A 69,091-nucleotide genomic window follows, 5' to 3' on the forward strand; every position below is an offset into this window, starting at 1 on the left:
AGTACTCGGTAATTTAATTATAAATTTTGAGGATCAATTATATATATATATATATATATATATATATTGCTTATTAATCCTATAATCATAAAGATGAGGCATGTGGATTTTAAAGCAAGTAATTCGTTATTTTTATCAATAACTTTTTTTTTTTGCTGAATCAACAATTAATGTTTTAATTACTGATAAATATTTATTTTAATATCTAAAAATAAATGACTTATTATTTTGAACTTCAAAGAAAATTTCAACAATTTGTGACATCAATTCAATTTTTCAAGTATATATAGTGACATTATAATTCTCTCAATCAATTCAACAAATAAATAATCTCTCAGCCATAGAAAATAATAACAATGTAATCTCTAAATTGTCTTCTTTAATGATGTTCCAAATTCAAACAATCTAATCATAAAAGACTAAATTGTCTTCTTTAAATTCAAGGATGATTTGATATTAATTTATGGTTAAATAAAAGACTAAATTGTTTCAACATCTATGGAAAGATAAAATTAATGTGATACGAATGTTTAGAAAAATATAAAAAACTTTACTGTTAATAATATTTTTTTATTGAATTACTTTCTTTTACTCACTTATTTAACTACCAAACTACTTATAAAAGATGCATGCAGTGATGTGTAAAAAAAAGTACTTTAATAATTCTTGTGGTGATGAAACATATTGAAGTCTCACATCAAATAAAGATAGTGTCAAGATAAATTAAATAAGTGGGGAGTAATCCTCACCGATTTTGTAAGGATGAGTTAAGTTCATGAAAAATCCACTTTCTTATCGAGATAAACTATATAAGTGGGGAATAATCCTCACCTTAGTCAATTTTGTAGGATTGAGCTAAGTTTATGAATCCATTAAATTATAAAAAAAAAAACACTATCTATTAAAGAAGATACAAAAGTAGTATCATTAACTACTTGCTCACTTGTTTTTAAAAAGGAAGACAATTGATAAAATCACAATAGTAAAATGTTGGTCAAATAATTTATAGTTTTTTATCTTATTTTTTTATTTAATTTGGTCTTTAATCTTTTAGAAAATTCATTTCAATGTTTTATAATTTTAAATTGGTTCAAAATAATCTTTTTATTCCTCTAAAATTAATGCTACTAATAAAATAAAGATATTAATAACTAAAAACTGTGATAAAATATAAGTTTTTTTCTTCAGCTTCCTCCTCTCATTCTTTTTTTTTTAGTTTTTTCTTCTTCTCCCCTACAACAACGATAGAGGTTCCCCCAACTAAAGCAACTAATTCCCTTTCTTCTTTTCTCTCTCATTAATTTAATGATCTGTTCATAAAATTGAAGGTGTATTATTTATTGCATAAAACGTGTTTATATTTGTTTGGTCTCAATAATAGAATTATATATATATATATATATATATATATGAAATTATTTTGTCAAACTATTTTAAGATAGGTAGATAGATTCTTTTATTCAAATTAATGTTAAGTATGTATAAATTTACTTGACTTTTAAAATAGAGTAAATTATCTTTTCACTCCTCTGTTTTTCCTAAATTTCACTCAATATTTTTCTTTTTCTTTTTGCATTATTTTTACCTCCCTTCTTTTAACGTCCTTAACCAACGCCAATTGAAATATGTGAGCAGATGAAATTGTCCTAACATCTTTATTATACTTGCACTCTTCTGTTTTTATTTTTAAAATTGCACCTGATACTCCTCTTTTTTTTTTTTTTTACCTCCCCTTCTGTTAACGTCATTAACTAACATCAATTAAAATATGTGAGCAGACGAAATTGCCCTAATATTTTTTTAAAATACTTAATAACAAATTAACAATTGATCCTGTGAATGGGTCTTTCTTAAGGCAATAACAATTTTTCCTTTAATATTTAACTCTTATTTCATTATTGCTAACACTTGAATAAAATATAACTCTTGAGACATTAGATCAAATACCTAGCCATCAAAAATAAATATTTCAAAGAAATGAGTTAAAAATATAAATGCAGAAGCAAAACACTAAAATTTGAAGCAAATAATCATATTCAAACAATAGGAATTATTGGGAACACGTTCAACAAAAACACAGCAACCAAATGATCCAACACACAAAAAAATTGAACTAAAAAAAGAATAAGAAGAAGAAGGAAGGGTGTTAATACATGCATACCAACAAAGTAGGTCCACGTCCAATTAGAGAAAAAAGAAAAAGAAGTATTAAAATATTTTCAAGTTGAAAATGATGTCATGTATTTTATTGAATTAACAGGAAGAAGATGAGAGTATTTTAGACATAAATTTTCATTAAAAGTCATGTGACCAACATGCATTTACTTTCTGTTAAATTATTAAATGATGTTTAGGATAGAGGGGGTATGGGTGTAATATGAGCTAAATAATTAAAGAGTTTTTTTGTAGGATGCAAAAAAAGAGAAATGTCAGGTGCAATTAAAAAAAAACAGAGAAAATATGATTGTAATTTACTTAAAAAAAATAAAGAGTCTGAATTCACTCCTCCAAAACAACATGTTTAATATCCTTTCTTTATTTTGGTTTCAAAAGAACTCTTTCTTTCTTGGATCGCAATCATGCTAATTCATTCAGGAAAAGGAATTTCAGCTTGTAGAAATGGTCAATGAATGTTTTCCTTAACTACCTAATTGTCCCTTAAAAAGAAACTACCTAATTGTACATATTCACATAATATTGAAAACAATGATACATATCTAGATTGAGAAATAATTAATAGAATAAAGGGCTTATTGTATTTATATCAAAATATTAGATTGGTTAAAACTCATGTATGGTACTTTCTTTTAGGTCTTTTAGATATCTCTTTTAGAAAAATGTATTTTAAAAATTTACTTAATAATCTCATTAATTTAAAAATTGTATCTAATAAGAGAGATTTTATCAAAATCTATGTATCTATAATTTATAACAATAAATAGAGAAAATGCAGGTTATTGTAATCACTCATTGGTTTTCACTTTTATTTGCCCATTTTACCCTCAATGTTTTTGCATATTTAAAACAAAAATAACAACAACCATGTACAAACAGAGAATACAAAAAAATGAAAAATCTTTTATATGATCTCCACTTTGATCTAGCCAATTTTGTTCCTTTTCTCTCACTTTTACTCTCTTTCTCGCCACCGAAAGTTACCAAATTGTAACTGTCCACCACTTCAAACGTGAAAAACTGCACACTCTTATTTTGATGCACACTATCGGTAAACATAGGATTAAAATATGTTTTTGTCTTATAAAATTAGTAAAATATGATTAACGTCCTTACAAAAAATGTAAAAATAGTAACCAAATATTAGGCCAATGAAAGAGTGACATGTGTGAAGGACATTGCCACATAAGTATGGGAGTCGATCAAGCCTAATTCTGGGCCAAAAATAGTAAATTTTAATTTTACGAGAATGAAAAACAGAAGTAAAAATTTTGCAGGGACAAAATTCATATTTTGATAATTTTATAGGAACGAAAAACATATTTTAGCATAAACATTATTGTTAATGCTCTTCAAAGTTCTCATTCAATTATCGTTGCTTCCAGTTTTCTTTTCTCCCAAGCCACAATTTTGTTCTTTTTTCTTCCTATTATTTGAATGTTGTTGCATTCTCTGTTCTTGTTATAATTTTGGAGATTTTCATACCAATCCTTGTGCTATCCAACCATTTTCGCTCTTTAATTGTATGCAAGTGTTTTTCCTACTTTGGTTATTTGCATTTTTATTTTCATGTTTTTTTCCAATTGCCTTTTTTGTTTTTTCACTTTCTATGGTTATACACATTTTATCTTTTGGAATATTTTATGTGCTATCTTCACGGATATCTCCTATTTCAGTAATGGTTATTTTATTTTTTTTCTTTTTAGTGGCTACTTTTTTTCTCCAGACCGATGTTTCCGATTTGATCGAAGGTGTTCTCCTCAATAACAAAATTTTTGGTATGTACCACATTTTTTCTCCCACTGTTCTTCTCCCCTAGTCCTTCATTCTTACACATCTTTCTAAGTTTTATTTCTTATGTTTGTTACTAATTACTATTTTAATTATTAACAGGCCTTTAATGAAATATGTAGTTGGAAACTGTTATTGTTAACAAGGAGGCAATTTATGAAAAAAGAGGACGGGATAAATTTTTTTCAAAGTCAAGATTATTATGGTTTTTCTATGTCCAATTGATTATTATTATTTTTAGTTGTGTTATTCAGTTTGTTTTTAGTTTTTCATCTGAAGTGTGTCATTCATCAAACAAAATTCAAAAATTGTAATTAGAAATTATTGTAATATACTAATTTTTTATGCAATAACACAATAAAAACGCAGCATTGAGTGCGTATGTTTTCGCTAGTTATTATAGTAATAACGATACCCATTTGGTCATTTTTCATATCCATATATTTTTAAACTAATTTATTCCTTAACTATTATAATAAACTACATCAATACACATAAAAAATTATTCCACCAACTATAAATAAAATTCAATTTCAAAATAATTATACACTCTCATTCATCATCATTGCTATTTCATTTATTTATAAAAATATAGAGAGAACGAATGCCTCTTAATCTCATTGTTTACAAATAGACAACAAAACATAAACTTTTCATAATATAGCCATGTAAAATCTTAGCAACCAATTATACACAAACATTTTGGGTATGTTTGGCTCAGCTTAATCTGGACATTAAAAGTTACTTATAAGTTAAAATTAAAAATAAGAACTTAAAATAAAAAGTAAAATTTATTTATTAATTTTTTTTTAGCTTAAAAGCTCCTTTTAAAATTAAAAGTTGTTTGATAAAAAGAACTAATTGTATCATAAAATGATATATATATATATATATATATATATATATATATATATATATATATATATATATATTATTAGGTAATTTTTTAGTGATAATAAAAAACTATATATATTTATAAAGTAAAAATAGTATTATGGAAATTTAATTTTATTTGTATAAAATTATTTAATAATAATAAAATACGAAAATATGGATATTTAAAACTATTTTAAAATGTTAAAATTAATTTTTTACAACATCAACATTACTTTTAAAAATTACTTTAATTAATAAAATTTTATAGTCTTATGTCAGAAAAATAAAATTGTTATGGCCTTATGTAAAAAAAATGTAACTATCATTGTTATTCATTAATATATTAGGGGGATTAAATATTTATATACAAATAATTGGTAGTTACGGATCAATATAAGCATAAAAAAAATCATGCTTAAATATATTTTTAATCCCTCAAATATAAAAGTATTCTTGTTTTAGTTTGCCAAATTAAAATTTATTTTTTTTAGTTCCCCAAATTTGTAAAATGTTTTTTTCAGACCCTCTTCGCAATGTGCCAAACAGGGTATAGTAAATTCGCAATATGTAGCAACTTTTGACTATCATAATTTTGATTTTATAATTTAAATTTTGATGTCGATTTTTTTGCGATTTAAAACCACCACAAATTGACAAAAATAAAAACCCTATGTCCATCCCTTTCCTCGTCCCCGTTCCCCAAAACTCAAAAACCCTGACATGTTTTATGGAACTGAACATATTAATTGCGATCTCCATTTTTGTTTTGTTTACAATGACCCTCTATATGATGTCTATGAGGGTCCCAATTCCATATTTTCTTTGTTTACTTGTCCTCTTTCAGCCACCCACCACTACCTACGCAAAATTATTACAATATAAAAATTAAGACAAGGCATTTTAGGAGATTCATCTTTAAGCAATGATACACATACCACTCAATAGTGACAACAACCCAATAAATACTTGCCTACATGGAATTTTTTACTATTAAAAAAGTATTTATTTATTGTTTTAAAAATATATCGGAAAATATAAAATAAAGGGACTAAGTGGGGAAATCGTTTGGGATCTGAATTTGAAATGCAAGGTATCATCTTCTCTCTCATGCCCTAGTTATCATTGTCGTATCGTCATTCTCTCATGCCCTAGTTATCATCGTCGTATTGTCATTCTCTCATGCCCAAACCATCATCGTTGTTCTCCCAATGCATTATTGTCTTTCTCACAAATCATCGTCATCGTTGTTGGACATTTTTTACGCCATTGCACGTCCTAGATGTCGCAGCAAGTAGTGACTCCCTTTCTCTCGCGCATCTTTGTTTTCAAGTTCGTCTCACTTGCATGCACACCTTGATACGATCTTTTGTATCATGGGGCTGAGGTTCTTATACGTTTGTGTCTATCGCTAGTTTAGGTTCATTTCTTTGAGGTTAGGTTTTTCACTTTTTCATATGTGAATTCATTCTCTAATTTGACATAGGGTTTATTGTATGAATTTGTGTTCTAATTTTATTTGAGAACCTTAACTAGCTAGGGAATTTGATTCTCATAGGGTTGGTTCCTTCTCTAACCAAACAGGATTAGGTCGCATACCAAATAAACCTATTAACCAGTTAGTCATCAAAGTTAACCATTTTTTCTAATGTTGTTAACCAACTAATGATAATATTGTATTGAGAGTGAGAGATGATGTTTTGAACTTAAGGGGGTTGTTTCAAAATATGTCAAGTTAATAATTAAGGGAAGGAAGAGGGAGAAGAGTTTAACTTTAGATAGGAAAGGTGGAGGCTAAGGTAAAGGAGGTTGGAGGGAGTTTGAGGCTAAGGATTAAGGTTGGGAAGAACGAGACTATTAGCTTGAGGAAGGTGGCTTTAGTGGTTGAGTGGAGGTGTTTCAAATTGTGCATCAATTGTTGTTGTTGGTGGTGGTGGTGGTTAAAGTTGTGGATGGTGGGCTGAGTTTGGGGAGCTTCATTGAGATTATAGAAAATTGATCTTCAAGAATACACTGTAATGTATAAGACAAAAATGGTTTTAGGGTTTTTGTAATTCCTTTTGAATCAATGACAAGAAAAAATGTCAACTTTTCACTAAGTGCATATTGATGATACAAGATTTGTTGAGACAACAATTTTATTACACCTAATTAAGTTTTCTTTATGTGATTAACCATGAAAAGTATATGGATGATTTAGTTTACTACATGTAAAGAATACATTTATTTAAAATCCAATATGAACAATTATAAAGTTTGGTTATGATATCAACTTGATTTTTTTTTCATTTGAGGAACTTGAGAATTTAGTCTTCAAGATAAATAAACATGATAACATAAAATTATTGATATATGATTGCACATGGTTAATTATATATATATATATATATATATATATATATATATATATATATATATATATATATATATATATATATATATATATGATTAACTTTGTTTGATGAGTGAGGGATTAATAGACATGATTATATACAATTTTGATTGTTGCACACGGTTAATTATATATGTAAATATGATTTACTTAGTCTGACAAGTGGTTAAAGATGAATGAACATGATTATATATAATTACTAGTATATAGTTAATGCTATCAATGGGTTATTGAAAATTATAGTTGTGGTTAATTTGATACTGCAAGTGATTACTGATGTTACATTATTTTTAATCATCACACTTGGTTAACTACAATCATAAATATGATTCCCACAAGTGGCTAAGCATTTAGGAAAATATTGATTGTCATAGGTTTTTAACTACATATTTAAATATGATTAAGTTTGTCTCATAAGTGGTTAAATATAGACAATGTTTTGAAATTATTCAAATATCCAACACTTATGTAATCACTTATAAAAATAAAATTAAGCAATTTTACATATATTGTTAACCATATTTATTGGGTGGAAGCTTGTGGATAAAATGGAATGTTGAAGTTTCTTCATTACAATAACCAAATATTGTATATTTGGTAGTGAAATAAAAAGACTATAAATATTTTCATTACAATAAGTTTTAATCCATAAGTTCTACTTGTTTTATATAAGGGTGATTGTTTTCATTTGTCTTTATATTTTTATTCGATAGCTTGACAATTACTTCTTTCATTCTTCTAATCAGTTAATACAAAGGAGAATGTATGCCATTGTGATTTGAAGGCATTAGTTATGACATCTGAGAATGGAATCATATTTATTAGAATGCATGTATTTTATTTTGTGCTATCCGGAGGCCCTCACCTTTTTTAAGGTTTTTTTTTTTGGAATGATTTGAAGTATCAATTTTTGGTATGGCTCTGTGGAGATGTTGTTGAATTTGTTAATTTTTTTTATTGATATTCAATGCTGAGAAAGGAAGCTTGTTGATCACAAAAGTTGGGTTAAAAAACTTGAAATTATGGTTGCTAATGTTAGAGCAACCTTAATTTTTGAACGTGAAAGCCATGAAATAAATGTTGCTATGACATTACTAAGTTAGTTTATCGAGTCAAAGATTCATTAATCATTTGTTATGAAATTAAATGTTTCATTTAAGAATTAATCGTTTAAGAAAGAGTGACTTACTTGACCTAAAATGTAAAACTCAATTTTAGATCTAAGTGGTTAATTGTTTATATTAAATTGGTTAACAACACATAAAAACTAGTTAGAATTCATATTTTGAGAAAATCAGGATGTAGAGAATTGACCGTGTTAATTTTGAACAATAAAGTTTGTTAAGAACTTATATAAAATAATTTTCAAGTAAAGTTTCATTTCGCATAACATGTAAAATTTGATTTCAAATATTAATGGTTAATTTTTTATTGTGAAAATGTCAAATCTTTATACCAATGGGTTAGTTTTTATTTTCATAAATTTATCTCATGGCTAACTTAGGGTATATATGTTATAAACTATTGGTTTATAGTGGTTTACCAAATATTTTTGAAAGACAATTTAATAAATATTGATAAATTTTTATGTCTTTAGTTTAAGTATGAATTTTTTATAAATAAATTAAAAATTCTTATATAAAATAATCAATAAATTAATTTTTGTTTCACATGGCTGTTGGATCAAGTGGCCTCGGAATAATTAAGAAGGGGGGGGGTTTAATTAATTATTAATGAACCTTTACTAATTAAAATTTACCCTTCTTAGACTTTTAATATGTTGTTAAGAAAGTAAAGAATAGAAATATAAACTTAACTAAAAGTAAAAGCGGTAATTAAAGTGCACAGTGGAAATTAAAAGAGTAGGGAAGAAGAAGACAAACACACAAGAGTTTTATACTGGTTCGGCAACAACTAGTGCCTACATCCAGTCCCCAAGAGACTTGCAATCCTTGAGATTTCTTTTCAACCTTGTAAAATCCTTTACAAGCAAAGATCCACAAGGGATGTACCCTCCCTTGTTCTCTTTGAACAACCTAGTGGATGTACCCTCCACTAAAACTGATCCATAAGAGATGTACCCTCTCTTGTTCTCAGTCACAACAACCCAAGTAGATGTACCCTCTACTTGTACCACAAAGGATGTACCCTCCAATGTGTTAAGACAAAGTTCTCAGGCGGTTAGTCCTTTGAAACTTTGTGAATGGGGAAACAAAATAATTCTCAGGCAGTTAGTCCTTTGAAATCTTTTGATTATGGGAAAGAGAAGAATCAAAAGAATTCTCAAACTGTGTCGTTTTGAATTCTTTGACAAAGGAGAAGGGAGACACAAAAGAATTCAGGCGGTTAGTCATTCGTTCTTTTGGAAAAGGGAGAAGAGAGACACAAAAAGAATTCATGCGGTTAGTCCTTGGCGAATTCTTTTTGGCAAAGGGAGAAGGGAATGAAAAAGATGAATAACACAAGTTTTGTTTTCAAGGTTTGGAAAACCAGAAAACTTTGGAAAGCTTTTGGCAAAGGAAGAAGAAGAAGAAGAAATTCAAGAGGATGTTCAAAGAGATTCAAAGGATGTAAAAGATTGTAATCAATGTCTTCAATGTATGTAAAATGCAAGTTAAGGTCTTGCTTTTATAGACTCTTCATGTCTGGTCAAGAAAACCATTAGAAGAGTTATAACTTTTAGAAAGACTTGAAAACCATTGGAAGAGTTACATCTTTTGATTTTTATTCAAAACTTATCATTGGTAATCGATTATCAAATCATTGTAATCAATTACACAAAGCATTTTTGTGAAAGGATGTGACTCTTCACATTTGAATTTGAATTTCAACGTTCAAACACACTGGTAATCGATTACCAAATCATTGTAATCGATTACACCATTTTGAAATCAATTGGAACGTTGTAAATTCAGTTGAAGCTTTTTGAAAACAATCTTTGCTACTGGTAATCGATTACAATAAACTGGTAATCGATTACCAGAGAGTAAAAACTCTTCGGTAAAAAGGTTTTGTGAAAAATTCATGTGCTACTCAATATTTTGAAAAACTTTTTAGTACTTATCTTGATTGAGTCTTTTCTTGATTCTTGAAGCTTGAGTCTTGAATCTTGTTCTTGATTATTCTTGATTCTTGATTCTTGAAAACTTGAAACTTGAAACTTCTCTTGATTCTTGAATTGTTCTTGACTCAATCTTGAAATCATTCTCATGAACTTTTTGTCATCATCTTTGTTATCATCAAAACACATTGAATCAATCTTGATTCATCATCATGAAGCAATGAAGCTTGCTTCTACAATGGCATATATAATTCATTTCAAAATTTTCATGGCTAATTGTTTGTTGTGAAACAATTAAATTTTCATACGGATGAGTTAGGTGTTATTTTTACAAATGTATCTCGTGGTTAACTTAGTATAAATATGTTGTTAATTATCAGTTTAGTATGGTTAATCAAAAGTATTTCAAAGAAATATTTTATTAAATGTTGTTAAATTTTCATGTCTTTAAGTATGATTTTTCTATAAGTGAGAAATTTTTACATAAAACATTCACTGAGTAAGTGTTCATTTCACATGACACACAAACCTTAGTTTCAAATTTTAGTGGTTGACGATTGTTGTGAAACGGTTAAATCTTTACATGAATGAGTTAGGTTTTATTTTCACAAATTTATTTCTTGGTTAAATAAGTGTAAATATGTTCTTAGTTATCAGTTTAGTGTGGTTAACCAAATATTTTTGAAAGACAATTTATTAAATGTTAAATTTTCATTTCTTTAAGCATTATTTTTCCTTAAGTATATTAAAAATTCTTATATAAAACAATCACCATGTAAAATTTCATTTCACATGACATAAAATTCAATTTTAATATTTCATGGCTAATTATTTGTTGTGAAATGGTTAAATCATTATACGAATAAGTTAGGTGTTATTTTCACAAATTTACCTCATGGTTAACTTAGTGTAAATATGTTGTTAATTATTAGTTTAGCGTGATTAATTGAATATTTTTTAAAGACAATTTATTAAATGTTATTGATTTTTCATGCCTTTAAGCATGAATTTTCTATAAAAATTATAAATTCTTACATAGAACAATCATCAAGTAAAGTTTCATTTCACATGACATATAAAATTAAGTTCCAAATTTAGTGCTTAAGAGCATCCAAACTCATGTTATTTGAATTAATCACATGATATAGATGATTAACTAAATTTTTTACATTCAATGAGATATGACATGAAAGATTTATTTGTCCCAATTGTAAATATCTTTATGTCTCTCACAATATGGACATTAACCAAGTTTTCGGTTAACCACTTTTATAAATATAGTTATTCACTAACCTATAAAACTCGATTTTAATTATGGGAGTTAAAAAGGTTTTTTATATAAAAAACACTTATGAAATTAAGCATTTAACTTAATTTTTGTACCAAATTAGTAAAGATTGTTAGTTAAGACCATCTAAATTCATGCATATTTTAATTAACCATGCATAACATATTTAACCACATATTTACTTTCAGTTAACCACATTTGTGAATCAACACTAGAAAGTAGATGGCCTTAATTTGTGAACAACCATATATTCTCATAGATGAGATATGCTTGTCCATTGTCAATGTCTTTCAAAATATGCATATTATTCACACACACACACCCATATATATAGTTAACCATATATGTGATGCTGACAATTTTTATGAAATTAATCATAATGACTTCATTTTAAACTAAATTAGCCAACATTTTTTGGGCACTTAACCATAGTTATGTATAATGAACTCTCAAATACATTTGAACATCACTTTACTTCCAACAAAGGACTACAAAATCAAGTTAAGTATCTTGTTGGATCAAAATAACAAAAACAACACATGTTATCACAATCTCCCAACATCACAATTTATTTCCAAGTAAAATTGGAACAAACTATCTATAGGCAGGGCAAAAGAGATGTCCAAGTAACGGAAGAAGCGGTGTAAGCATGGTGGGCACGACTGGTCTCATTGTGAACAACCTTCGTGTTGGTGCAAATATGAGATCAAAGAAATGGAGGAAGCAACAAAAGAGGAATCACACAAGAGAGGTTCAAGCGGGAGAATTGATTTGGGTTTTTTGGAATGTTATGGCGGGTTCAGTGGACCTCCTTGTGAACCACCTCCATGCAGGTGCAAAGATGAGTTAGAGAAACAAAGGGAGTAGGGAAAGAGGTAGGGTCGCGCTAGAGAGGGTTAAAGCAGGAGAATCAATTTGTGTTTTGGAACTTTGCCCCATTTTTCTTTCTTTCTTTCTTTTTTATTTCATTTTTTAATTAAATTAATATTTTATTTTATTAAAATTATTATATAATAAAATAATGTTTTTATAATCCACCTCACGGGTGGTTGATGGAGGTCGAATATTGTTGAGTGGTTTGCGTAACATTTTTCTTCATCTTTTATGTACATGCATCAAAATTCATAAACATTAATGAAAAAATGACAAGGGTTATTAGTCAATGTTTGGAAACTATTGGATTCTAAAATTTATATCAACACAATTCATCCCAATTTCACCCAACACAATTCATCGAATTGCTTCATCCACTTTATCAACACCCATGAACCTACGAAGGGCGACAAATATTGGTTCATTGACAAGTCCCACTCTCGATGACCTTTAGTCAAGCATCTAGTGTTGTTATTGAAAATACTGTAATTTTTCAAGGATGTTGTTGTAGAATTTAATACATATCTTATTTGTTTTTCATAAACTTCATGTTCAATTGCGCCCACACAACCCTCGTAGAACTTATTAGAGTCGTCGACTTTGTCATGATTCTGATTTCAGTTCTTGTTACGAGATCAAGATGGAGTGCAAACACAACACATATGTGGTTACTATTTTCGGTAGGGGGATTGAGATGGAGTAGTTTGGGAGAAGTCATCACAACTGCATCACGATGTTGACAATGGGCACAAATTTATTTTCTGATTTATTTGCATCAATAAGGAGGAGTTTGTGGAACAAAGTTCTTTTTTATTTTCGCAATTTGTGACAATTTCAAATCGACAGAAAATGTATTTTAAACTTTTGATTATAAAACCAAATTTTGGCAGTCAAAAGTCATCACAAATTGCATATCCAATATTCCTTGTTTAGTGTACACTAATGGTATATGGAGAAAGGGACTAAAACATATTTTCTAAATTTGAGGGACTAAAAGATTCTAATTTTAATTTAAAGGACTAAGAAAAACAAACTCCTAACTTAAGGGACCAAAAATATATTTAAGCAAAAAAATATAAGCACTACAATTTTTTTCCCAATATGCTCCACTTAGGGATGATAATGGGTAGAGCAGAGTTTAGGTAGAGTCCTGTAGTACATGTCTCATATCCACGTTTAACAAAAATCCTCGTACTAGTTGGGTACCTATATATCATTACCCCCACTTTATTATGTATAAATTTAATAAATTAATTAAAAAAATTAACCAAAACAATTACATCACATAAATTAAACATGCATTCTTAAATTAAAAAAATACTCGTGTCATAAATATTAAAAATAAACAAACATAAACTTATTTGTCCAAAATCAAATAATAAATAAATAACATTACAAAAGATTCTTAAAGTTAATATTCTAATTGTTTAACAAAAATTCTATATATATCTTTGTTATTGTTGGAGTATTAGTCATAAACTTAAAAGAAAATACATAATTATTTTTTCACAAAAAATTATATATATAATATTACGAGTGAGTAAAAAAAGGAACCAAGAACAAATTTAAAAAAAGCCGACCAAACATTTGATTGAAGGGTGAATAACATAAAAAAAAAAACTAAGAAACAAAGAGCGTGGAATGCTGGTGTGCTATTGAAAACAAAACGAAGTAAAGTGAAATATGCTGTAACACGAATCGAAGAGAGTCGCTGACAAAATAAGCTCGGCTTAAGCTATGTAAAAAGCTCCTCTGACCAACTTTTTAATAAGCTCCTATGCTTAAATCTTTTATTCATTATAAGAAAAAATTGTCACTAATTTAGAGTTCAATCAAAAGTTAAATAAAATTTGATCAAAAATTGTTTTTAACAAAGATTAAATTTAATTATTTTTATAAAATAAGTTACTTAAAATTTAAGAACTTTTGTGTAAATATTTGTTTGGCCCAACTTCTAATTTTAAGGAGAAAAATAAGCTGAAATTAAGTCAGGCTAAAATATCTTTATATTTTATTTTTTATTTCATGTTTTTTCCTTTTTTTTACCACAATATTTATGGCTTTCTCTTTTTATCTTTTCCTTCGTAGTTACAAATTGCAATCCATCTTTCTTAACTTGCATCTCTAATCCACCAAATATGGAATGGACCTTGATATTTTTCCAATCCGGGCAAGGCAATTCACGGTAAAAAAGTCGTTTAAACGGAAAAGGGAACGAATGAATGCAGTAAGTAAAAAAGAACAAACAATGAATGATGGTAATATGAGTTTAACCCATTGGATAGCGCAGTCGTATAAGATTTTTTTTTATTCACATATATTAAATGGTTAATATTTTGTTAATTAGGAAAATTGAATTCACTAACTTTCTCCTTTTTTCTTCCTCTTTTCACCTCAAACTTATCTTACATTAAACACAATGTTAGCCAATGATAATAATGTAATATAAGATTAATTTCTAAATGAATGAATGAAAGGAATATCTTACCCATCAGATTGAAAAACACTTATGATCTGACAGAGGATAAAGAAAGACGAGTTTAAAAGAGACAGGTGGCAGGAGCTATAAAGCTGAGAACCGCAATCCATATTTACCTCCCACATCGCCGCCTTTCTTGCCCAGAGTAAACGAACCCAACCCACAAATCAAAATCAATCTCATTTTTTTTCCAATTTCCAAACTACCCTTCTTCCACACCACATCACAACACACTCAGATTTCAGAATTCTTCAGATTCTCACAAAATTCTCTCCCCACCGCAATGGAGTCCACGCCGGTGAATTGGGAAGCCCTCGACGCTCTGCTCATCGATTTCGCCAAATCGGAAAACCTAATCGAAGACTCCTCCGCGCCGTCGTCGTCGCCGTCCCCGTCCCCGTCCCCGTCGTCGTCTTCGTATCACTCCCGCCTCGTCATCCGCCAGATCAGACGCGCCGTCGAGACCGGCGCCATTGACGCCGCCGTCGCTCTCCTCCGCCTCCACGCCCCCTCCATCCTCACCGACCACAAGATTCTCTTCCGCTTGCACAAACAGGTCCCCCCCCTCTCTCTATCTAATTTTTGTTTTCCTCTTTTTTCCGTCACAAAAAAAAAAAGTCTCACATAGGTTAGGAATTGAATCGAGGGAAAAGGTAATTTAAGTTCATAATTACGAACCAAAGCGGACAATACCTCGGATTCAGTATTAGGTCAGAACAAATTATTGTTCTGATTTTTTTATTGTTTTGTAGAAATTTATTGAGCTTCTGCGGAAGGGGACAGCGGAGGATCGAGACTCTGCTATCGAGTGTCTGAGGACGGCTCTCGCTCCTTGCGCGCTCGATGCTTATCCGGTATCTGAATCGTGAATTCGAATTAGCGCTATTGTTTGTTGTTTCTGTTTTGTTTTGATTTGGTTTTGAAGGTTGGTTTTGTATTTAAGGAAGCGTATGAGGAATTCAAGCATGTTCTGCTCGCGTTTATATATGACAAGGATGATAAGAATTCTCCGGTGGCGAATGAGGTATTGGTTTTAATTCTCTGCTTTTGCTAGCTCTTGGGGCTGTTTTTTGTGGCTAGTTTTGTTGAGAAGATAGTGTGTTGAATGAGATGCTCATTGATGTGTGTTAAGCAAAGCACATTGATTAGCACTTATTGCACTCCATGTTGTGGTGTTCTTTCGCACTCGTAGGGTATAAATTGTTGAGTTACCCATTAAGTATGTTGATTCTACTTATAAATGTTCAATTAAATGCAATTATTTTAGCAGACAAATCCTTCCGCTGATTAACTCTGTAACAGTGAGTTTAATAATTCAATTATACTAAATCAGGACCGTATCTATCATAAAAAAAATATTCAATTTTTTAAGCATGCTATGCTAACCCATTAGAGTCTCTGCCTAGGAAACACAACAATTGAATCAGATTGCATGGAAAAACATGGTTTGCTTTTCATCCCTGTGTTCCATGCTAAGCAGGTCTTAGAATCCTGGGAGGCAACAATGACACGGTTATTGGCTTGCAATGTTAGAGTGGATTTGCAGGTCAAATTTGAATTTAGAATGAGAAAATGAAATAACTATAGAGAAGTTATGAGTGAAGGGGATGGGCATGCTTTATAGTCTTCCGTGTAGTCATTGCAAAGCTGCAGAACCCTTTTGTGACCCATGACTGCAACTCAAGAGGGAGAGACTGTAAGAGAATGACTGTATACAGACCACTCTTTTTTTCGTTTATAGCATAGTGCATTGTAGTGACTGCAACTCAAGAAGTAGAGATTGTGAGATTTTGACTGTCACAACCAAAATAGTGTCCAAATCATGGTAATAACATGCTATAATGATGCAATGCCCATGGGTAGCAACCCCCCTTGGTTTTACCCCTGTGCTGGTGCGGGTGGCATTTTGGGGTAAATGTAAAAAGTATATTCCATCCCCAATTCAAACATCAATTTCCCTCTCTCTGTTTCAAAACATGGCCATTCTATCTGAATTCTGAAACCCAGCTACTCATTATCGCCAAACACCTTCTATTCTCAAGCAGTCTTCTGGGAACTTTGACCCTTTTCCATCAACTACAACATTCTTTTCTGTTTCTGGCAACATTTTGTTTCCTTAACTTTTGATGTTAGTTGCTTGTATATTACTTCTTATTGTTAATTTTGAATGTGTCATAAACTCAGTAATATTCTTTTAAAAAAAAATTGGCCATGTATATGTATATACTAGAATCCTGCCTAGGGTAGCTCTGCTATTCTTAGCCGGTCCCAAGCCCGGATAAAAGGAGAGGGTTGTGTTAGGCTTTCGACAGCCAACGTTAAACTTTGTCGAATCTCTATGACATGGATCAATTACGTAATAATGTGAATGCTAGGTCGTTGCCCGGAAGCAACGCGCTGTATGGCTCGAGTACAGTGTCAAAAGAGCAAGAGCCGCTGCATCGTTGCCCGGATGTAGTGAAAAGTAAGTAAGGGTTCCCACATTTTCGTGAACGGGTGTGGGTAAAGAAGCTAGTTCATGACAGGAGGATTCGCTTTGGTACATGGAATATAGGCACACTTACTGGAAAATCTATGGAAATAGTGGATGTTATGGTGAGGAGGAAGATCAATTTTATGTGCCTACAAGAAACTAAGTGGACAGGTGAAAAAGCGAAAGAATTAGACAACTCGGGATTTAAGCTGTGGTATACGGGAAAAATCAGATCAAGAAATGGGATAGGGATTATTGTGGACAAGGAGTGGAAGAAGGATGTCGTGGATGTAAGAAGAGTAGGAGATCGTATCATAGTCTTAAAATTGGTAGTGGGACAGGACACCTTTAATGTTATTAGTGGGTACGCACCTCAGGTTGGGTTAGCAGAACACTTTAAGGTAAAATTTTGGGAGGATCTAGAAGGGGTACTTCAGGATATACCCCAAGGAGAGAAAGTTTTCCTAGGAGGGGATCTCAATGGACATGTAGGTAGCGTGGCTAGAGGTTTTGAGGGGGTGCATGGGGGTTTTGGCCTAGGGGAGATGAATGGGGAGGGTAAATCCATCTTGGAGTTTTCGGAGGCTTTGGATCTTTCTATAGCCAATACATGGTTTAAGAAAAGAGAGGAACATCTTATCACTTACAAAAGTGGAGGGACATGTTCTCAGATAGATTTCTTCCTTATCAGGAAGTCTGATAGGAAGTATTGCTTGAACTGTAAAGTTATCCCGGGAGAGAGCTTGACTACCCAACATAGAGTTTTGGTTATGGATGTAAGAATTAGAGATAGGGCAAAGAGAAGAAGTCCTCTGGTAGCACCAAGGATCAAATGGTGGCACTTGAAGGGTGAGAAACAAGGAATCTTCCAACAAAAGATATGGGAGGGTTGGTGTGGACAATCACAAGGAAGTGCAAATGATATGTGGAACAAGATGTCCCAAGAGATTATTAAAGTGGCTAAAGAGACGTTGGGTGAATCTAGAGGTTTTGGACCTAGGGGTAAAGAATCGTGGTGGTGGAATGAAAATGTTCAGAGCAAAGTTAGAGTAAAAAAGGAGTGTTTCAAGGAGTGGTCTAGGTGTAGAAATTCTGAAACTTGGGATAAGTATAAGATAGCTAGAAATGAAACCAAGAAGGCGGTGAGTGAGGCAAGAGCCCAAGCTTTTGACGGACTATACCAAGCTCTAGGAACCAGGGACGGAGAAAGATCTATATATAGGCTTGCTAAGGGTAGAGAGAGGAAGACTAGAGATTTGGATCAAGTAAAGTGTGTTAAGGATGAAGAAGGCAAAGTCTTAGTGCATGAAAAAGATATCAAGGAAAGGTGGAAGGCGTATTTCCACAACTTATTTAATGATGGATATGGATATGACTCTAGCAGTCTAGACACAAGAGAAGAGGACCGGAACTATAAGTACTATCGTCGGATTCAGAAACAGGAAGTAAAGGAAGCGTTGAAAAGAATGAGTAATGGTAAGGCGGTGGGGCCAGACAACATACCTATTGAAGTGTGGAAAACTCTTGGAGATAGAGGTCTTGAGTGGCTCACCGAACTCTTTAACGAAATTATGAGGTCAAAACGCATGCCGGAGGAATGGAGGAGAAGCACGTTAGTGCCAATCTATAAGAACAAGGGGGATATACAAAATTGTGTAAATTATAGGGGAGTCAAGCTCATGAGTCATACCATGAAATTATGGGAAAGAGTGATCGAACGGAGATTAAGAAAGGAGACTCAAGTTACTGAGAATCAATTTGGTTTCATGCCGGGAAGGTCGACCATGGAAGCGATTTATTTATTACGGCGGGTGATGGAGCAATATCGCATGGCCCAACAAGACTTGCACTTGATTTTTATTGACTTGGAGAAAGCGTATGATAGAGTGCCTAGAGAGATTTTGTGGAAAGTTCTAGAGAAGAAAGGGGTTAGGGTTGCATATATTCGAGCTATCCAAGATATGTATGATAGGGTATCGACTAGTGTTAGGACACAGGGTGGAGAGTCAGACGATTTTCCCATCACAATTGGTTTACATCAAGGGTCAACCCTTAGCCCCTACCTTTTTACCTTAATTCTGGATGTCCTCACGGAACAAATCCAAGAGATAGCGCCGAGATGCATGTTTTTTGCAGATGACATAGTCCTCCTTGGAGAGTCGAGGGAGGAGTTGAATGAGAGGTTGGAAACTTGGAGACGAGCTCTAGAAACACATGGCTTTCGCCTAAGCAGAAGCAAATCGGAGTATATGGAATGTAAGTTCAACAAAAGAAGGAGGGTTTCTAACTCAGAGGTGAAAATAGGAGACCATATTATCCCTCAAGTCACACGGTTTAAATATCTTGGGTCTGTAATACAGGATGATGGGGAAATTGAAGGGGATGTGAATCATCGCATTCAAGCAGGATGGATGAAATGGAGAAAAGCATCGGGGGTGTTATGTGATGCAAAGGTACCGATCAAGCTAAAGGGAAAGTTTTATCGGACTGCGGTAAGACCGGCGATTTTGTACGGAACAGAATGTTGGGCGGTCAAGAGCCAACATGAGAATAAAGTCGGTGTAGCGGAGATGAGGATGTTGCGGTGGATGTGTGGTAAGACTCGACAGGATAAAATTAGAAATGAAGCTATTAGAGAGAGGGTTGGAGTAGTGCCTATTGTAGAGAAGATGGTGGAAAATAGACTTAGGTGGTTTGGGCATGTAGAGAGAAGACCGGTAGACTCTGTAGTGAGGAGAGTAGACCAGATGGAGAGAAGACAAATAATTCGAGGCAGAGGAAGACCCAAAAAGACTATAAGAGAGGTTATAAAAAAGAATCTCGAAATTAATGGTTTGGATAGAAGTATGGTACTTGATAGAACATTATGGCGGAAGTTGATCCATGTAGCCGACCCCACCTAGTGGGATAAGGCGTTGTTGTTGTTGTTGTTGTATATGTATATACTAGAAACTATATTTTACAATTGTGAGTTATTCATGTTTTGGTTTTTGACAAGTTTTATGTTGACTGCTGAGGCCATAACACAACACTTCTCCTTTATCCGTGCTTGGGTTCGGCTATAGACCATAGACGGAGTTAATAGAAATTATACAATATGTACATAAAAGTTTAGAATAGCTGCCATTAGTCTATCAAGTTTTTGTGGTTGGCCGCTACACACCACTATATGAGATTTATAACTATGGTTCCTAGGTGAATAAGTATGACATGGGTCTTACAGCAGAGAAGCCAAGTATCATCAAATGCTGCGCAGAGAAGCAAAATATTGAATTTCTTTTATTTTTTTCTCTTTATTTAGCATATTTGTGAAAAATAACTTAATCAAGGGTCTGTCTAGATTTAGTATAGAATATTGATGGACAATTAAGATTAACTGTGATAGTGCATTAATGGTGTATCGATGTAAGAATCTAAAATGGCTACTTGATGAAAGAATCTATGGGACATTAGTTAAAGTTTAGGGATTAATTGGCACAACTTTAGACTTGAGAGTTGAGACAAATGGTCTAGAGTTTAACGAGGCTTAGTGCAATTTTCCCTTCATATAGATAGTAAAATTTAATTCAAGAGAAATTAAAATGTTGCATACAAAAGGTATAGGTTTAATTACTTCTATTACTTCTTAAATTGTAATTCTATTTTTAATTCATTCTTGTGTAAAAATACCAAATTATTAAACTTACGAAATACTTTTAAGGAGAGATTTGATAAAGGGAAAGAAAATAATCAAGCTATATACCATACTAAACAAGTTGAACTCAAGCTTCATTTAAGCAAGTCATACACAAGCTTTAACTTTGACTCTATTAAACGAATGAGCCAAGCTTGAGTAGTGTGTTAATTTTTCACAAGCCACGCTTGAGCTTTAAGGAAACAACTTGGTTCAACTTGTTTTACACCCTTATTCAACACCCTTTGTTCAAAAAATAAATATATGGACCTTACTTTTTGTACTGTTCCCACACCATTTTTCTTTGTAAATACCAAGGTGCAATATTCCAAAAATAGGGTGTTATATGTAATAGGAATTTACCTTGGGGGATGTCAATACCCTATTTTTTCAAAAAAAATAATGAATTATGTGCTCCACCCCAGACATGGTATCTGGTTGCGGCTTTTGCAAGTAAATAAATGTTGCAATGGTTTTCTATGGAAAGTTTACACAATTAAGAATGCAAAATGTTCTTTCAGTAGTGTTGTTGTGCATGGACCATAGGTTAATAGTATAAATTGTCATGCCTGGAATAAATCCTTAAGCTTTTCTAATGTGTAAACATGAGCACATGTTAAGAAGCTGTAAATATACTACATTAAATAAATGTTTCTAATTACTTAAAAAATAACATAGAATGACTTTATGTTTTTTATATATTAGATGCTTTATTTTTCAATAGAAGACTTTGTAATTTTGTCTTCTTAAGATGTGCCCTTGGACACACTTTAGAAAAACCATTAATCATTTATCTATTTTGTATGATGGTTAGTAGATGCCTGACTTTTGTGGTAATGTATGTTATGTTATGTCCTTAACTTACTGTTAATGGCAGAAAGTAGAAACACTTGTTGGATGGTTTTTATTTGATTTTTAGGGCACCCTTATATGTGTCAGAGAGGCATCTTCACCTGGCAGCATCTTGCCAACTGTTTTCTAAGGATATGTCCATGCTCTTACAAAAACTCATTTCTTTCTTGGGAAAATAATATTATAGAAGACAGAACATGTTATCTCCCATTAGTTTTTTATTTTTAAAAGTTTTTCAGATGGACTGATTTTCATTTGATAATAATGATGGAAATTGAGGGCGAGTCCTGGTGCAGCGGTAAAGTTGTGCCTTGGTGACTTGTTGGTCATGGGTTCGAATCCGGAAACAGCCTCTTTGCATATGCAAGGGTAAGGCTGCGTACAATATCCCTCCCCCATACCTTCGCATAGCGAAGAGCCTCTGGGCAATGGGGTACGAAGTTTTTTTTTTTTTAATAATGATGGAAATTGTATTGACCCTTTTTGAATTCTGTTAGTGAGGTTTGTGTTTGATGTTATACTTTTGTTTGTATTTTTCTATGAATAGGAATTTGTTAAGCTCATGATCATGCTTGCTTAATGCTTATTTTATGCAGTGGTCAGAACACAGGAGGCTTGACTTAGCCGGATTTATGTCCTCTATGTTAAGGGCTCATTTAAATGCCTATGACCCAATTTTTTCAATGGCTCTGAGATATTTAATAAGGTTATCTATCAGCTTCTTCTCATAAAGTTTATAGTAATTGGTCAAACTAGGCTGTTTTTATTGCGATGCATTTTGCAGTTTATTGGAATTCTTTTGCCAAATTTGACATTTTATTGTACTTTTGTATTTCCTGTCTTTTTACAGCATACACAGGGTATATTGTTTACGTCAAGGTATTACATCACCCATCTCTGATCTGACTGAAAGATTGCTCCTTGAAGAGCGTGACCCTCCTGCAACACCACAAGACATTTTATATGAAGTACCACCTTTTGATGAGGTGAGATATCTATGCCGACAATTTTAGAAATCCTTGTGAAGTTGTTAGAGACTGGATCAGTTAAATGAAAGAAAATGGTATGTACGGTGTATATTATCACTCAAGTTATCATGATACGATATCAGTGCCATATGAGCACCAGTACATGGTTTTACTGGGGAAATGTCTTAAGTTAAAAAATATGGAAAAGCTGTAGTCATTCAAAAGGCCTTGATCTTGTACTCTGAATCTCTTCCTCAGATTTTTTCTTACCCTGCTCTCTCTCTTTTTCTTACCTTGTTCTGTCTTGTCTCCTCTCTTATTTCATTTCCTTTACCCAATTTTGCACTTGATCCACACTTCCGCCTGCCACATAATCAGGTATTATGAAACCAACAGCGTACTGATCCCACACCTTTCAGAAATGCTCTTGTGGGTCTTAATCCTCTGCTATTATTCCTTCTCCACTGTTGTATATCTTATGGAAGGATGTCTTATCAGAAGTCAAGTGCATGTTAATGGTGAATGTTATATTCTTTGAGAAGAAATTGATGAATCTGCCTTCACATATTTGTATAAATGGCACATCTTCCCCCATTTTCTATTTGTATTTGTACATGCATCACTTTTCAGCTGAAGCTATATGTTTTAATCTGCAATCCAGGTTGACATACAGGCTCTTGCACATGCTGTAGAGCTTACAAGACAAGGGGCAATTGATAGCTTGAGATTCACTAAGGGTGATGTGTTCCTGGCATTTCAGGTTACATATAATTTACAAAATTCATCTGCTTTTGCTTCAATTTAAATATTAGCAATGAATTGCTCCTGTTACATATAAATTACTTTTAGGATTAATTTTTTAAAATATAATCCGGTCTAGTGTAGATTACCTTTTTTTATATAATAAAAGACTTTAAAATCTCAATTTCTAGCTTATTATCTCTTTTTTATGCTGGGCTTATATCTTTTAATTCTACTTTGAGTATTCCTTTCTTCAGGTTAATATATTTTCTTGCACTATTACCCATAAAAACAATCCACTATTGACTTACTAATACTATTACATAACATATGCAACTAACAGAGACATATTAAAGCACATATTCATGATGGATAACTAAACTCTTGGAGCTTTAGATGCATGAGTTCTGCTAAAATATGTTATAATAGAATAATATTAAAATTTATAATAAGTATTCCATTTTTTTATAAAATTCTATTATTAAAATTACTATATATTAAATTATATGATGAATATTCTGCTATTAAATTTATTATATATTAATTAAATATTTGTATTTGAAATTTTATAACAGATTTTACTGTTTTATAATAGATTTTATGATAAAAAGGTATCTAACAGTCATTGAAATAAAAAAAAAAATTATGACATCTATTAATTATTTTTAATTTGATACTATACAAACATTAATTGTTAAAAGTTAAACCACATATTCTCAAAACAAAAAAAAGTCAAAACACGGTGCAACTGAAAACGAAAGCAGTTAAAGTTAAAAAAAAAAGTTGTCATTTAGGATTAGGGTTGTGAATGGCCATCTCTCTTCTCTGACCCAAGATGCAAGCGCAGCCATGAATGGAAGTTAGAGGAGGCAATGAAGTTAGAGGGTTGTGAATTGTATCGTATCACAAACAGCCGATACTAACTACCGTGGGTCTAACTTCTGCTCCGCCGATGGCTGTGCACTTGCATCTAGCGGGTCAGAGAAAAGAAATGACCCGATTCACAACCCTAATGGACCTAACCCTGAACGACAGTGTATTGTAGTTTTTTTTCTTTCTTACTTCAGCAACTTTTGTGTTTTAGTTGCAAGACAGACCATGTTTTGACTACTTACTTTGGACCGTCAGTTTTAAACTTTAACTATTGACTTTGGACCGTCAGCAACTTTGGCCTAACCTTTAACAGGTATTAAATAAAAAATATTTTAATTACCAAAAAAATTAAAAATATTTAATTGATATGATAATTGCTTTTATTTCAATTACTGTTTAATATCTTTTTATTATAAAATCTATTATAAAACATAATGAAATCTATTATAGTTTTTCAAATACAAATATTTTAAATAAATTTAATAGCAGAATATTTATTATAAATTGTAATATATAATAATTTTAATAACTGAATATTTATTATAAATTTTAATATTACATCATAACAAATTTTAGCTAAACTCATTCATATCATACTTTTAGATATTATTTTAGTTATTGATTATGAATAATGCTTTAATATGTCTTTGTTAGTTTGCATATGCTATGTTTTATTATTGATTGTGAATCTTACAATTCACAATGCAATTCAATTCGTGATTCGGAAAATGGGCCTTCCAATTCAAGATTTGTATCCCGATTCAACTTCCTTGATTTCATTTTCTTTCATTATTAACTTTTGGTGACTTTCAAAAAATAAAATTATTAACTTTTGGATGCATTGATGACCTTTAATTTTTTTAACCAATGTTACCTTCATAGCTTTATTGTTGTATTCTTTTTGTTGCAGAATGAGTTATGCCGGATGAGGTTGGATGCTCCCCTTCTCGATCAGCTTGTTAGAGAGTATTGTGTTTACAGAGGCATTGTTGACTCTGGTATAACATCTCTGCTGAATCCTTGCTCTTTGTGTGTGTGATATGTGTATACTTCCATGCTACTTTTATTTTTCATGGCATTTTCTCACATCATTAATCTTCATTGGATTTTTAGTATCACCAAAAATTTTAAATTCAAATTTAAAGTTGATTGTTTTATCTATATGCATTGTAATCTAATAATATGGGTGTTGTGCAGTATAGAGTTCTATTCCAAGTTACAACATATCATTATACTATTTTGATTGTTTCTTGTCAATTTATGATGAACTTAGCATCTGGGAAGCAACCTATTCCAGAAACTGTGAAATTCAACCCACAAGACCCTGGGTATTGCTCATCAAGGGATTGTTCTCTTGAGCTAGACTGTAATGCCAGCAAGCATTCTGATGGTGAAACTTCTGTTACCAATGCTCAGATGGATGGTTCCCCTGAAAATAACACTGATGTGACAAGCATGAGACGAATTGATTTTGAAGTACGATATGCTTCTGAACTCGCAAGCATTCATGAAGACTGTAGTACCAGTGGATCACAGCAACATGAAGATGCAAGTGTTTTGCAGCGAAGCAGATTGCCTGGGAATGGAGAAAGGAGCAAGCGCAAGCGGTGGAGAGGACGATATGATGACAATAGTTACATGCCCAATGCTTCTTTGGAAGAGAACAGCAAGCAAGAGCATAGCATTAGTACTATTGTTTCAACTATATCAAAGGAGAAACAGGTATCTGTTTGACAATTTTGATGGTAATCTGTCAAGGAGATTAATTATTGACAGAATATTGTTTTGCAGGGCTCTGAAAAGCTTTCTGTACATGATATTAGTAATGTGGAAGATAGATATGAGATTCTGTTGGGAATGAAGGAATTAGCTAGCAAAGGAATGGCTGCTGAAGCGGTTGAGGAGGTCAATGCAATTGATCCTAATTTCTTTGCCCAGAACTCAGTTTTGCTCTTCCAACTCAAGCAGGCAAGTGGCTTCTATTTATTAAGTTTATAGGAGAGTGCCAGGGAATGTCATAGGGCTCTGCATAATTGTGTTGGGAATGTTATCTTTTAATGAGGATTCCTGGTCCTGTCTATAGGTTGAATTCCTCAAGTTGGTCAGCTCTGGCGATTATAATACTGCTTTAAAGGTTGCTTGCACCCATTTGGGTCCTTTAGCTGCTTGTGATCCTGCTTTATTAAAGCCGTTGAAGGAAACTCTTTTGGCTTTACTACGACCTAATGAAGATGCTCTTGGAAATGCATTACCTCTACATGCTCTAGCTGCTTCTCTCCAGGTGTTGTGCATTTTAGCCAATCTAATATATCATCAATTAATGCCATTTCTTCGTATTTTGTTGATAATGGGATTTTCTTGTTCATGTTGCTTGTCTTGAAATGGAATTTTCTTGTTCATGGTTCTTTATAGTGTGATATTTCATGTGTTAATGTGGTTTCATGTATTATTCTGCATCTGAAAGCTTTTCCATTGCTATCTACGGTGAAGGATTTTGTTCTATTATTTTCTAATTTCTTTAATACCATATGAATGTTTTTACTTCGTTATCTTTTTTTGAATGTGAAATGCTGTTTTATACTGAATAGGTTGCAGTTGGTCGAAGGCTTGGTGTTGAAGAACCTCAGCTCATGAAAATAATGCGAGCCACTCTTTATACTCATAATGAGTGGTTTAAACTTCAAATGTGCAAAGATCGTTTTGAAGGTCTTTTGAGGCTTGATTCCTTGAAAGAAGCCAACACTCCCTTCCTTGCACCAGTCTCTACATCCAAGTCGTATGCTGATAGCTGCACAAATGGATCTTCTCAGGCTACAGTATCTTCAGGCACCAGGATGTCAGAAGATGGTAGCAGTCCAACTCAAGCATCTTCAAGGGATGTCATCTGTGACGAAGGTGCAATACTTAAAGTAATGGTAAGTTATGGATTCTTTCCATTAATTTTTTATGCAAAATAAAAATTAAAAATTCAGTTATTGTGCCACGATGCTCTGACCTCTGAAGCTTTCCATGCGTTTTGATATCTCCCATTCGTTTCTTGTTCGGCTACTTGTAATGAAAAATTTTCATTAAATATATTTCAAAAATTGTGGTTTCACTGTCATAATTTTTTAATGTAAATTTGCGTTTGTCATCAAAGCAATTCATCGGTGAATTTCTTTTGCAACTTCAAAGGCATTAATATTCAATATCTCTACCATTGTCTCAATGGGTGTCTGCACTGATTTTTTTTCCCTTCCTTTTTCTTAGTATTCTGTCCGATTTTATTTCAGTTTGTTTGACCCCATTCATGGATATGCCATCAAATATTATTTCTTTTACAAGGTAGTAAAAACAAATGCATTCAGTTTGTTTGAATCTTTCAGTTTTTCTTGTAAGTTAACTTGGGTGTCTACCTGTACATTAACTCTATAATAAGTATTTTTTCTCTTATGGCTACTAAATAATATTGATGTCTTGAATATTGTTTGATGTTGTTTAGCTTTGAAACTCATTCTACACTCCTCCATACAACTCATTTGGCATAATAGGGTTTCTTCTAATGATTTGAGTTTTTGTGGAATGCAGGAGTTTTTGGCTTTGCCTAGGGCTGATGCCATACATCTGCTTGCACAATACAACGGAAATGCAGAGACAGTCATTCAGCAGATATTTCCCTAGGCGTTGTGCAGGAAAATCGGGTTTGTTATTTATAAGAAAGGCCAAATTATTTTTTTAAATATTATTTGATTCAAATTTGTGAATTTTTTTTATACCCCTTGTACATATAGCTGCAAAGAGGGAAGTCACTGCAACGTTTGGAATCCGGATTGACGGAAATACTCTGTACAGAATCTCTTGATTATTGCCTCTCAGTTTTAATATGAGATAAGTTGTAATTAATAAAATAATTATTGGCGTAATTCAAGGGGATTCAGGAGAAGATATTGGTACTTGCGTATACTTTTTATTAGGGCTGCTAAAAAAACCAAACTGAATTAAGGAGATGAATTCTATTAGGATTTTAAAAGATTTTTATATATTAAAAAAGTCTTCTGGGATTTAATCAAAACTTTTAATTGATGAAAATAATTCTTTAATTAAAATTATCATGATTTTTTAAGAAGTAAAATAAATTACGTTGATATTTAAAATTATGCAAATGGTAATGAATGATTGTAAAATTCTTAAAGTATAATTTTTTTCTTTTTTTTCTGAGTTTAATAATTATGCATTACGCTTCATCTAATTACAAAAGACTGTCGATATATTTTTAAAGTAATTATCATAAAAATTAGCATGTATATATAATGAGATGAGTTGTAATTTGATGATGATATAAAATATTTTTAGAATGAATTTGTGCATAATTTTTTTCTCTTTTTAAAATGAATTTGTGTCCAATTGAATTGAACTGCACTAAAAAGAATTGAACTGTTTTGAATTAAAAACTGAACAGAGATTGTCTTTAGTTTAGTTTTAAAAAATTGAATTGTTCCTATATCGAAGTGTATAAACTAAATTGAAGTGTAACTTTGTGAGATTGAAAAATATGTTTCGAAATAAGATGTGTATTCAATTCAGATAGTTTGAAGCAATACGGTCTGAATTATGCAGTTCATTTTGGTTCGCTTGTTTTTACAGCAATACAACGGTAGTTTGGTTCAATTTATCAATTTTGTTCATCCCTACTTTTATTTTTTATTTTTTATCGATCCCTACTTTTTAAATGAGTTGTTCTATTCACGTATTATTCGTGAAGGTGGTACTGTTTTGTGCTTTTGTTGTGTAATTAAAGAGTTAATAAAATGCTAGAGATTGACGGCTGTTTAATTTCTTTCTCATTTTCTTTTAGTTTTAAAAGCTTTTCTGAAGTAGTTTTATATTATTTTAACAATCAAATTTTTATATAAAAATAGTTAAGTTTTATATAACTTCAAAATAAGTATTTTAAAAAATTAAAAATAGAACAGGCGAGAGATAATTTTTTTTCATTCTTATTGTGATTCTTGCTTAACGGTAAGTTTTGGTCAAACTAGAATATAAGTTACCAAAGTTCCTTACAAAACAGACTCGATGTTTTATGTGGTGAGGTTGATGAGCTTACAAAACCTTTTGAAAATTTATTTTAAATGCTTCCTTGCTTATCTTCTCATAGGTTCACTCCTTGTCATGTTTATATTCGTTAGGTCCTAAATATTTTGATTTGACTGTTTTTTAGAATAAATTTTGTCTTAAAAAATACTTATTAGTTAATGTGTATAGGATTTATACTCTGTTGGGTAGAAAAGAAGGAAATGAAATGAGCGAAAGTAATAGGTTTTTTGGTGAGAAAAGAAAAAAAAATAGAGTAAAAATAAAAGTTGTTCGGATGAAAAGAAACATAAGAGAGAAAAGTACAAATAAATTTGGTAGGGTGTTTGGTTTGAAAGAAAAATATATGAAAATAAATCAGATTATTAATAAAATGTAGTTTTATCCATACATTCATAATATAAAATTTTGTTTTCTTCTTCATATCTCCACACATTGACTAACTGAAATGTATAATTGATTATGTTAGAAAAAAAATATTATGATTGTATAATAAATTTTTACTTTTAACTAAATTGATTGGTTTGGCACAAACCCCATAATCAATTTTGGCCTCCAAGATAGTTCATTTGATTTTATCACCGCAACATACAAAATTGATCACAGGTTGTGCAAAATTGATTTGCTCATCAGGTACACGACACACAAAAACTCAATGACAGGATTGAGGACAATTGATTTGTTAATATGAAACACAACCTATGGGCGAAGAAAATCAATTAAGAATTGACTACAAAATGGTGTAGTCAATTTTGTCATGACCACAAACCCAGAAATTAGATGGATTTGAGCTATAAATGATCGTGACGAGAGGATTACTTATGTCAACTATTAAACTCAACGAATATTTCTTACCAAATCTTTGCATGTGAAAGTGGATATTTTAGCGGTGAGATCCACTATTTTAAAAAATATATATATTTCTTTCCTATTTTGTGCTATTAAGCAAGCATGATTTTCGTAATTCTTCTTTCTTTCTTCCTTCCCCTCCCCTCTTCATTCATGTTATTTCCAACATACCAAATAAAGTGTTCAGGAAGAGATTGAATTAACTTGAGTGGAAACATTTTAGTAGATACGTTAATGGTGATATACTTGTAAAAACATTCTAACATTCAAATTAGCACAACTCTAAACACGAGGCAAACATTAATAAATATGCATATCTATAACATAACACTAATACTATCATATTTGTAAGAATAAAGATGGGCTAGATATTTATGTGTATGGCTCATAGTGTGTAAGGAGAGAAATTACTCCCGCTATCTATAATAATTGTCATGTGAGAAAGAAAAATAAATTGTTTCAAAATAATTATCATTTTAATTTTTTAATGTATATTTTTTTTACTTATATTTTTTATTAATTTGCTAACCCAAAGAGTTGGTGCAATGGTGTAAGGTCATATTACACATAAGTAAAAATGATCTATTTAACGGGAGAATATGTGTTTGATTCACATCATGTGTAAAATTTTCTTGGATAAGCGACAGTCATGTTTTGCAAACTGAATTAGTTTTTAACTTAGTGGGTTGGAAGATACTCATGACCTCTGACATAGGTTAGAAAAATATTAATGATATGGTCTACTAAAACAAAAAAAGAATTAATGATTATAAGAGTTATGTTCGGTAAGATATTTCAGTTAACTTCTAGTTTTTACTAGCTGAAAAACTTATTTGGTTGTTCGATAAGTAAGTTTTTTTAGTAACTTCTTCCATTTTTTGAAAAGCTACTTTAAATAACATTTTTTAAAACATTAGTTTCTAGCTTTCTATATCTTTTTCACTTTTATCCTCAATATATTTATTTATTTTTCTTATTACATTTTAAAAATAAATCATGATTTTATTATTTTTCTATCGTTTTATATTTTTTAGTCATTTCAACAATTAATTTTATCGAATATTTATAATTTAATAAGCTAACTTTTCAACTTTCAGATAACATTTCAATTAATTTTGTCAAACATAGTCAAAGTTGATTTCATAAAAATGTTATTCATTTTCATCATATATTTTTTTTTTAAAACAACATATTTCAAAATTATAATATGATATATGTTATTTTTGGATAAGTGTGAGGTGATTTAAATGATAAGAATAGTTAGTTATGAATTTGATCAAAAAGCGAACCCTGAATCAGGTTAGGTCTTAAACCTGATCCAAAATATATATTTTGAAGGATTTAATTATGCTAATAAAATATGTAATTTTATCTTATTATTACTTTTAAATAAATAAATGATAACTAATAGGATTTAGTTTAATTAGTTAAACAATATACATGAATTATTATAAATTTCATAATATCTGAATTATATTTCTATTGATAAAAAAGTATGTAATTAGATTAAAGAAATGATAAAAAAATTCAATTTATTTTTTGAAGAAAAAAAAATCAATTTAAAAACTTTATAATGTTGTATTCATTCATTTATTAATAACAGAAAAACCCGTATAATTATCATTGACTCATGATTAATTTAAATGCAATAACTCTCGTTACTTAAACTTTTCTTGGACCCTTTAAAAAAAAAAACTTTTCTTGTACAAGAAACGTTAATAAATTTAGTCAAAACTATTATATTTAAACAGAAAAAAAAATGTTAGTGAAATTGATCGAAGGAGCTTTGTACATCATCGTGGTGTCTTTTTCTTTGTATAAATAAATAGCAGTCTATGTTAGGTACAACTACAATCTATTCAAAACGCTCTTAAGCTCCGTCAAATTATAACATGTTTGAGCCAGCTTTTAATACCGCCTAAGAGGGGAATGCCCCGTAAAATACTAAATTAAATTAAGTAAAATTGTTATAAGCGAAAAATATCCTCTCTTTTTTTTATAAAGCGAAAAATATATTTTAAGCTTGTAACATGAGAAAAAAAAATGCAAAAATAATTTTATGTTGTCATTCAATCATAAATCATCAATTCATCATGTATGATAAATTTGTTGACTTTTATAATAATAATTTGATTAACTTATAATTTTAAATATATGATTTTGATCCTCTTATTTCTAAATTGACACATTTAATATCTCTATTTATCATAATCAATTTTGATTTTTTCATCAATTGACCATTTAAAGTCAAATATTGATTTTAAGTTACCATATTGGTATGAGTGAATAGACAATTTAGTCCCTGACATTGTACTCATTTTTCATATTAGTCCCTAACTTAATATTAAATTCAAAATAGTCCATATCTTTGCATAAGTGTTGCAAAATAGTCATTCCATTAAATTTTAAAGTAACACCATTAGTGAGGTCAATTTTAGTGTCACGTGGACTATCTAACGTGGCACTAAAGGATGATGTGGCATGACACGTGGACGTGCCTCTTAAAAGATGTCACGTCATTTGATGATAACAAAACGAGTAAATAGACAATTTAGTCCCTAACTTTGTACCCCTGTTACATATTAGTCCCTAACTTAATGAAAAATTCAAAATAATCCCTATCTTTTGCATAAGTATTGCAAAATAGTCCTTCTGTTAAATTTTAAAGTAACGTTGTTAGTGAGGTCAATTTTAGTGCCACATCATTTGATGATGATAGAATGAGTGACATTTTCAAATTTGATGGTTCCGAACCAATTGAGGCATATATACAAAAAAGAACCCATACACACTTGCACAAATAAAAAGAACCAAAAATCTATAGCAACAAACTTATCTATGTAGCCGTCAACACCAATGGGCGAGGTCTGCATAACCATTCTCTTTTCCTCTTTTTTTTTTCTTCAATTACCATCAATGTATCATTCTGGGTTTTGATTTTTTTTTTTTGTGTGTTTTGAATAGGAAGAGAAAAACCCAGAGGAAAACAAAGTGGAGGAGAAAAAAGCAGAGGAAGAAGAAAAGAAAGAAGAAGAGAAAAAACCAGAGGAATCGAAAGATGACAAGGAATCCAAGGAGGAATCTACGCTGCCAAAAATCATGCAAGACACAACCTTTGCAATGCATGGACACTTTAAGCACGATTTCTGACATCTTTTAAGTTAGGGACTATTTTGCAACACTTATGCAAAAGATATGGACTATTTTAAATTTTTCATTAAGTTAGGGACTAATATGCAACAGGGGTACAAAGTTAGGGACTAAATTGCCTATTTACTCGTTTTGTTATCATCAAATGACGTGGCATCTTTTAGGAGGCACGTCCATGTGTCATGCCACGTCATCCTTTAGTGCCACGTTGGATAGTCCACGTGGCACTAAAATTAACCTCACTAACGGTGTTACTTTAAAATTTAACGGAAGGACTATTTTGCAACACTTATGCAAAGATAGGAACTATTTTGAATTTAACATTAAGTTAGGGACTAATATGCAAAATGGGTACAATCTCAGGGACTAAATTGCCTATTCACTCTATTGGTATTGATATAAGCTTATTTAAACTCTTGACATGACACTTAACTCGTAAAAGATTAAATAAAGTGAAAAATAAAAAAAATGTCTTGATAGGAATTAAACTCATGAAATGAAATGTTATACAATGATAAAACAATAGATCATTATACTACTTGCTTTGATTTGACATATTGGTGCTGACATGATGTTTATATAGATGGTTGACATAACACTTATGTAGCAAGAAGTTAAACAAAATAAAAAATAAATAAAAGTGTTTTGGTAGAAATTAAACTCATGAAATGTTATACAATGACAAAACAATAAACCAACTATACTACTTGTCTTGGTTGGACATATTGGTGTTGATATGAAGCTTATATAAACTGTTGACATAATACTTATGTGGCAAGCAATTAAATAAAGTAAAAAAAATAAAAAAGTGTCTTGATAAAAATTGAACGCATAACATATTATACAATGACAAGACAATAAATCACTACACTACTTGCTTTGATATTAGTTAATTTTATAAGAATTATTTTATGTGTATCACTATATCAAAAGATATTAATTATTTTTTTAATTATAAAAATTTATAACTATACAAATTTATTTAATATATAACTATTTCTACTTTTATTTCATTAATTTTACATATTTGTATTTAGAATATTTTTTTTTTAATTTTACCAATTTATAATTAAATTTCATAAATTAATATGTAAATTATTTACATAAAAGCTATAATACACCAAAGCTCCCCTATTTAAATATTCCAAAAAAAATACTAAAATTTTATTATTTTTATAATTACAATAAAAAATTGTATAATTTTTATCAAAATAAATTTACATAATAAATTACATATTAATTAATTTAATTTTCATTATTTATATAATTAGAATAAAAAATTATTTATTAAATCAATTTTTATGGTTAAAACGAAAACATTAACATGTAAATTTTCTAAAAAATATAAGTATTAAATTTTTTAATTTATATAATTATAATAAAATTAATTTAATTATTAAAATCAATTTATGTAATTTGTGTAAATTATTAAATAATTTACACATTAATTGATGCAACTATATTGATTTATATAATTAGAGTACCAATAATTTATCTAATAAAATCAATTTACAAAATTTGTATAAATTATATAAATCATTTAATATTAACTTATGAAATTCAATATAAATTGGTAAAATTAAAATTAAAATATGTAAACTATTCACAATAAAAATATGTAAAATGATTTAAAATAAAATTAAAAAAATATATTAAATAAATTAGTTTCAATCTATAATTTTTTATAATTAGAAAAAATTAATAACTCTAGACCTAATGATGCAAATAAAATATCATTTTTAAAGTTAACTAAGCAAAGGAAGTGGCATAGTGTTTTATTGTCTTGTCATTTTATAAAAGGTTATGGTTTCAATTCTTACTTAAACAATTTTTTATTTTTCACTTTATTTAACCTATTGTCATATAAGCGCTATGTCACAACCTAGATAAGCGTCACATTGGCAATAATATGTCACATCAAAATCAAAAGATGGTTATTTGACAAAATGACTGAAATTGATGGTTTTGAAAAATAAGGAGATTAAATGTTTCAATTTAAAAATAGGAGGACCAAAATCATGGATTCAAATTATAGGGGACCAAAATGACAATTTAGCTTAATTATTTTGAAGTCATATTAATAGTAATTTGTGATTATTAATAGTACATAATTGGTTTACACTATCATTAAGCTCTTTGGGAAGTTTAGAAGGCTCATAATGAGTCTATTTTTCAAGAAAAGATGATTTTCAACCATGAGATTGTGGCTCGGGTCCAATCTTTATTTGACTTGGTGACTATGACATTTGGTCATTAGCCTAGTGGTGTGGCTTCTGATGTGACCCAACAACAGAGGTGGGTATCTTGTATCCTTTCTTTAGGGGATCAACTTTCTATTCATGTTGATCGAAGTTGTGTTGGGAACCCTTGCATTGTGGGTTTTGGTGGTCTGATTCGAGACTCCAATGGAGATTGGGTTAAATGTTATCGTGGGAAACATTGGTCATGTAGATATTCTTAAGGACAAGCTTTTGGGGTTGCTTTTGTTAGAAAAATAGAAGAGGAGACTAGAAAGAATGGAGAAGATTATCTTTATTTGGTACACTTGGCTATATGGTTTGGTGCTCTATTTATAGTAGAGCAACCCATAGGCATTACATAACACTTCAATTAAGATACTAAATGGGCATAATGTCATAACCCTTCAAATACATAGTGGTTACAAAAATAATGTTCCTTAATTCTTATTAACTCACACCCTTTCATTATATAACACTACTGGAAAAAAGGTCTTTTATGACGGTTGTAACGTACATTCAAAGATGGTTTTGAATTATCTTTGAAACTAACGTCGTTGAAAGTCTTGACTTTCGACGACGGTTCCATAAAAAATTGTCTTAGAAAATTATACTCTTCTAAGACGATTAGCAAAAAAAAACCATTTTAGAAAGTACACTTTCCAAAAACCATCTTAGAATCATTTAAAAAAATTAAAAATGACTGAGGATTCTAAGATGGTTTTTTTGAATTTCTTTTTTTAAAATAAAAAATAAAAAATTTGGGTATTCTAAGACGATTTTCCTAAAAATCGTTTTAGAAGGTACTCTTTTAAGATGATTTTTTCAAGAATTGTTTTAGAATGTATTTTTTTAAAAAAAATTGAAATAATAAAAATATTATCATTAAAAAATTGAACATCTTACTTTTATTCATAACACCAGCAAAGACCTGGTTAGAAATAAATTACAAAATTCACTTATAGTGGTTCAAAGCACATGCCGCATCATGTATGAATGCAACATCTCCTAGCCCTAATCAATCATAAAATAAATAGTAGGTCGTGAAGAAATACACACTGCAACACATGTATATGAAAAAAACTTTCTATTAAGGTCCTATTTGAATAAACTTCTCTATGTACACTTATAGGAGAAGAAATAGCAAGGTAAATTGAACTAAACTTTTCACATAAGCTAAAATCAACTTATATAATTAACTTTTTTTTATAAACATAGGCTAACAACAAAAAAGTAGAACCACTAATAAAATTAACACAATCAATTAATCAGGCTTAAGGCACGAAAGAAGCATTCCATTTCAAGCTCAAGCACGGAAGAAACAAGTTAAATTAGATCGAAGAAATCAAGAAAAGAAAAGAAAGTGTTATATTCCTTGCAATATTTTTGGACCTTATGTTTTCATTCATTGTTAATGATACACGTATTAATTTAAATTAATTAAAAATTTACCAACAAGGTTGAGTGACACACTAAAATTCTTCTCACTCCACTTTTCCTTGTTCTTTATCAAAATGAATATAAATATATGGAAAAGTGAAAGCTGAGATGAGAATGACTATATCTTCCAATAGAGTACTCACCATGTGCTTGGTAAATTGCAAGAAAGCAACAAAGATCACGTCAAGAACTGTAGGTTCTCATCTAATATGTTAAATAATTAAAAAGAGAAGCTCACTCATGTTATTTCCAAAATATATATAGAAATAAAAATTTTCTTTTTCTAAAAAATGAATTATCATAAGGTCTATTTTGATGAAACTAATGAAACAAGTGAAGATAAGAAAAAAAATTAAAAAGGAAAAGTAGAATGAAAAATTGGGCAAGTCTTTATACAAGAGCAATGCATGTAAATGTATTCTATACCAATTGTTGTGTCCTAGGATCACTAGGCTTGATTAAATATATAAAGACAAAATAAGTTTATTAAAAGGTTTCTGGTTTTATTTCCTTTTTAAAATAAGGAGTGCCCTTAGTGATTCAATTAATTACTTATGCATTATAATTAAACTAAAAACTAGTGGTGAAGATAAAATATATATAAATCAATAATTGTAAATAAATAAATAAAAACAACTACTCCTATAAAAAATGATGGGCACATGTGCGTGTAGGCAAGTAATGTTTTCGTTTGCTACATAGTTAACTCTTCGGCCAACGGGAAGGTCCTCTTATGTCTACTGTATTATTAGCCCTTTTTTTTGTTTAAACATACTAATAAAAGAGGTTTATGCTTAAGTACAATAATGACTAATGAGACATACTTGGGTGTAAACTGTGAGATTAAATGATTAATAAAGAATTAGGCCACATGAGCAACAAAGAAAAACACAAGGTGTAAAATAAGAAACTTGAGGAGCTACATCAAACAATGAACAAAATAACAAGAGGTTCAAATTTGAAACATCATTAATATAAATATTATTTTTAAATATATATATATATATATATATATATATATATATATATATATATATATTTAAATAATATTACCTTTTATAAAAATATACGAATTTCATCATTTTTTAAAAGATTCAAAAACTAAGCAAATATAAACCACAAATCTTATCCATTTACTTGAGCAAATTAAAGCCTTACTGCTGACTTGGCCTCTGCCAACTACACCCTGTTGGACCAGTGGCCTCAGAAATCTTAAGAAGGGATGAATTAATTTCTCACTAACAAACTTTTAATCCCCTTCTAAAAGAGATAGGCTCAGAATGCAGAAGAAGCAACAATCAATTTAATAATATTCTTTAAACATGAAAGATAAAGTTGATTGCAACAAAATAAATGAGATAAGGGAAGAGAGAATGCAAACACAGTTTTATACTGGTTCGGCAAAGTTCGTGCCTACGTTCAGTACTCAAGCAACCCACTTGAGATTTTTCACTCCCTTTGTAAAAATCCGTTTACAAAGTCTGAACCACACAGGGACAACCCATCCTTTGTGTTCAGGAATCCTTACAACTTAAGAGACCCTCAGTCCCTTAATCAATCTCTTTGAATGAGAAGAAAGAAAGAAGAATTCTCTCTTGAAGAGAATGATATTACAACTGAAGTCCATAGAAAAACTCTTAATGGATTTGCAAGTGTTTGCCCAAGAGTTTCTTTTGAGAGAGTATTTGGCAATGAAGTTCTCTTGGAATATCTCTCTCATACATTTTGTGTCCCAAGTCATCTATTTATAAGCCTTTGATGACCATTCAAAAATCTCTTGAACAGATCTGACTCTCAAGAGTTATTTTCTGAAGAGTTGTGACTCTTTGGGAGTTATTTTCTGAATTTCTGAATTGTTGACTTGGATCAAACTTGAGAAGCATTTTTCTTTGGCATCATCAAAATCATATATACATACATTCACATTCTCTCCCTTTTTTATGATGACAATCAATTGATTTCTTTTCAACATCATCAAAACAATGCATGATCTACATTCTCCCTCTTTTTGATGATGGCGCTTATCTGAATTCTTGACTTGGATCAAACTTGAGAAGCGCTTATCTTTGGCATCATCAAAATCATGTATACATACATTCACATTCTCTCCCTTTTTGATGATGACAATCAAGTGATTTCTTTTCGACATCATCAAAACAATGCATGATCCACATTCTCCCCCTTTTTGATGATGACGCTCATTATCCAAGGCCTAATCTTTTTGACATCATCAAAATCTTTATGATTTACATTCTCCCCCTTTTTGATGATGACAACCACCTGTAGGTTAGGAGCAACAACAACAAAAAATATCCATTTTTATATAGTTTTACTCCCCCTTTGTTTTGCAATGATTGCTTATATGAGACAGTTGAAGATTTCATATATAAAAAGCTGTCTCATAAAGATTTCATATATCTTTTATCTATCTCTCCCCCTTTGTCAACATAAAAAACAAATTATGAATAGAGAGGAGAAAAATGTTACCACTTATTGCAATGTATGAGAATCAAGTGATACCAAAAGGCATTAAAACAATCATTCAATATTAATCAAGCAAAAACAAGTACAATAACACATCAATCAAACACAATCAAATACAATCAATCATCAAACATTTCAAATCAAATTAATTAAATTAACAATCAACTAACTATGCACAATAATTTCTATTAAAAAAAACATTCAAATTTCAATTTTCATATTTGAAATTTCAAATTTTAAATTTTAAATTTCAAATTCCAACTTCCAACTTTCAACTTCAACTTCCAGTAACTTCCCCTTCCAACTTCCAACTTCCAACTTCCATTTTCAACTTTCAACTTCCAATAACTTCCATTTCCAACTTCCAACTTCCATTTTCAACTTTCAACTTCCAATAACTTCCAACTTCCAAATTTTAATTTCAAATTTCAATTTCAAAATTTCCTTTTCTAAATTTGAAATAGTTTTCTTAAAATATGAAACTAATTTGAAAAGTTTAATAGATTCTTTAAAGACAATAAAAAACTCAATCAGGAACAACCATCAAAGACAATCAAAACTCAATCAAGAACAATCATCAAACACAATTAATCAAATATAAAATATAATCAATCAATCAAACTAACAAACATTGAATATCAGTCAAGCAAAGACAAACACATCAATCAAAAAATACAATCAATCAATCATCAAATACAATCAATCAAATTCAATCACAATCATCAAGAACAGTCTAAACTCAAGTAGAAAACAAGCATCAAAAGTAATCAATCAAAGACAAGTGACCTGTTGGTATCATTTGATATCACTTGTTGGACTTGTTGATCAAGTGGCATTTGTTGTCTCCATAAATCACATATTCACTTTTCTTGAGATTCACTTTTCTTGGGAAGAAATGTGGCCTTTGTTTGTTGTCTTCATAAATCACATATCCACTTATCTTGGGGAGAAATATGAATAAACTTTGATTCATGCCATGTGTTTGGAGAAATTGCTATCAATGTATCGACTTTACTGTTCTCTGTTTTCATAGTCTTTCATCATGATACCCAGACTTATGATTTTATTCTCTGAATCACTGAAGAATTTATGACATTATCTTCCCAAGTGATGTATCCTTTCTTTTCTTTCTTCTCTTTGAAATTCCTCTTGTTATATTTTTCATTCTTCTTTTGAAAACAGGACAATTGAATCTCATGTGTCCAGATTGATCGCATTCAGCATTTTGGGGCTAAGGAGAAATCTTCTTCTTTCTTTCATCATCATCTTCTTTCTTCTCTAGTGGAATCAAATTTAATGGCTTCCCATATCTTTAAATCTATGGCTTCTTTAAAGATCTGCATTCGAGTTTTCCAATAATGATAACCCTCACCATTGAACATAAGAGCCTATTGATAGAATTTCCTCAGGAAATGAAAAGTTGGATGAGGCCATATCTATTCTTGAAGTTTTTAAACTTTATATAAGAATCCTGCTCTGATACCACTTGTTGGACCAGTGGCCTCAGAAATCTTAAGAAGGGGTGAATTAATTTCCCACTAACAAACTTTTAATCCCCTTCTAAAAGAGATAGGCTCAGAATGCAGAAGAAGCAATAATTAATTTAATAATGTTCTTTAAACATGAAAGACAAAATCGATTGCAACAAAATAAATGAGATAAGGGAAGAGAGAATGCAAACACAATTTTATACTGGTTCGGAAAAGTCTGTGCCTATGTCCAATACTCAAGCAACCCACTTGAGATTTTCCACTCCTTTTGTAAAAATCCGTTTACAAAGTCTGAACCACACAGGGAGAACCCATCCCTTGTGTTCAGGAATCCTTACAACTTAAGAGACCCTCAGTCCCTTAATCAATCTCTTTGAATGAGAAGAAAGAAAAAAGAATTCTCTCTTGAAGAGAATGATATTACAACTAAAGTCCATGGAGAAACTCTTAATGGATTTGCAAGTGTTTGCCCAAGAGTTTCTTTTGAGAGAGCATTTGACAATGAAGTTCTCTTGGAATATCTCTCTCATACATTCTGTGTCCCAAGTCACTTATTTATAGGCCTTTGATGACCATTCAAAAATCTCTTGAACAGATGTGACTGTTAAGAGTTATTTTCTGAAGAGTTGTGACTCTTTGGGAGTTATTTTCTGAATTTCTGAATTCTTGACTTGGATCAAACTTGAGAAGCGCTTATCTTTGGCATCATCAAAATCATGTATACATACATTCATATTCTCTCCCTTTTTGATGATGACAATCAAGTGATTTATTTTCGACATCATCAAAACAATGCATGATCCACACACCCAAAGAGTCAAACACCAACCCACCAGTTAATCCTTCCTTCAAGCATCATCTCACAATGTCAAAAAACCTCACCATCGAACAAAGGCCCGAGCAGCTGCAAAAGGCAAAGGAAATAGCACAACCCCAACCACCCAAAAAGGCCAAAATCCAACAGGTAGCACATAATCTTCGAGATCGAAAGCATTTCACCAAGCATTACGTGCCGAAACTGATCTCATTTGGTCCCATCCATCAAAAAGGCTACTGACTATTGACACAAGTTTTAGTGGAGCTTGAGTATTGCCTCTGAGTTCATAGACTCTCCTGCATGCACAAAAACTCAAAGCTTAAGTATGAAATTGATTAACAAGTACATATCAATAGCCTCTGATGATAAGTCACCTATGAACTTTCTTAGACCTACCTCTAACTGTAATTCTATGATGTATCTCTGTCGAATTTGGGTCAAGGGCTGGTTGAGATATCTCCAATCCTTCTCCCTTAAAAATTCCAATGTATCAGGGGAAAAACACATGTGCCCATGTTAACTCATGCTCTTTCATGAGAGCACAAGTTTGTCATGAGGTGATTGACTTGTCTTTAAGAGAAGAACAAGATAATGACTAAATATGTGTTTGGTTCAACTTGTTTTAGAGAAATAATCCCTTTTGTTAGCTTTTTAAGAGAGCATTGAAAAACAAAAGTATTTCTTAGAAGAAAGTTGTTCTAAAAAATAATCTAAGAGGTAGTTATAGGTAAATAATCTATTAACGCATAGGAACAGACCAAATTTTATTTTTCACTTATTAACAGCTACAATAAAATACTTTTTTAAAATTACTAATAATGAGTTAGTCTTTTTTGGGGAACACACTAACCATTACCATTTACCACGTGTAGATAAGAAAAGGCTTTACACTAATAGTAAATTTATAGACTATTTCACTTATCTTCCAGAGAAACATATATTATATTAATATCTACAGTAAAGAACTTTTCCCACTTACTTTTCAATCCTGCTAAGCTAATACATGTTGATATCTCCATCTCTAGGTTGCAGACAGAGAAGGTATCTTTTACCATGCTGGATGATTTTTAGGGCTAGAGGATGTTGAAACCAAGTAAAAGTTTTTCATGTACAAGACCGAATTCACAAGCAAGTGAAGTTATTAAGTTTGAAGTTGTTCAAAAGTGAAAGCAATTTGTAAGATTCAAAAGCTAGCTTCCACTGTATCATTGATCATTCAATCAACTCAGTGCAGAGTGACTGATCTTTCTGGCAAAAATATTGTAGTACAAGTCAAATTCTTGGTAACTAAGTTCACATTGACTTCAACTGAGTAATTCATAAGTTAATGAGGTAATTTATATTTTCCTGTTAACATAATTGAAAGTTCCATGTATAGGGTTAGATAAATTAATTTTAACTAATGAGAGGAATATATTTTATTTTCTTAATTTTTTTCTCCCATAAATATTTTTGAATAACTTTGTTACTTGGAGGTTTGTTACTAACATTAGGTGTGAAATATGTACAATATAAAACAATCTATCAAATTCAAAAAATATAAATTGAATATCTAGCTGATAAGGGATTATGCATCATGAAAGTTTAGTAATTAAACATCTAAATTGCCAATTTTTTTTCATAGTATTACCTGGGATAGCATGAATGGCTTGAATTAACGGCCCATAAGTACCTTGAGCTAGTATGCAACAAGTACCTTTTCCAGTCCAAAAGAGATGAATCTGAAGATAGTTTTCTATCACTACATATTCATAGTACAAATGTTGCTAGAAATTTGTTAGTATTTATGTGAATGTATGAATACATGATTTTGATGATGACAAAGAAGAATCAAACAAGGTTGCTTCAAAGCATAAACATTGCTTCAAGATTAATACAAGGTTGCTTCAACAAACAAACTCTTGCTTCAAGATTAACTCAAGATCAAGTCTTGCCTCAAAATAAAGTGTTTCCAAGATATCCAAGGCTCTGGTAATCGATTACTAGGCAGTGTAATCGATTACCAGAAGACAAGTCTGAAAAAATAGTTTTTTAAAAGGGTTTTTAAATTTGAATTTAAAAGTTGTAATCAATTACCATTGATGTGTAATCGATTACCAGCAACGAAACTCTTGAAATTTAATTTGAAAAGTCATGACCCTTCAAAATATAATTGTGTAATCGATTACCAGTGAAGAATTTCAGAAAAAGCTTTTTGAAAAGACACATCTCTTCAAACCATTTTGAAAAGGCAGGAAGGGCAATTTGAAAAAGCACGAAGCGCCTATATATATATGTGTGTATGACTTCGAAAAGCAAGAGAGAGATATTCCAAGAGAACTTCATTGTCAAATGCTCTCTCAATAACTCTTGGGCAAACACTTGCAAATCTATTGAGAGTTCATCCAGGAACTTCAAATTGTATTATCCACTCTAAAGGAGGAAAATCTTTATGTTCTTCTCAGAAAGTCAATTGTAATCAAGAGACCGGTTGTCTCTTGAATTGTGAGTTTCCTGAACACAAGGAAAAAGGATTCCTTGGGTGTTCAGAAGTTGTAAAAAAGATTTTTACAAAGATAGTGGAAAATCTCAAGTGAGTTGCTTGACAACTGAACGTAGGCATAGGAAGTGGCCGAACCAGTATAAATCGAGTTTGCATTTCTCTCTTCCCTTATCTTATTTATTTTATTGCAATCAATTTTGTCTTGCACGTTTAAAGAACATTATTAAATTGATTGATGTTTCTTCTTCTGTATTCTGAGCCTATCATTTAGAAGGGGGTTAAAAGTTTGTTAGTGGGAATTTAGAAACTTAATTCACCCCCCTCTTAAGTTATTGAGACCACTTGTCCAACAATTTATTACCAATAATGCACTTTTTTGACAACTAATAACATATCATCGTTCATCATTGAACACATTTTATTACTGTCAGACCTTAATTTCGTCCGGGGAATATCGTTTGATATGATATTTTGATCATTGCTAGTCGAATTACAGTGTTTGGCACCGGTTACAGCGCAAAGCCAGGGATCACTCTGGGTTTTGATCAAGAAAACAAAAAGATACAAGGGAAAGGGGGCAAAAGGGTCATTTTGTGGATTTTTCTAGACCCAAGCTCGCCCAGACTAGCATCTGGCTGGCTCACCTGGGCCACGAAATGCCTTTAGGCCTAAGCAACCAGCTTGCTTGGGTGAGCTAATTCCTTCAACCATAAGTAACTAGCTCGCCTGGGCGAGCTTCCCCTGCCCCAAATGGTCTTTTCCTATAAATAGCCATGCTGGGGAAAGGTTTAGGGGTTCAAAAAGTCTGTGGAGGAAGAAAAACGAAGGAAGAGGAAGAAAAAAGGAAATAAGCGAAGCCAAGGCGCTGCCGAATCGCAACTGTGGATCATTCCCTATATCGCTTCTCTTGCTAGCCTTGTACCCTGTGCAACAGTCAGTTAGTCTTTCTTCCTTTTCTATTCTTTTCTTAAGAGTTGAATATAATCCATGTACCCTTATGGGTCCTCTCTGACATTATGTAAGTATTCATCTTCTCCCTTTTATCGTTGGTAATTTCATCTTATTTGTAAGGCCTAATTCTAGCTGATCAATAGTGTCGTGAAATCGTTTTCTTTTCCTTTGTGAGACTAGAAACTAATAAACACAAAAACCAAATGAAAAAAAAAATCAATTCACAACCAAACTTCTTTTCGTCAAATATCCCTCGAGATCGTTTCAAGGTCCAACGCATTAATGACTTTTCATTTGTATTTAAAATGAACCAAAATAAACATAAACATTCTTATTAAAGAATTACGTAGGTCTGATTTCTTCATCGCACTTGGGGATACATAGGAGCAAGGGCAACACCCTTGTCAACTAAAAAAAATAATAAAAAAGGGAAAATACATAATTTTGAAGTCACGTTTTGCACACTAGATTAAAGGTTGTCGTCCCTTGTGACGGGCGCGTAGGGTGCTAATACCTTCCCTATACGTAAACAACTCTTGAATCCTTCTTTTCGAAATTCGTAGACCTCCTTTTGGTTTTGCTAACATTTTCCTTAAATAAACGTTGTGGCGACTCCCATGCGTTTTCTTTTTTGAAGAAGTGCTTGAACTATTTTTCTTCGTCATCCCGTCGTGAGGTAGGTTGCAACAATTACAAGCCAAACTCTTGCAGAAAAATAGTAATTACTATGTATTATATCTTGAAATAGTGGTATACCCAACTTTTGCTTTTGGACTTGACCTGCAGGGGTTATATGGCTCCAGAGTACCAAGCACATGGCCAATTAACAGAAAAAGCATATGTATATAGCTTTGGAGTGTTACTACTAGAAATAATTACTGGAAGACTGAACAACAAAACATCATAATATTTGGACAGTCTAGTTACAATATTAAGTTGCACAATATAAGTTAATTTGTCCTAATTGTTTTTCAACTAGTTAAGACAAGATTGCATGATGAACTGACTTGTACCTTTCTTTCATTAATCATGCATTGAAGCATTTTCAGTCAAATATTTTAATACATCTTGTAATGATTAGTGATAGAATTAATCTAGAAATCGACTTTTTTTGCCCCTGAATTATTGAATAACTGAACATGGTCAAATAATAAGTGATGTGCCATCATTTTCTTCTATTTTCTAAATCCTTTTTGCACCATTTTAATTACTGATTGGTCTTAATTGTCAATTAATTAGGCAGTTTTATTATTTGGGCTCATTTAGCTAATTTGATGTTTTTAATCTAATTTCAGGAATTAATGAAACATTGGGCTTAATCCGGATTTTGGTTGTGGACTTGAAGAAGGCAAATATAGCAGCGCTTACCTTAATTAATTTTTAATTAGGAAATTTCGCAATTTTATTTTATGTGGTTCAGTGTTTATTTCGTTTTGGGCCAGGGTATTGTAATAGGGCACAGTGACTTTGAGTGACTCTTTTTAAATAGCAGCCTTGGGATTCGTGGAAGGCTATTCTGTTATGCCATTCATTATTCAAAGCTTTGTTTAGGGTTTTACGTTTTTCTGCTTGGATGCTACTGTTCACGTAATGCAATTTTCCATTTCCTGCTTCTAATTACAATTTCGTTCTTGTTTCTTCTTCTACTTTCAATTACGTTTCTGTTTTCATTTTCGTTTCTGTCTCATTTACGTTTCTGTTTATTTACATTTCTGCTTCATGTTTCATTTACGTTTTTTGTTTGAATCTATGGAAGGCTAAATATTCTGGTGTTGTTTCCTTTTGAGGATGAATCCCAACTCTCTTTGAGGTTTCGTTTATAATGTGGTTCCCTGGCAGTTTTCCCTTCACCAGTTAACCCATATTCGTGAACATTAATCAGTGCACGCTTCGTGTTCGATTAATTGCCTCTGAGCCTAACTTGCGTTCATGCTTAATGGACGAAGGGTTAACTGGTGTATGTGGTGCCTAATCACGTATTGACAACCCTAAGTTGATTTTTGCTTAGTAAATTGAAATAGGGTTGGATTAAGTGGTTAACTGTTAGGAACGAATTCTCCATAACCCAGGATAAGAGAATGACTTCTGAATCAGAGGAAACAACCCATTTTTAATATTATTAGTTTCGTATTCCAGTTTACTTGTTTTGCTCCTTAAATCACAAATCAAACAACCCCCCTCCCAATCGTTACTGTTACTGCAAGTATATTATGAATGTTTGGTTTATCATTTCTCGTTGGGAAACGACCTAGGATCACTTCCTAGTTACTGCATTTTCATGTTTATTTGATTCGGGTACGACCTCGATCAATAAGCAAAAAAGAGCTGACCTTGTGAGCTAGCTTCTTGAAGAACCAATATAGATTCAATGTAATGTTGTACGAAACATGTTCCAATAGTGGTTTCTGCGGGAAGAGCAAGCTACAAGAGGCAGAAGCTACAATTAAATTTTACTATTAATGTCATGATAGAGGCAGAAGAGTATCAGGAAAAGAGATTTTTCCTACTCAGACAATTCCCTCAATGGACCCAATTGCGATATTCATCCGCCGATTCCAATCATGAAGGGATTCTGCTGAGTGTTGTGTTGATCTTGTGTCATACTCTAGCCAATATCTCAAATTCAACAGTAAATTCCATGTCTGCTTTGTTGCTCTAAACTTTCAATCTTTTCACTGCAATCTGCATATGTACACACATCAACACAGATAAAGTTGTTTTATGTCCAGTCACTAATCATTACAAGTCTTTTATACTTGCATTGAAGGATTGTTGCAATAGAAAAAAATAAAGCCAAAAGAGATACCAAATGTAGTTATTTTTCCTTTCTATACCTAATTTGATTGAGAAAAATAAATCTTCCACACTATTCTCTCATAACCTGATCCTTATCAGTGTTACATGATAAAGCCATCATAGCTAGAGTCATTTAAGATTCCATAAGTTTTTTTTTAGATGTTTCAATATGTTAAAGAAAGTAGATCTCAATACGACACTAAGATATCAACTAGCTACAATATTTGGAGACACACTTGTGTTAAATTAACTATATTAACCATTACAAAGAACACAACAATAGTAATCAAACCTAGAATGGTCAAGAATACCCATAAATCAAAGTTGATCTGGTAAGATGAACAAAGAATAAAAAAGCAAAGTATAGTACTACTTGTGATCCATCCCAGAGCTGGCCCCAGTACACACTGTCGAATCCCCTTTCGCTGAGCTTGTTATCATAGTTGAAATTATTTGTAGCGGAGTGTAATTCCTTCAAAGAAAAAACTCGCCATAGAGGTTTTTTATTCCCTGTCCTTTGTTGCATTGAAAAAGACTAATATCAACTATTCCATTCAAAAAAAGTGTAGCCGACATAATAGTTTGAATCTAAAATTGTACTTTGAAAACTCTTCAAGTAAGGAGTCAATGAAACAGGTAGCTTTCGTAAACCCAGAATGATTAACCTTGCATGTTATGTTAATTAACTCGTAAGAAAAAACTCAGTCTAACAATTTCCCCTCTTTATTTTCCCTTAGAGACTTCACCTACCAAACTAACCTTTACTAGTCTTGTTGCACATATAAGCTTGACTAATACCTAGAATTTGAGCTAAACCAGAATCTAAAACCCTTTCCTATAATTAGTTTCTCTCAAAAAATAAAATAAAAACTACAAAACTTGAAAGTGATGTGAGTGAGGTAAATATGCATATAGCCTCATGTTTTGGAGCACGTCGATTATGCACGTCTCCCCCCTAAAATCGTGTAAATTGAGTTGTTTTACTTGGAAGCAACAATTTGTTGATTCTGTGAAACATGGAGAGAGAAGCTATACGTGCGTTTCAAAATTGTATTCAAACACGCATATAACCTCTTAGGATTCTTCATGTCTAAGTATGCAATATGCATTTCATAACAATGCCTCTTAAGATTCTTCTATTTTGATCCTTATAGCTGGAGCAGAATACAATGCAGCTTCAGGTTCAATAAATGCAAAAAAAAAAATCACAAATTTTCTACTTTTAATAGTGCCATTTCTAATTTAATCAACTACTACATACAACAAACAAAACCTTAAAGACCCATTTCATAATTTGCATAGAATCTAGTCTAAATGTCAAAGGCATATCAATCAGCCCACGGAATCCACAAAATTCAAACGACACTTCCTAACAAGCTACTTGGGACATTCAGTAAGTCTTAAATGACTATCAATCCCTAAATACATAGTGTCTTACCATTTATTTGACAAGGTATTTTTCAGGACCACATAAGGAAAGAGCAAAGGAAGCTCACCGAACAATGACAGTGACAAAGGTAAGGGTAACACAGAGTTGTAGTTGGCGGCAATGTCAATGGCACGATGGTGAGGTCATGGCGCGAGCTAAGCTACAGTGAGTCTATGGTGCAACCTAGGGTGACAACGCGACGCGAGCTACACTGATGCTACAGCAGGATCTTGGGTAAAGACACAACACAAGCTATAAAGTGAGGGATTCATAGGTTATGAGTACGAGAATGAGGGATTATCAAAACCAGAGTGATGAGCACGAGAGGACACAAATTAATTAATATTGTATCTTTAAAATTAAAGATGGTTCTTACACAATAACTGTCTTTGTCTCCCTGTCTTCAAAGACGGTGTATCTTGAAACCATCTTAAATTATTTTCACTTAATTGCAAAAATGTCATTGGGTTTATGATACAATGGATTCTAAGACGGTTTTATAGATAACCGTCTTTGTATAACAAGCTGGGACTTACAAAAATGCCACTGCCTTATTTTTTAAGATGGTTATCTAACGATCGTCGTAGAAACTGCGTCGTAAAAACAGGCTTTTTTTAGTAGTGTAACACTAACTCACAACCCTTCATTTTCTAATAATTATTATTATTTCCAACATCCCCCCTTAATTAGAAAATCCTCAATTAATTTTCTGCACTTCAAGTCTTGCTCTCAATCTTCTAATGTATTCAAACTTAAGGGGCTTAGTGAAAATATTTGCAACATGATTTTGTGTCTTCACATGAACTAACTTCAATTCTTTCTTCTTGACAATCTTTTTCTTAAACTTGAACACCCATTTGACTCCAATTGCATCATTACCCTTATGATGTTTTTTAAACTCCTAGATATCATTCTTTTTAATGGTATTGATTGATTTCTTCTTTCATGTGTTGTCTCTTCCTTTTACTTTCAAAGAAGCTTTGGCTTTAAGAACTTTCTCCAAAGGCTCATCATTTCTTCTTTTGAACCTTTCTTCATATGCTTGAAGTGAACCTAATAATCGGTCCACAGTCATTGATTCAATGTCCTTTGACTTTTCAATTACACAAATCACAAAATCAAATTTTGCGATTAAAGAACGAAGGACCTTCTCTACAACATGAGCTTCTTCCATATTCTCCTGATAACGCTTCATTTGCTTCACAATCATTATCACCCTATTGCCAAAATCCAAAATTGACTCAAATTGCTTCATATCCAAGGATTTAAACTTTCCACCAAGAGTTTGTAGGCACACCTTTTTCACCTTGTCAACATCTTCAAGGGATGTTAGCAAAATCTCCCAAGCTTCTTTGGAGGTGGAGACATTGAACACCATCTCAAAGATGCCTTCATCTAAACCTTGATAGATGAAGGTAAGTGCTTGTTGATCCTTCCTCATCTTCAACAAAGTCTCCTTTTCATTTTGTGGCAAAGAATTCTTATTTTCAAGTTGCGTATAACCTTTCTCCATAACCTCTCAAGCATCTTGGGAACCTAGCAAACTCTTCATGTGGCGACAATAATTATCATGATTCCCTTTTGTAAGGCGAGAGAATTGAAACAAGTTCAAGTCATTGCTTGTCATCTCTCACCTCACTAGTGTTCACTCTCCTCACTAAGTGCTTTTCTTATTTAAGAACCTAAGCTCTGATGCCACTTTGTTAGAAAAAGAGAAGAAGGACTAGAGAGAGTAAATAAGATTATATTTATTTGGCACACTTGGCTACATGGTTTGGTGCTCTATTTATAGTAGAGAAACCCATAGACACTACATAACTCTTCAATTAAGACAACAAATGAGCATATGTCATAACCCTTCAAATACATAGTGGTTACAAAAATAATGCCACTTAATTCTCATTAACTCACACTCTTTCATCATCTAACACTAACTCACAACCCTTCATTTTCCAATTATTATTATTACTTCTAACAACTTCATGGCTTGAGAATTGCATGGAAGTTGCATTAGAGTCATGTCCTTTGTGTGTCAGACTCATTGATGTGATTGTTGGATCAAAGCTTAAAGCCTTTAGTCTTAGTTTTGGTTTGATAATTTTACAATGCCAAACATGTTTAATAGATCTGACATTTGTATTGATTGTTTTAGACTATACATGTTGTGTGATATAGATTAAGTCTTTTTACATGCTTAGTAAGGATCAAAGATGTTAAACAAATGGATTGATCTCTAAGTTTCTTGAGAGTAATGAGTTAAACACAATGTAATTGATTATATGGTTTTGTAATCAATTACAAAGTGTTAGAACAAGCAACATATCTCTCTTCTACTTGAAATTTGGCAAGTTCTATCAAATTAATCGATTACCCGGTTTAGTAATCAATTACAGAAGCCAATTTCAGAAGAAGGAAGGCTCTGTAGCTTAAGATAATTGACTACCATTTGTTGTAATTGATTAGCTTGCGTCTAGAAACATAAGGAGCTTTATGTGTGATGAAATAACCAATTATCGTAGTTGATAATAAATTATTCCATAAAACACAAAAGCATGAAAAACTCTTTGTCTCAAACGAGATAATTGATGAACATTTCTTGTAATCGATTACCAAGTTTCTGGAAATGCAAAACAAAGAAGATTTTGACATATTAATTGATTACCATACTCTATAATTGGTTAAGTCTGTTTTACCTGCCAAATTATAAATACCCTCTTGTGTTCTTTTCATTAGGTGTTTTTGATACATTTTATCTTTGAGAAAATACTTCAAGAGAGTCATCTAAGGGAATTTCATTATATTTCTTCTTGAGATTGAAGCTAATCAAAGATCCAATCATTGTCCATCATGATCTGATCATCTTACAAGAGCTTGAAGATATTGTGATCTACACATCAAGGTGTATTTGTTTTTATTTTGAAATTCTTTCTTGTTTCTATTCTTGGTTAGGGTTACCAAGATTTTTGTGAGCTAATAGGATTTCAACTCCTGTTCTTTCTCTTGTAGGGTTCAAGGGAAGAGTAGAATCTAGGAAATTGTATGTGCATAGTATTTGTACCTAATTCTCTAATGGTGAAAGTTCTAAGGGGTCTTAGAACAACTGGATGTAGGTCTTGTATGGACCAAACCAGTATAAACTCTTGTGTGGTTTTCTTTCTCTCAAACCCTTAGTTCTTTTTTATTCAATCTTGGAAATTGAATTGATGTTAAAGGGCCATAACACTGTTTTTCGTATGATATTGTTCTCATTTTTTTCTTGATTGTGATAATCTTTTTGGAAAAACCTTTTGAGAAAATGTTGATTAATCAAAAGGGGTTGTTTTAATTGAATTAATGAATAAAGTGGTAAAGGTTTCAAAATAATCTATTCAACCATGGTGGAAATTGAACATGCTTTTTCAGTGGGATGAAATGCTTTGGCTGGAGTGTAGCTTTCAAGAATGCAAATATTGTTCCATGGGAATACAAAAATAGATGGAATTATTGTATTCACTTGTGTTCTTCCATGAACTTTTAATTTTCAAATATTTATAGAGAAGGTAATCAGTGTGCTGATAGTTCAACTAACTATGGTGTTGATCATAGGTATACATGGTGGGATTCTATCCCAACTTTCATTAGATTTTGTTTTTTCCACAACCTATGTGGATTGCCTTTGTACCGTTTTAGTTGATTTTATACTTGGGTTTCTAAGATTCTTTTCACTTATTGATTTTTTATTTATTTATCATATGATGGCTAGATTGGTTGTGATGGATTGTAGAAAAGGTGCCAACATAATTGAGATTCCATTTTCAATTATGAGGTTTTGCTAGCTACAAATGTTATTAAAAATAAAAAGAACTAGGCATTGATATGTAATAATTTCTTATTTTAATATTTACAAAAGATGAAAACTTCTTTGAAAATCTTCAAAGATTTGATAATGTTTTTAGGCTATGGTAATGTTCGATAAAACTAGCTGAAAAGTTAACTTATTAAATTAGAATTGTCCGATAAAACTAGTCGTTCAAGTAACTCAAAAGTGTAAAATGACAGAAAAATAATAAAATTATGATTTATTTAAAAAAAGGTAACAAGGAAAATGAATAAATGTATCAAGGATCAAAAGGAAAGAAAATATAAAAAGCTAGAAGCTAGATGTTAGTATCTTAAAAAATATTACTTTAAGTAGAGTTTTAAAAAACGGTAGAAACTACTAAAATTTTTTACCGAACAACTAAATGAGTTTTTTAGCTTGTAAAAAAACTAGAAGCTAACCAAAATACCGTGTCGAACATAGCCTTAGAAGATTGGGGCAAGAGTAAAGCTAACAATATATTATAATTGAAAAATGAATTTGAAAGGGGATAAGATTGTTTGATAAAAATAGCTGAAAAGTTAGTTGGTAGTTGAAAGTTGAAAAATTAGCTTATTAAATTAGAAATATTCGATAAAACTAGTTGTTGAAGTAGTTAAAAATGTAAAATGAAAGAAAAATAATAAAACCATGATTTATTTTAAAAAAAAGTAACAATGAAAATGAATAAGTATATCAAAGATAAAAGTGAAAAAAAATATAAAAAAATAAAAGATAGAATTTTAAAAAACACTACTTCAAGTAGCGTTTCAAAAAACACCAGAAGTTATTGAAAAATTACTAAAAAAAATTAAACAACTAAATGAGTTTTTTAGCCAATAAAAAAAAGATAAAAACTAATTGAAATACCTTATCAAACATAACAATGATATAAAATACTATTTTTATATAACCAGGTAAAACTATTTTGGTTAATATTTTTAAATGAAAATGATAATAATAATATTATATATATTATATATATATATATCATATAAAAAATTTGATTAAAAAATTATAATTTTTAACTAAAAAATAAAATATTATTTTACTCAATCAAATAATCAAATATTTATATGAATACAAAAAAAAATTAAAGAAGATTGTCTTTAACTTTCATCAATGATATTTAATTATAAAGTCATTTTAAAAACATATGAAAAATTTATAAATTATAATTTAAATAATTATTATAATTTACGTTTAATATAAAAAGTTATGTGCATTGTATGGGTACTTGTACACCTTATAAATTAAGTAACAATTCAAATATACAGTTTAAAAAATAAAATAAAATTAGGCAACATCTTTAATAAAGTCTAATGATATGATTATTTTATATTATTAATTAAACACTACATCACAACTAGGGGTGGGAATAGGCCAGGTCAGGCCAGACTTTAAACGACCTGAGCCTAGCCTACGATTAATTTTTGAGGTCTGAGCCTGGCCTATAGCCTATCAAAGGCTTTTATTTTGGCTCGACCTGGTCTTTTTAAAAGCCTAGCCTGGCATGGTAGCCTATTTAAAAGCCTATTTAAAAATCTTCTTCACATTAAATCTTTAATATTTCTAGTTGTTTTTACCAAAAAATAAAATAAAATAACACACCTTCTATAATAGGCTAAACAAGGCCTTAATATATAATTTGACTTAATTTTTAATCTAACGTTAATTTAGTTGGTAGTCCTAAAAATATATTAATAATATAAACAGAAATCACCAAATGATATAAAATAATCTAAAACAAAAGAAAACCTCATACTTGAAGTAGTATCATCCAAGTCTATCAAACCAACATATTAATTATTACAATAAAAAAATAAAGCCTACATCTCCATTCTATTTGAACAGAACCGGTGCATAAAATATCTATCAATAAAATTAATAGTAACGTCATTTTATCATTAGCTCCTTCATATCCACTATAAGATAGGATATGATTTTTGTATAGAAACGTAATAGCATATGATAAGATATGATTTTTGTATAGGAACGTAATAGGATATGATTTTTGTATAAGAATGTAGGATATGATAGGATATGATTTTTATTTGCTCTAGAATAAAGAAAACCTAATAGGAATAGAAAAAGGAACTGTTAACAGAAATAAGAAAACTAATAAAAATAATGAGAAATATAAAGAAACTCACACCTTGTAATTAAAATTTTACTTAATTATAGGAATGAAATCTACTAGTTTTTTTTAAAAAAATAATATTAAATTGTACCCAAAAAATAATATATATATATATATATATATATATATATATATATATATATATATATATATATATATATATATAGGCCGGCCTATCAGGCTTATAAAGCTTTTTAATAAGCCTAAGCCTGACCTATTTAATTTAATAGGCTTTTAAAAAAGCCTGAGCCTAGCCTTTTAATTAAATAGGTCAGGCCACGCCAGACTTTATGTAGGCCAGGTCGTAGGTCCCTGTAGGCTGGCCTAGCCTATTCCCACTCCTAGTCTCACAACCTATCACCGATTTTTATTTTTTTTGTTAAAACACCGATTATTGATTTACACCTCCTAAAAATATTTAGAATAAAAATTAAAAAGTTATAGTAATTGTTTAAAAACTAAAATTATCAGCTTCTGAGAGACATTCATATATGGAAACTATTTATGAAAGAAGATTCTCAAATTAATTCTTGCAAACTTTATGTTATTTGTATTTGTATGAGTTGAAAATTGATTAGATAACATTTCAATTTAATTATGGGTAATTTTTTTTACAATGGGCAAGTTTGTGTAAACTTAAAAAAAAAACAATTTTAAAATAAGTGTTTTTGAATTTTTTTTTTAATAAACAGGTAGGATTTGCTTCTTGAAATAAGTAATTTTTTTATTAAGTAAAAACACTTTAGAAACACATTAAAAAAATTACTTATTTTATTAAAATAGGCATGTTTTTTAAGCTCAAACTGCTTATTTTATATCAGTTCTATTCATCTTGTATATTTTAGGTTCTTTACGTGCGTAAGGTAATGAGTCACAAAGAAAAAGAATAAAGCAAATGGTATTTTAGTATTTGAATATAAAATAAATCGTACTGAGAGAAATATTTATGTTTATGATTTCTGACAAAAAAAATATACCGCTTGTGACAGAGATTATTCGGAATCAATACCGATAAAAAAATTAATTAAAAGGGAGACAACATACCTGATCATTGAGTTTTTTTTTTTTTAATTCGCGTTCATTGCTGCTTATTCAATAATTGGTAGAGATTTTTATTTGACATGCTAATCCTCTTCCAGGCACTGCCTCATCGCGTTGGAGTTAATTTCAGGCTCACATTTGAATTCCTCTACATGATTTATTTACATGTTGTTAATGCATTTTTTGTTTTAAAAAATATTGTTATTTCTCAATTTTTTAAAGTTAGTTATTTCAATGCGATTAAAATCAATAAACTGTTTTCCTCTTACTTTTAAATGTATAATTAGTAATTATTATTACACATTTTTAATTAAAAATTTAAGCAAGAAAACTCCATTTAGAAAATGAGTTATGTATAGCAAAAAAAATTAATTATTGCTTTTCTAGGCTCAAATGCTGACTATAGTGTTTATTCCACTTATTTACGTAGTTAGCAAATGCTCCATCTTTTTCAAATTACCTATTTTTTTTTTATGAGACTTTTCAAATTATTTTATTGAATTAACGTCATGTTTTGAAAGAGAAAATAGGATTTTACTTTATCCCTACCAATCCTTTAAAGTCGAACTGTAGACTAAGTCATTTTGAATATGACAACCTTCCAGATCTATTGACATTGGAGTTTTTGCTTTTCAGTTTTCACGAAAATAAAACATTTCTGATGATATAACACGTGTAAGAAAAGATATGGGCAAAATTAACTGGTCAGGAAACGATTTTCAATATCGCACGAAAATTAAAAGGCAATAATAGATTTTTCAGCTCTAACTTGCTAACAAATTACCACGGGATTATTATTATTATTATTTCATAATTAACTCACTTTTATTTAATCTGACACCACGAATTATTAGAACAATAAGGAAAAAGCTTAAGCATCTTTATTAGGGGTCTTCAGTTCAAAAATTCATATCCACCGGTTCTACCATTATTTTTACTTTAATGAGTTTTCCATGAACTTTAGGAAAAGAATTTTCATGAACTTTTTATTTCCCAAAAAATATTAACTTTTAATGTTTCTTTTTCTAATTAATTTTAAACGTGAAACACAAAAAGTAATCCAAAAACTTAAATTGAGATTTATTACTAAAGCAAAAAATGAACAAAGTTTTTTTTAAATTTTATGTGATATTATAGGATAAAAAAAATGATATCACAAAAGATACTATTATAAAATTTAACTAACACCTGCTATAAAACATTCACTATTCAAAACCTTAATATTTAAGGTTTTGTATGAATATGCTTATGGTAATAATTTAACTTGAAATTAATATACTTTTGCATCAATTATTCGGCATAATATCAATATTTGAATATATTGTGACCTTAAATCCTTAGACATTATTAGAATTATCTTATTTAAGTTATCATCCGTTTTAGTGTTTAATAATTCATCACAATATTATTTTGAAAAGAGTCTTTGTAATATACATGAAATCCTAATTAAATAAGTAATCTAAGTTATCCTAACACCATATTTTTAACCTCATGAGAATCTGAGGTCAATTAGTAAATTTCGATCAATTAAAAAGATATATTAAAGAAATGTATTATATAATGTTTTGTTAACGAATAATCTTGAGTCTTTTCTGAATATTGGATTGGGGGGCTTGACTTTTAGGCACTCAAGCTCAAGGGCTTATAGGTTTACTCAAGGGGAATTATTATTATAAAAAAAGAGAGTAATGAATTACTCATAATTATATTCAAAATCCAATAAAATCTAATAGATATAAGTATTAAAATTCTAAACTCATCTTTTTTTATTTTTATTTTTTATATTTGTATCCATATCCGTCTTGTCTCTTGCTGGAATGGGGAAACCCATTTCTGACCCGCCCCAAAGTCATTCCTAGTGTAAATAGCAAATATGATAGTGCTAACAGAAGCTCCCTTTCTCAATTGAGACTCTCAACACAAACAAGGTCCAATCCCTCAGCCTTTCCCTACTGTTCTGCCTCACGCACTGTTTCTTTTTCTTTGCTTCGCTATTTCAAACATTCACTCCAGTTCTCTCTCTCTCTCTTGTTTGTTTCTTCTGGAACAGAATGGCGGTGGTACTTAAAGACATGTGTTTCTTCAACAACAAGGTGCTACTGTGTGGTCCTCACTTCTAATAATAAAACCACTTGTCCTTTCTGCTGTGAGCAACATAGTGCTTCTTTTTTTTGCTACCCTCCCAAGTTACCATCATTCCTCTTTCTTGTTTTTGTTTTCGTTTTTTAACCAAAAAGTTTCAAACACACTGCAAGTGGGTCTTCCCTCTTTTTTTTTTTTTTTTCTTCACACTTATTTTTGAAACTCATTGCTTCCAAACCAGAGAAGAAAAAAAAAATGAATACTTTGAGCTCCCTCTACATGTTTCGATCCAACCCATTATTCATAAATGTAACTTTTTCTTTTGCAGCTTGTGTAGCTAGAACAAGTGCTTCTAAAGTTTCTGTCTTTCATCCTTTGCAGCACCAAATTTGATGATACCCCAATTTGCTTTTTTTTTTAAAAAGATTTTGTTGGCTTTGACATGTTTGTGATGTTTTTCTCTCACTTGGGTTGCAGGACATTCTGGTTATAAAGCCTCAGAAGAAATCACCACTGTTGTTAAGGATGTCGGTGTTGATCTTCTCAATGGTGTGTGGTGTTTTCATTTGTTCCGTGTGTCTAAAGCAGATAAGCACTCATGCAAGGACTATGCTTATGGAGTTGCAAATTGAGAAGCCTTCTCGGAGTAGTAGTAGTAGATTGAACCTAAAAAATGATGTTCCTTTGTTACATTACCCCAAGCCTGTGTCTTTCAACAGGTAATAATGTGAAGTTTCCATGTATTATGGTTATTTTGATTTTTGGCTTTGGTTAGGGTATTGTTAATTGACTTTTTTGGCTTTGGTAGGAGTGAGTGTGCTGGTAACCCTGTGCGGTTCTTTGCCATTTTGTCGAATCAGAGATCTGGCAGTGGGTGGTTTGAGACCCTTTTGAATAGCCATATTAATGTGAGCTCCAATGGGGAGATTTTTTCAGTTAGAGAAAGAAGAGTAAATGTTTCTACCATTGTACAGACTTTGGACAAAGTTTACAACCTGGACTGGCTCAGCAGTGCTTCCAAGAATGAATGCTCAGCTGCAATTGGATTTAAGTGGATGCTTAATCAGGTAAAAATGCTCTCTGTTGAGTCTCTGTTTAAAATTTAGTGAACTGATTTATGTTTGTCAGATACCTACTTTAAAGTCTTAAACTTTGTGTTTTAAGAAAGAAAAAAATGCTATTTGTTTTGTAGGCATAAATGCCTTTGTATTAATGGCTTAGGTTGCAATGTAATTTGATACCTCCTACGGCTTCCTTAATGTTTTTGATGTGAAGGTTATCTTAAGTGAAATTTGACCCATGTGCTTGACTTTGAAAACAAGTACTTTCTCTGAGACTCTGGAGTCTGGAACATTGTTATCAATTTCTGTATACCAGTTATGATCATTGACTAGAGTAGGGCTTCCTTGTTGCATATTAATATAATTTGATATGGGCAAATTACGCTTGTACCCCCTGATGTTTATCTATATTATACCTGATGCCCTTGTCATTTTTGAACCTATGTAATAATAATAATAACAACATTAGACTGTGTACCCTTCTGTTTGATACAGATCACCTGTGATTTCTTATGATTTATATGAATTGAGGGAAGTCGGTACAATGTCCAAAAAAGAAGGGGTGCTGAGTGTAATATCATAAAATTTCAGGGTGTGAATGTATTTTACCAAATAATCTAATGTGTGAGATAGGAATAGTGACGATTTTTACCAGAAGGAGATGACAAGGAATAACATGAGCCTGATAGGACTTTGGAGGCTAAATTGCATTGATTTGGAAACTACTGAAATAGCATTAATAGCTAGTAAGACTGGTAGAGCCAAAAGCTAAATTCAATAAAAGAAGGGATATTGAGTGTAATATCAATAAATCTTGGGTATGAATGTATTTTGCAATATAATCTAATATGTGAAATTTATAGAGTAAACATTTTTTTTTTGTCTGATAGCAGTAGTGACAACTTTAACTAGAAGGAGATGAAATGAAATAACAAGAAGCTGATTGCAAGCTAAATTAATTTGGAGACTACTGGATTAACATTGTAGCAGGTAAAACTGGTAGAAACAAATTCTAACTTTTGTGACACTATGGAACCAAAAAGTATAGTTAAGCTTATTTCATCAACATAGGTAATTTGTCATCCATCTGTCCATGAGAGAGCAAATTGGCAATTGTCTTGGGATTCAGTATTTGGTGATGCATTCATGTCACATAGGAAGGCAGATGATAAATACAGATTTGCTTTGTTTGCGATTATTTTGCTGTTGGTTTTGCCCTTGTGGCTCAGGCTTTGAAGTTTGTTTTATTGATTAGTATTTAGTAATAGAAGAATATAAAGACATCTGATTTCATGCAGGGGCTAATGGAGCACCCTAAGGAAATAGCAGATTACTTCAACAGTAGAAGTGTTTCTGTCATATTTCTTTTCCGAAGAAACTTATTACGGAGAATGGTATCAATGCTTGCCAACTCTTATGATCGTTATGCTAAGCTATTGAGTGGAACTCATAAGTCTCATGTTCATTCTACAGAAGAGGTCTCTCTCTCTTGCTTTCCCTTAATTTCTTTTAACATAAAATGAAACTCATTTGGCTTTTTTTAGGCTGATACTCTTTCAAAGTACAAGCCTACCATTAATTCTACATCATTGCTGGCTGATTTGAAGGATATAGAAATGAGAACTGCAAAGGTGTTGGAATACTTCAACACCACTCGGCATATGATCCTGTACTATGAGGATCTTATGCGAAATTGTACTGTAAGGGCTTCACCATAAACTCCTTCATTTTGTACTAAAGCTGCAAGAATTACCTTTCTCTATGCATATTACAAGCACCATTTACGAGTATTAACTTCAATACGAGTCACTGTCAGTGATTTTGGGTTTAGCTGCATAGTTGTCCCAAAGTACTATAATCTAGGAAGAAATTTCAATTTTATCATGCAAATTATACCACAGTTCTTTCCCTCTCCTCCTAGTCTCTTTCAATGAAAAGCTGTTTTGCGTGAAGCACTGCCATATTCAACAAAGTATATGTGAAATAATGAAGCTGTGAGTGGGTGAATTAGCACATACTTTCTTGAAAATGAATTCAATTAAAACTTACTGATTTTTTTTCCCTTTTTGGTTGAATGGGAAGGGTGCACTTCTGGTTAACTTTAGATCTTTGTATTTCTTTCATGTTTCAGAAGCTAAAAGATGTGCAAGAGTTTTTAGGATTGCCACAGATGGAATTAACAAGCCGTCAGGTTAAGATACACAGAGGACCATTGTCAGATCACATTAAAAATTGGGATGATGTGAACAGGACACTAACAGGAACTGTTTATGAGAGTTTCCTCCACGCCGATTATTCATCTTAACCTCTAACTCCTGGAAAGGTGTAAATATCAACACTGATTTTGTCCCGGGAAATAGTTTGAAGTTTTGGTGCTGGTTGCGGTAAGAACACTGTCTCTGCATTCCGATATTTCTTTTCACTCCATTGATGAGATGTATGTTTCTTTGTAATCTTTTTATTTTTGTGCATTCTTGAATGACTTTGTATATTCCCAGCTAATTTATTAGTAAAGATGAGCATTGGTTTTATTCAAACGAGTTTTCTATGTTCTATTCTTTTTTTTTCTTTTGTTATTTTATATAATATAATTGAACTGTATAAATGATTTGGAAGTCTAAGTGAGTGTTTCTAGCAACAGAGTAGGTAGTTTCCTATCTGCTTGTTTTCACTTTGTTTTCAATAGTCTCTTTCTGTATCCCACATTATTCGTTGACAATGGAAACCTTTAAGTACCTTTTTGGTTGAAATTATTTCTGACGTTTACTTTTTAAAAGCTTTCTATAGAAGTTGGTAAAACAGGTGATTATTTCTCTAAAGTAAGCTGAATTGAGCATGCACTAACAAAGATACACATGTCAATTAGGATCTGTTCTTCACATAAGAATTGAATTACTTAATTTGTAAGTTTGTTTGGTTTTTGTTAAGTGATGTGTAATTACCATTACATATATCTTTCTCGGTCTTTTGACTAAGATAAAGTGTAATTATCATTACATATTATGTTTGTTTTAGCGTTAAAATTTCACGTATTCCCTCTATCTCTAATTATAAGGTTATTTCAATTAATTTATGTTACACAATTAATCACATTAAATATGTCAATTATTTGTATTATTATTTTAAAATTATTTTTTTATCTCTTTATCCATTTAATTATTTTTATTAATATTTGGAAAGAGACTAATTAAGTATGAGTATCTAAGAAAAAAATAATTAATGTATTTAAAAATGAAAAAAGATCTTAAAAAAATAGACAAACTAATTTTTAAAAATGACCTTATAATTAGATTCAAAGGGAAGATATGAATATTTTTGCGTCAAATTGGTTAAAATGACATTAGAAGCAACTTGGATTTGCTTCAAGTAAGGCGTGTCACATTTTGCCAAAATACACACATAAGGTCTTGTAAAGTCTAGTAGTGTAAACTAGGCCTTGAAACGAGACTTTTTGGTATTAAGAAATGGTTACTCCTTAAAATGGTTATGCTCTTCATAACAAATAAATTGAAGATTTAGAAATGAGGTTGTGGCAGGGAAACGATAAATTTCAGTTTAAGCAATATGAAACTAAATTACAATTTTGACTAATGAATGGCCCCAGCACAATACCATCAACCGAACAGCCTGTAATAATATGAGAGACATATGGTTTTGATATTCCACTGATTACCTCCATCAACGGCAGCTGCTTCCTGTTTGTTGGCACCACGTAAAAGAATAACTAGTTTATTATTTGGCTTTTCAAAAGAACATTGAAAGAAAGTAGCTATTTTTCAAAGCCAACCATTTGCTAAACATGTAAGATGTTTTTTCACTCATCATTTGCGGCTTATGATTTTAGCCCATTAGGCTGGAATATATTTTTCGTTTGTATAATTTAGTGTTTTTGTCATTTTTGTCTTTATAATTTTATTTTTTTACGTTTTAGTTCTTATAAAATGAGTTTGTTTTATTTTTTTTTAAAGTATAATTGATAGCGTTTTGAATAGTAAGAAAATGCTTTGAATAGTAAAAAAAAAAAATACTATCTAAAACATTTTAAAGAAAAAAAACAAAACAATGACATTTTGTAAGGACTAAATCAAATTTTTTTATAAGGACTAAAATGAAAAAAATTATTAAATTGTGAAATAGAAAAATGTATTTAAACCTTGATTTTATTTTGGTGACATTTGATATAGAATTTCTCTTTATTTAACATTTTCGTTACACTGCGATAAGATTGGGTTATTCTTAGTGATTTTTTGAGATTTTTCCCCCTTATTAACAAACTCAAAAAAAATAAATTAAATTGTCAGTGTGTTATATAGTACTAACTTGTGAAGGAATTTTAATATTTATGATAAAAACAATTAATTGCTTAAAATGTAAATATAATCTTTGCTACCATTTCTAGGTATAGTTAATTATGTTTGACATTTAACAATCTGAATATTTTGTTGATCGGACCGTTACCTATTTGAATAAAGCTGTAGTTATCAATCATGCAACTTATTTACTTTAATGCATCTGCTTAAGCATCACATCATTTTGATTTTGTCCACCTTTCAATGCAAAATTTGCTCAATCTCACCAGCAATGTGTCATTTGTTAATATTTTAAAACCATATTTTATGTTTTTTTTATTTGGTATCATTATAATTAACATTTTACGTTCCTCAATATATCTTAGATATTTCTATAAGTTTTAATCATTAGGATCAATTATGAGACTAATCCTTAGTCGGGACTTAATTACACTTAAAGTTTATCATCTCTCTCTAAGAGTATATTCTGCGAGTATCGAATTCAGTCTCCCAACAAATAGCCCATATAAAAGTTGTAGATTGTTCTCATTAAACAAAGAGAAAAAAGGTTTTGCATTGACAATGTAAAAGGTTTTACACAACCATCCAATTACAATTCACCATGTATTGTAAGTTTGTTGACTTTTAAAATAATTATTTTAAAGTAATTTGAATGATGATTTGTGATTGGATGACAATATAAAATCATTTTACACTATCAATGTATAGACATTAAACTCTTAAACAAATGTGAAATATCTTTTTTCATACTATGGAAACAAATAAAAAATGTAGACAAACAACTCGAGTTATAGTGGGATTTGTCAACTTAAGGTCATGACATAATATCTTTTGTTTTAGACTACCATGTAATAATATGATGTCAATGATGAAAGACATTTATATCCTACACCAAAAGACTAGGGAACAAAAATACCCTTTTAGCATACACCCCCATTCCAAAAGGACTATTTCATAATAGGATACTATTCTAAAATAATTATTTTGAAATATAATTTTTCATACTTGGAATAATTATTCTGAAGTAGGTTTCAAAGTGTTTATCCTATTTGAGAATATGAAAAATTATATTCCAAAATAATTATTTCACAAGAGTATTCTATTCCCCTAAGCTTAAGGAATTTGGGTTTTTAATTTTCATGCAGTTGTCGCAGTACATCGACGATTCCCTCACTCTTCACATCAAGCACCTCCACGATATTTTCTACAGTGCCTCACGAACGCTTCCGATAACCCAAATGTTTGAATTGTCTAATGCCATTATCAATTTCATCTAGTTTTTGTTCGGGTTTGCTGATCGCGATCGGTTCTAGGACCTACTGCTCATGATGATGCGAAAGCTGATCGAGACACTTAATTTCAGCCAGGAGACTACTGCTTAGGAGGTGTTCAAGCTTCTCATTGAGCTTGCGGGGACCGAGCTATGATTTCTATGGCGGTAGTTGGTGGATGTTATTGGAGCTATGTTGTAGATAACTAAGGCAAAGTTGCTTGAGGAAGGGACTCGACATTTGGCGATTGTGTTTGTGATTACTCTTGAGGAGACGAGGGAGCGCGAGGGAAAAACAATGTAGGACAAAGTGCGAGGGCACAAGAATTGGCAGGGAAGAGGGAGCTGCTTGGGTGGTGTAGGGATTCGCAGGGGAGAGGATGTACTAGGGCTGAGGGCATTTTTGACTATTTGAAGCTTTTTGGGAGGTGTAGAATTAAATTGGAAAGTATAGGATACAAATGTCATGGTTGAACCAGCTGTCACATATACATGGCCACAGATTTGGCCCAAAAAAAGGGGACATAATATTAAGCAAATAGCAAAGGCCGGTTTATAATGTCCAAAAAATCATCATCCATTTTTTTGGGTCATCTACCTCCCTTTCAGATTATAAGTTTTTTTTTTTTTTTGGTATATATCATAATCCGATTATAAGACTTCTAAAAGAAACAAAATTCTTCCTCCAAAATACAACTTGCATACCTTTTACATTAATAATAATAGCTAACATACGAGATGAAATAAAATATAAATATTTTATTTTAAGTATATGAAATTTAAACACTGCATCATGTATTAAAAAAACATTTTTAGAAAAAAATTGGTGCTTCCCAATTCTGTATCACAACCAGCACTTTAAGAATATTCTGCATCAAGAATTTCTGTTTGCCAAATGGAGCCATTCTGATTTCTGAGTATTGACCCAACCCAAAATGATTTAAATACAGGATCTGATGCACACCATTCACAATTTTTTTGATCCATTTCAATTAAAAGTGTTTATTTTTATAATTTATCCTTCATTAAAACTTGATATATAAGAAAAAATCATTAAAACAAGCACTTCAATTAAACGAATTGTATTTTAGAAATAGTAATATTAGTTGAAATTTTCTTAAGTTTAAAATTAATAAATTTTTTTTTCTTGCTCTTATATTTAAGAGTAGAAGAAAGAGTAGTTTGTTAACCTATCATTATCAATTTCTTTTAATAAATTTAGTTTAAATGTTAGAAAGACAACACATAACTGCACAATTTTTAGGTTTATGAAAGGTACAGTAATATTTTGTGCGGCCCAAGATTGCACCATTATAATTAAATTCTCTCGGGGAAATTCTTAGGTTTATGAAAGGTAATAGAAGACTCTCTTCATACGAGTTCGCTAGATTAAATTATTCAACAATCAGTATTTCATCACTTTTACTAAATAGTCACAAATCTTTGTATTATGTGATAATGCGTTACTTTTTTTGTCGTTGTTAAGCTAGATTATGTGTTAGTTACTGATTGATTCAGTTTTTCCAACTAATGTAAACATAGTCTGTACATTTTTTTTCTTAAGAATAATTGTTAGCTTTTGTTAAAATGTTAATGGGAGGATTTGGATTAACAACTTTTCTATTATTTTTTATCACCAAATTAATTTTATAACTCCAAACTCTATACATTTAATAATAGATAACCCAAATTTAACATTTCCTTTAATGGTCAATCCTCTTTTAATTTAAGAACATGCTCCATATTAAAATGAATCTGAAAATTGATTTAATTGCATTAAATTTGAAGCCCCTGCAACCCTATACAGGGCCATACTTTATTGTTTCCGCATGTAAAAAGCTGTTCGCTTTATTGTTTCCGCATGTAAAAAGCTGCCCGAACAGCTAAAGCAACTTGATTTGTTAACAACTGTGTTACTTAAATCTTTTACCCCATGTTCACACACACACACACACACACAGAGTCATAGATCACGCATACATGGTAGCTTTCCCCACAGGATTGATGGTATTTCTTTGAAGGAACTGTTTAAAATATTCAGATTTAGATGGGAGGGAGGTAACGGGTGGAGTTATTTAAGTAATTTTTGAAAAGGGAGGTATATTGAATAATTAGGAGAGGTATGTTTAACAATCGCCGAAGCCTATGTGTTTTGCTTTTATGGTAAACAATTAAATATTACTAGACACACCTCCCCTTATACTATTTCACCCTTTTACCAATTTTTGTATTTTTTTCTCTTACAATACCTTTTCTCCACCATTTAATTTTCATATCTTATTTTCTTATCAGGTAAACATTTGGGAAATTAATTTATCATATACTAATTTATGAAATGTGTTAACTCTAGAAATTAAACTCCAATTTTGATTCAATGCCTTCATTTTTCAAAACCCTAACCCTAAATCATCATTCCCATCCACATTAATCATAGTTGTGTGCTACAATGTGTTGTTACATCGATCTCCTCTAGACAAGGAGTTCCTGCTTCAGATCTAGGGGGAACTAGTCTTAATACTTGGATGTGATGTTGCTAGATCTGGTGTCATCAATTTTGCTACGATGACCAACACAAAGGTAATTGAAGGGTCTTGTATTGGTTTTGGGATATTTTGCAAATGTGGTTACAGTGGTTTTGGCGATGTGCACAAGATAAGGAAGATGGGGAAGTTTCCAGCAAGATGCAATGCTTTAATCAGTTGAGTTTTTTTTTTATTTCCTTATTTTGAATCAATTCTGGAGATTGTTGGCTGTGTTTCTGAAATGTAGCCCTGATGGTTGCGTTTCTTCTTCTCTTGTACCATGAGGAATGGGTGCATTTTGTTTCAGAGGGTATCTTTGGAAAAATAAATACAAAAAAATGAAAGGGAGTTATATAAGTAAAAGTAGAGGTATATTTAGTAAATGCCCAAATAAATTAATCATGCTTCAGAAATACATACACAAATAGTATGTGTTCACACACAAGACAAAAACATTTTATGACTTTAGACTTAGAGCACGAAATAATATTTCACGACCCAATGGACATTTTTCAATAACTTTTTTTTTAAATTCTGTAAAAAAATAATTTTTTTAAATGTTGCTTTAAATTTATTTTTTGAAGAAAATTGGTATTAATCCCTCTAGCAATAGTTGCAGAATAAAAAATAAAATAGTGTTGCAGGATAATAGATACAATCTTTGGAACAATTTTAATATTGTACCACCTTGACATTACAATTCGGGTATGTTTATAAAAGTAATAGATACAAATTAAAATTCTCGTCTTTTTTTTTTTTATAAATATTATATAAAAAGTATATGCGTTCCATTTCATTTTTATCTAAAATGTCACCACTAAACATTCCCTTAATTAAAATAAAATAATTTAAACTACATATGCTAATGTACTTTTATGATCGATCAAGATTTACTCTTTCTATTTATCACTAAATATTCCCCACAACCACAAATATGAAAGGTGATGAATTTAGAAATTTATTAGTATCATTACCTTACATTTTGATAAGATGTAAAATACAGGTGCATGCGATTAATTTGTTAGTAGTTTAAATAAAAGTAAGCTTATTAATCTAATAATTTATAGAAATAATTTTAAAAAACTATTGTCCCATTTATTGAAGCACCTTGATAAAC

General features: G+C 31.0%; 3 protein-coding genes across 5 annotated transcripts; 2 read left to right on the forward strand and 1 right to left on the reverse strand.

The window, feature by feature from the left end:
* The first annotated feature begins 15,027 nt into the window (after window positions 1–15,027).
* On the forward strand, window positions 15,028–28,434 carry LOC100777538 (uncharacterized). Of its 2 annotated transcripts, XM_006600927.3 has the most exons (13): window positions 15,028–15,488; window positions 15,685–15,786; window positions 15,876–15,956; window positions 22,527–22,636; window positions 22,781–22,916; window positions 23,560–23,658; window positions 25,423–25,510; window positions 25,786–26,234; window positions 26,304–26,480; window positions 26,596–26,793; window positions 27,101–27,427; window positions 28,080–28,192; window positions 28,283–28,434. In XM_006600927.3, exons 1-12 carry the CDS (start codon window positions 15,216–15,218, stop codon window positions 28,170–28,172), a joined length of 2,133 nt encoding a protein of 710 aa, XP_006600990.1. In that variant the 5' UTR covers window positions 15,028–15,215; the 3' UTR covers window positions 28,173–28,192; window positions 28,283–28,434. The 2 variants fall into 2 exon arrangements, with proteins under 2 accessions (XP_006600990.1, XP_025982253.1); XM_026126468.2 differs by having other exon boundaries at window positions 15,029–15,488; window positions 28,080–28,434.
* A 22,219-nt stretch (window positions 28,435–50,653) lies between these two features.
* Window positions 50,654–51,223, reverse strand: LOC102663819 (uncharacterized). The gene has a single exon (XM_006601449.1). It carries the CDS (start codon window positions 51,221–51,223, stop codon window positions 50,654–50,656), a length of 570 nt encoding a protein of 189 aa, XP_006601512.1.
* Window positions 51,224–58,568: 7,345 nt separating this feature from the next.
* Window positions 58,569–62,403, forward strand: LOC100778075 (uncharacterized). 2 transcript variants are annotated; one of them, XM_041010979.1, is made up of 7 exons: window positions 58,569–58,657; window positions 58,780–58,822; window positions 59,289–59,530; window positions 59,620–59,878; window positions 61,171–61,350; window positions 61,417–61,572; window positions 62,004–62,403. In XM_041010979.1, exons 2-7 carry the CDS (start codon window positions 58,781–58,783, stop codon window positions 62,175–62,177), a joined length of 1,053 nt encoding a protein of 350 aa, XP_040866913.1. In that variant the 5' UTR covers window positions 58,569–58,657; window position 58,780; the 3' UTR covers window positions 62,178–62,403. The 2 variants fall into 2 exon arrangements, with proteins under 2 accessions (XP_040866913.1, XP_006600991.1); XM_006600928.4 differs by lacking the exons at window positions 58,569–58,657; window positions 58,780–58,822 and adding an exon at window positions 58,867–59,120.
* The last annotated feature ends 6,688 nt before the right edge of the window (window positions 62,404–69,091 follow it).

This window comes from Glycine max, chromosome 17 (assembly GCF_000004515.6).
Source record: "Glycine max cultivar Williams 82 chromosome 17, Glycine_max_v4.0, whole genome shotgun sequence".
In the NCBI taxonomy this organism is placed as follows: domain Eukaryota; kingdom Viridiplantae; phylum Streptophyta; class Magnoliopsida; order Fabales; family Fabaceae; genus Glycine; species Glycine max.

Coding starts and splice junctions, on each gene's coding strand:
- LOC102663819 (XM_006601449.1), bottom strand. CDS start 51,223: ATGGAGAAAGGTTATACGCAACTTGAAAATAAGAATTCTTTGCCACAA.
- LOC100777538 (XM_006600927.3), top strand. CDS start 15,216: ATGGAGTCCACGCCGGTGAATTGGGAAGCCCTCGACGCTCTGCTCATC. Junction 22,637..22,780: donor GCTCTGAGATATTTAATAAG/GTTATCTATCAG, acceptor GTCTTTTTACAG/CATACACAGGGTATATTGTT. Junction 26,481..26,595: donor TGCTCTTCCAACTCAAGCAG/GCAAGTGGCTTC, acceptor TCCTGTCTATAG/GTTGAATTCCTCAAGTTGGT.
- LOC100778075 (XM_006600928.4), top strand. CDS start 59,067: ATGAATACTTTGAGCTCCCTCTACATGTTTCGATCCAACCCATTATTC. Junction 59,879..61,170: donor TTAAGTGGATGCTTAATCAG/GTAAAAATGCTC, acceptor GATTTCATGCAG/GGGCTAATGGAGCACCCTAA. Junction 61,573..62,003: donor ATCTTATGCGAAATTGTACT/GTAAGGGCTTCA, acceptor TTCATGTTTCAG/AAGCTAAAAGATGTGCAAGA.